Source organism: Podarcis filfolensis (assembly GCF_964270895.1).
Source record: "Podarcis filfolensis genome assembly, chromosome: Z".
Classification (NCBI taxonomy): domain Eukaryota; kingdom Metazoa; phylum Chordata; class Lepidosauria; order Squamata; family Lacertidae; genus Podarcis; species Podarcis filfolensis.
In genome coordinates this window covers 6,332,934-6,405,022 of record NC_139617.1, presented here as the reverse complement: position 1 = coordinate 6,405,022, position 72,089 = coordinate 6,332,934, and the positions used below count along the sequence as shown (strand labels likewise).

Genomic DNA, 72,089 nt, shown 5'->3' with positions numbered 1-72,089 from the left:
AAGATGCTTGACTTGCAATGTTGTATTATGTTTCGGGATGGAGCACATTAATAACAGAGAGGGGGGGCTACAAATTCTCAAATACTGTAGAGCAACTGGCTTGGAATCATATGAAGTGGGTGGCTCAGAAACCAGATATGTCTAATTTAATCTGTCCATACATCCCCAGAAGGATGCTAATAAATATGTACAATTTAAAACACACACACACACGCATGTGTGTACTTCTTTTAAAAAATGTACTCATTTGGAGATTGCAGTTTCCCAAGCTGGCTATAATTTTCTGCTAATACTGCTAATATTGTATGCTGTGTGGAGTCCCCAGTCTACACAGGCATATTGATTTTATGATCTTGATGGTTCAGGCAGTGGCTCTGTTTTTATATACAGTTATATAGTTATATAGATATGTTCATTATGGCCATTGACTAGTACAATAAGACTTATTTTGGGTTGGCTGGTACCTGTGTGGACAGTGTCATTTTGGCAAGACACACGAATAGGAAGCACCCAATTTATGGGGCAGGGGAAAGAACCCACTTTGGCTTCTTGCAGTTTCTGTTTTTGCCAGTCTTAAGTTCTTTGCATTCCCACATTGGTTTGAAAGTGAAAATCCGCCAGCATTTTAATGTGAATTTCTCCTAACACATACATTTACAATTTGGCCTAATATACACAGTTTTGCAAAGCAATTTGCACTATATAATGCATTTTTGTACAGTGATTTCAGTCTTTTCTATACATACTTTTGTCCACTTTTGTACACATAATATGGCTACAGAACTGCAGTGCAAAATTCAGAGAAGTGCAACTTTCAAAGGATGTGTTTCATTGTTTCAGAAAGTGCAAATTGGCTAGGTTCCATTTTAAATGCAAATTGAATTGTAGTATGTTAAAGGTGCTGAGAGTTGTTTGGAGTCCCAGGGCTAAAGTGGGGCAGCTGCCTGAGGAGGCAGATGCTGAGGGGAAAAGAATAGCCAGAGCTGTGAGTGCCATCTTGCCTGCCTTGTACCCCCTATGCTTGCCTCTGCCCTCAAGTGCAGTGGAAGAAAATGTTCTTGGGTTGGATTAAGATTGAACTACCAGTCCAATCAGTTTCTTTATGTGCCTTGGGGGAGGGTGCCAACTTGTCCTTTGCCTCAGGCAGCAAAATGTATTGAGCTGGCCCTGGTCCAGACACCCCTATTCCCCTCACAGAGCAGCAATTCCCAGAGATGTTGAACTATCCATCTCCACAGGGAAATAGGAACTCTAGCTGTGCAAAGGGAATAGGGGTCCCCTAAAAACTTACATCACCCTCAACAAACTACACTTCCCAGGATTCATTGTGGAAAGCCATGACAGTTTTAAGGGCTATGGGACTGCATTAAATGTATAGTGCTGATAGGGATTTCCTCCAAGCAAAGAGTGCGTAGCATGGAAAGGTTTTCAGCTCAAGGACCTCTTTCCCTCATGGGAAACCTTGATGATGTCACAACCTTCAGTGGCAGGTGTTGTTAGGGGCAGAGTGTGTGAAGGGATGGGTGCAAGAGGGAGTGGAACTATACAAGTGACTGTTACCTCTGCACAGTAGGCTACATTCCAGTCACACAAAAGCCAGAGGCTTCTACAAACAAGCATGTGCTGTGTGTGTGTGTGTGTGAGAGAGAGAGAGAGAGAGAGAGAGACCCCAATCCAGACAAGAGGCAATATCACAGTTCAATGACACATTCCAGCCAGGCAAAGGAACTCAAGGAGGGTGAAGAGAAAGAGTGAGATGGCCTGGAATTGGGTGTGGTTTAGGGAGAATACCAATGGCCAGGTACTGAGGCCTGGAGAACTGCGTTCAGCCTCTTGGTGTGGTGAATAGGTTTGCAACCTTAAAGCACAGAACACAACAGGGCAGAACCTACTTTTGTTGCTTGTGGGTTTTAGGGTAAACAGAGTTATTCCTTTCTCACCCCCACCCCATGTACGGCCACTTGTTCATTTGTCACCCTCCCCCACTCTGGATTCATCCTTCTGCTTGAGTACCTCTCAATGGGGTTATTGATTTCCATAGCTGCATTAGCCTGCACTTTCCCCAGCTCAATTTCAGTTTATTATCCTCACCACCCCCCTTTTCTTTTCATTCACTTCCTATGCACTAGGAAGTCGCTTGCATTCAAATGCAGGAAGCTGAGCAATAATTTGGTCTTTTATTGCATAGCGGGGGGGGGGGGTTGGAACAATTTCAAACTCAGGGGGCTCCCCAACACCTGCAAATGGTGTAAATAAATAAATCTCTCTCTCAGCACTAAGCTGACATACTGTTGGGAAGGCTGCAGGTCAGTGTCTAGAGCACCTGCTTTGCATCCAGAAGGTTCCAGTAAAATCACTAAAAAATGTGTTGGTAGAGCATGAGACTCTTAATCTCAGGGTCACGAGATAATGGTTAATGAGCAGAGTCAAAGAAGGTACAGTGGTACCTCGGGTTAAATACGCTTCAGGTTACATACGCTTCAGGTTACAGACTCCGCTAACCCAGAAATAGTACCTCGGGTTAAGAACTTTGCTTCAGGATGAGAACAGAAATCTCCCGGTGGCTGCAGCAGCGGAAGGCCCCATTAGCTAAAGTGGTGCTTCAGGTTAAGAACATTTTCAGGTTAAGAACAGACCTCTGGAACAAATTAAGTACGTAACCAGAGGTACCACTGTATTAGAGCCATAAGGTCTTCCTTCAAAAAAACTAAAGCCTTTTCTAGATAAGGGGAATGAAAAGGAACACAAAGTTTGGCCAAAAACAGAAGTGCATGCAGACCATAAGGGATGTTTTTTAAAAAAGAAATCGAGGAACACTTTGCTTAAAAAATTAAGACCAACTAGAAGAAGTTGTTTAAATATATTAATAGCAGGATGTTGGAAATATTCCTGGAAGCCAAGATCCAAGTTTGGGGCAAATACGCTTTGGTGAGACAACCTCAGCAGAGATTTAACATGACAAAATATGCAGCAGAGAAAAGCTTAGATATATAGGCTGTGAAATGTGCCATTTCCAGTGAGTTCCAAAGTTTCCCACTTTAAAACCCCCTTCCAAAGTTTCCATTTCCCCTAGCACGCATATAGACAATGTGTTTGGTAAGCTATAAAAACTGTGTACTTACAAACACTCCAAAGGCCAACATTATGTTCTTTTCCATGGTTGTCCATTTCCTCCCAAAATGAGGGGAAATGACATAAGCTAAGCCTGGCAGGACAGACTATTCTATGGCATTAACCCATACATGCATTAATTAGCTTCAAGCATACAGGTTATATGAGGCTGGTCACCCTACACAAGAAACTGTCTGAGAGTTTTTGGGGTGACCTCTATTCCCCTTGCAGAGCTATAATCTCCAGAATCCCTGTGACAAGGAATGGATCGCTAAACCACCCTGGGAACTGTAACTCTGTGAAAGGACACAGAGGCTCAGGCCCCTTAACAAACTACAGCTCCCATGATTCTTTGGGTGGAAGCCAGGATGTTTAAAGTAGTATCGTTGTGCTTTAAATGTGTGTTATGAATGTGGTCAAAATACCAATCCGTGGTTAAACAAAGCCGGCTGCCCTCATTCAGATACCCCTTGTGGAAGAAAGGGTGCCAATGAGGAGAGCCAGAGCCACCGCCACCAGGAATGTGAAATTGGAGGTGTCTACCCACTTTTGCCTCTAGTTATGCCCTCTACTGGCATGTGGTCCCCAAAGGCAATTGGATTACCTGTTTGCATTGGCTGCCACTCTGCTAGTTTTCCAATCTCAAAGTGTTGGTATTAACATGTAAGTCCCCTGTGCAGTAGCTCAGAACCAAGTAGATCAAAAGACCGCCTCACCCCTTATAAACCCTAAAGCTTGCTGAGTTCTGAAAGAGATGTTCTCCTGCAAGTTCTGAAGATCTCAGGAGCCTCCTCTGCAGTAACTTAGAGCAGGGCTGTTAGCATGGCTCCTCCTGTTCTATGGAAAAGCATTTCTGTCAAGAAACAATGTCCTCTATCTGCCTTTTCCAGGAGAAAAAATGAAGACATTTTTGTTCAGACAGGTTTTCCCAGCTGCATAAAGGGTCATTAACATGAGTGGCCACTTGTTAGGCTTTTAGTCTTGTTTTAAATATATTGGCTGTTTTTGTGTTTTTAACTGTTTTTAATTATCTTGTGTGTAAATCACCTTGATACGGCAATTCAGAAGGCAATTAATAAATCAGTGATGGTGGTGAAGATTTGGGCTTCAGGCTGAAAAAGCCTTCCCACTCTTCTTCTTAATTATCTTTAAATAAAAAACAAAACGAAAACCAAGCAAACATAAACAGACTAGTTAGTGCTGTTTTACTTTGTGGTGACAAAGAAATGTTGTCTAATCCAAATTGTAAAATAATAATATCTAAACTGGAAAAAGTTGTCTTCTGCCTTTTTTGAATTTTGATCTGTCGGCAGTTTGGTAAATGTCAGATTCATTTTGGCATGATTAGCAATAATGCAGCCTTTTCATTTATCCTCTAATCCACAAATTAGGTGAGTGAGCTTCACAGGCTGCAGTTGGAATAATGGTGCTTTGCTGCCTTAATGAAAAGTTCAGAAGTTTCAAGGCTGGGCACATTAACTAAGACCAATTTGGAAATGAAATGAAGTCAGTGCAAATGGCCTTACATAAAAATGATAAAATGGAGCCACAATGTATCACAGACCAGTGGGCCAATGGAAAGATGCATGCAAAATATATGAGATGCAATTAAACCCAACTCAACCAACAATGATGTGCTTCCTATAGCCAGGGGTTGGGGAACAGGATGTGACTGGTGTGCTCGATCCTGATCACTTTCATCCTCATGGACCACTTTGGCATGTGGGGGATGGTGGGTTGACTCAGTCATTGTTCCTGAGCCTGGCTTGGCCCACCTACTCAGAATCCACTGTGCTTTCAGAATTTCTCTGAATTTTGCAATACCATTCTTGACTCAAAAAAGAGACAAAAAAGAACCTAAAACAGGATCTAAATCCACTCTGAAATGTGCATTTTGGAATGAAATGCATTCAGAATGTGTGCAGTGAGGTTGTATTGTGTGTGTGCATGAATATACCTTTAATCATACACACACACACACACACACACACACACACACACACACACACATGTAGATTGATGTGGAAACAGACTTTTGGAAGAAAATGTGAAAAAGTTATATGGATTGTTGGCAACAGAGTGATCCATCAGTGTCTATAGTGCAGTGAGAAGCCTCCAGTCCAGGGGTAAACATAGCCCTCCAGGCCTCTTTATCTGTCCCTTGGAACTCTTTGAAGGCCACACAATACGCAAAACACATACGCACACAGTTTTTCATTCTCCTTGGCCATTTTTTTGCCTGGCTGGCATGTGTCCTTGAACACTTGATAATGCCTCTTGCTTGCCTGGATGAACAATACAGAGTGGTGTCTAAAAAGTACCCTACCATACAAAGGTAAACATGGACATTTAAGAAGGATGTTGACAAGCGGGAGCATGTGCAGAGGAGAGCAACCAAGATGATTAAGAGTCTGGAAACTAAGCGCTTAAAGGAGCTGGGTATGTTTAGTCTGGAAAAGAGGAGACTGAAAGGCGATAGGATAGCCATCTTCAAATATCTCAAGCACTGTCCCATGGAAGATGGAGCGAGCTTGTTTTCTCCTGCTCTGGAGGGTAGAACTCAAATAAGTGGCTTTAAGTTACAAGAAAGGCGTTTCTGACTAAACATCACAAAATTCTTCTCACAGTAAGAGCCGTTCGACAGTGGAACAGGTCTCACTCAGGAGGTTGTGGTTTAAAGTAGAGATGGCTAACACGTCTAGGTGTTCCTGTTTATTCGATTTTTATACAGTGGTACTTCAGGTTACATACGCTTCAGGTTACATACGCTTCAGGTTACATACGCTACAGGTTACATACTCCGCTAACCCAGAAATAGTACCTCAGGTTAAGAACTTAGCTTCAGGATAAGAACAGAAATCGTGCTCTGGCAGCGTGGCGGCAGCAGGAGGCCCCATTAGCTAAAGTGGTCTTCAGGTTAAGAACAGTTTCAGGTTAAGAACAGACCTCCAGAACGAATTAAGTTCTTAACCCGAGGTACCACTGTACCACCATTCATCAAAAGATCTTAGGGTGGTGTGCAACATCAGAAACGCATTAAAGGTAAAGGTACCCCTGCCCGTACGGGCCAGTCGTGTCCGACTCTGGGGTTGCGTGCTCTTCTCGCTTAAGAGGCCGGGGGCCAGCGCTGTCCGGAGACACTTCCGGGTCACGTGGCCAGCGTGACGAAGCTGCTCTGGCGAGCCAGCACCAGCGCAGCACACGGAAACGCCGTTTACCTTCCCGCTATAAAGCAGTACCTATTTATCTACTTGCGCTTAGGGGTGCTTTCAAACTGCTAGGTGGGCAGGAACTGGGACCGAAAGACGGGAGCTCACCCCGGCACGGGGATTCGAACCACCGACCTTGCGATCAGCAAGTCCTAGGCACTGAGGTTTTACCCACAGCGCCACCCGCGTCCCTCAGAAACGCATTACAATACATCAATTATAAAAATAATAAAAGCATAGTAAAAAGCACACTGACAGACAGCCTAACAGCAAAATAATCACTTCCCATTAGCCCCAGCTGGCATGGCCAGTGGCCAGGAAGGATGGAAATTGTCATCTAACAACATCTGGAGGTGAGACATGGCTTGGAGTTACCAGGGGAGGGAGAATCTAACGTGGATCTCTTTTCTTGTTTCCCATGTTAGATTCCTCCCATCCTTGGTAACTCCAAGCCATGCCTGAATTTCACCAGCAGCGAATGAATGCAAATAGATTTTTTAAAAAAATTGCAGCAGAAAAACCAGGAGTACTATGGAAGCCCTACTTTTGAAACACTTAGGTACACACATCTAAAGCATTTCTTCCCATCCTGAGTGCTGTTGCTTTTCTTCCCCACTCAGTAGCATTGGCATAGCTTCCTTGCCATTTTAAAAATAAAATAAAATGCATTATGCTACACAATACCATGTCTGCTTTGTCCATAAATGGCAAAGATACTGCCACCTAGTGGCTAACAGATGTACTAAACAAACAAACAAATTAGCAAGGGCTGGATCCTATTCTTCAAACTAACTTAAGTGCCGTTGGCTGTTTGAATGTGTAGCTGTCCTTTTACATCTGCATGGGAGAAATAGTCAAAGCTCCTTTGAACATCACAAGTGCACTGTCTGTTGCAAGCACCATCTGTGAACACTGTGTGGGACTGGGGGATAATGTATTTTGAGAGTTCTACACTGTTTGCTATTCATATGCATGCTTATTCTTACAGTGGCTGCTTCTGAATTGCAGTGTGAGGATCAGGCATGGAAAGGCACATATTTCTGAGACAAGCATATGACGGTCCCTTTTCTTCTGTGTATCTCTCAACACTTTGCCACAACATGTGGCTGCTGGCACCTGCTTCATGTTCCTGAACACTGAGCCACAGGTGACTGAAAAAGTGGAGGTAGGAAAGAGATGTCACCGAGAAGAGGGTGGTGTCTGCTGCAAGAGAGAAGGGGCCTAGGCATCATCGTTATTTAGCATTTAATGCCAAATTAGGCTTTTAAGCAGTTTGCAGGTATAAAAACCAATGGCACAAGCATTAAAATATAATCAGCTGTAATTAAAATATGCAATAGAACAATCTCATGAAACCATCAATATAACAGAATATCCACAATTAAAATATGCAATTAAATAATTCCATTAAAACAACACGAGCAACAGGAAACTCAGGTGGAGCTCCCAAGGGCAGCTGTATCTTTGAAATCCAATGCAGATTCAGGAGGGAGTGCATACTGTAACACCAGTGCCACCACCCCGACACACCATTAGAGTGGGAATTAAACTTAGTTCTGCCCCTACAACAAGAAGAAAAATAAAAGCTGGGGAATGAGTGAAAGAATATTGAATGATGAAAAAATATTTTTAAAAGCCCAAGAATCACTAAAAGAGTTTTTTCATGTCTCATGATAAGGATATCAGAACAATTTGGGATGCCAGCAAGGCATTTATTCAAGGCTTCTATATCCAACAAAACATAATACAAAAAAGAATCAGAGAATCAAAATTTTAAATTATATTTTGAGGCGGAGTGTTTAATTTGGTTTAAAGACTGGATTACATTAGAAAGAACAGACATTTTGGACCTTGAGAGTTATAGTAATAGATACGGGTAGCACGCCTATCTCGGATACAACAAGGCAAAAGTCCATAGAGGATTCCCTAATTATATCCTTATATCCTTAGAAAAGCTCTACATAACGTCTGGATTAAATATCAACCACTACTAGAACCACAGATCCCATGGTGGTTGTCCCCATTAGAAGCCCATGCTGTTAAAAAAATAAATATGGAAAGTAATTGGGCAACTTACAGACAGATATTGTGGGAAGATCAAGGCCAATTAAGGTTGAAACTGTTTGAGGAAATAAGACAATATGTATCTGATTGGCTTCAATATTATCAGCTTAACAATTACATACTGTATTGCTTAAAAATGATAAGAAATTGTTATCTAAAATTTATGACTTACTTCTAGAGTGGGACTTGAAAGATGAAGTAGTAAAGGAGGTAATGGTCAAATAGGCACAGGACATTGGCCATACGATTTACCTAGAACAGTGGGAGAGGCTCTGGCGAGTGGATATCAGGTTTACCGCCTGCTATACCATTAAAGGGGGAAGCAGGTGGCGCTGTGGGTTAAACCACAGAGCCTAGGACTTGCTGATCAGAAGGTCGGCTGTTCGAATCCCCGTGAAGGGGTGAGCTCCCGTTGCTCGGTCCCTGCTCCTGCCAACCTAGCAGTTCGAAAGCACGTGAAAGTGCAAGTAGATAAATAGGTACCGCTCCAGCGGGAAGGTAAACGGCGTTTCCGTGCGCTGCTCTGGTTCGCCAGAAGTGGCTTAGTCATGCTGGCCACATGACCCTCGGCCAATAAAGCAACCCCAGAGTCGGCCACGATTGGACCTAATGGTCAGGGGTCCCTTTACCTTTATACCATTAAAGAGAACTTTATGAAAATGTTCTTCAGGTGGTATCCGACACCATCAAAACTTGCAAAGATCTATAAATTAAAGTCCAATCTGTGTTAGAAATGTGCTAAAGCAGAAGGTACAATGATTGATGTTTGGTGGAGCTGTGAAAAGATTTTAAAAATTGGGGGGTATCATACATGAAGAGTTGAAAAAGATGCTTAAAATCCCCATAGAAAAGAAAGGAGAGGCGTATTAATTAGGTTTCCCACAGGAAAAGAAAACAATTTTTCTATACGCCATGGCAGCTGCCAGAATAGCCCTTGCTAGTAAATGGAAAGGGGAGATGATTCCCACAAAAGATGATTGGATATGTAAATTAAGCAAATTTATAGAATTAGGAAGTTTAACAGCAGCCATAAGACTTCAGACAAATAAAAAATTAAGATTAGAATGACAATGTTTCGAGGACTATATGGAAAAACACTGCTCCAAAAAGAATATGTTGATATGTAAAGTATAGATGAGAACAATAATTAGAAAGGGTTATAAGAGATGCATTATCCAAATAATGCAATGACAATATTCAAATTTGAACCAAAGGAAGTTGAGTAGTGGTGGAGGGAAGCCACTTGGTGGAATGAAGTCACGGGGGTATGTAGGGTTTGTGTTTGTAGTATAGGAGCTATATGTATTTTTTCTTTTTGTATCGAATATGTTAGTTTTTTTAATTTCCATTTTTATCATTTATTAAGAATAAATAAAATATTATTATTATTATTATTATTATTATTATTATTATTATTATTATCAGTATCAGTATTAGTATTAGTATTATTTTAAAAACTTATTTCTGCCCCGGAAGACCTCCATCATTGGGAAACAAGCCAGGCCCTTTAGCTAGTATGGTTAATGATGGGTCATGTGGTCCCCTATCACCTCCATCAATAAGCAACCTAAGCAGGGAAGGGGGAGAAACTGGTTTGGTTTACATCTTGTTGCAAAGCTACCTGATTCACCCTTCCTTCCTCAACAGTGCATGGCAATTCCTGGAAATTTGCACTCAAAAATTCATTACACAGATCTCCAATTAAAATATATGCACAAAAATGCATTCTAGACAACACCCACTCTTCCTCTGAGACAATAGTGTGCTTTCCCTTCATGAATCAATATTAAAGAATAGGTGTTAAAAGTTCCTTCCGCCTCTGAATCATTTTTTTCTAGGATGGTCTGGGGTGGGGTCGCATCAAAGCCATATCCTGCTTTAATTGCAGTAAATAGGGGGAATCTGATGGGATTGAAAACAATGTAGGAGGGAGATCTAGACGAGGCAACAGAAGGGAAAATACATTGGAATAGACTGATAATTAGTAGGGATTCTAAGCAGATTAAAGAGTCTAAGTTAAAACTTGCCCATCGGTGCTACATAATTCCAGATCAATTGTCTGGAATGAATGCTGAATTATATCCAAGGTGCTCAAGTGGCTGTACAGATCCTGCCACCAGGGCGGTCCCAAAACACTTTGGCACCTGAGGCGAACCACAGAATGATGTCTCGCCACCTCCTTCCATGGAGGAATAAAGCTCTACTTTGGAAACAAGGGAGAGAATCAAATCAACCTTACCCAACAGTGGAAGGGAAATCAAGACCTGTTCTGAATCACACTGGCCAAGTGCAGAACCCAAGAGACCCCAGAGGGCATCTCCTGCCCATTTCCTCCCTGGGGTGGGAAGAGACCCGCTGTGCTTCCTATTTGTCAATAGGCCACTTTAGAGGGTATTGGGGGAGGGAGTTGCCATGGAGGTGGCATAAAGAGCCCCCAAGGAATGTGTTGCAGCTGTTGCTCCTACTGGGGCAGCAGCAGTGGGTGACACATTCACTGGAGGCTGGATCTGCTGCCCCTGTGGATCCTACCACCTGAGGTCACCTCGCCTTGTCTCATGGGTGGGCTGGCCCTACCTGACACATCCTATCATAGGTGGTGGACCTGCGCACATGTGTGTAAATTTTGGAACCTTGGTTTTTAAAAAAATGAAATACAGAAAACTGTAAAACCACCAGTGGACAGCTCCCCACACTTCCTTTTGTTAAACCTTAATCAAAATGCAGATATCCTACTCAATGAAATGAACTTAAGAGGACATCTCTTAATGGTTTTACATATCACTTGGAATAACTTACAAGGAGCAACCTTAAAACATTGGCATCAAAAATCTTGGTATATAGCTGTTATGGGGGGGATATTGCACAAACCTAGAATTATACAAAAAAAACCCTGATAAATTCATATGGGTTTGGTTAAATTTCATAGCATATCTACAGGACAAGAATAATGAAATAGGTTCCCACCCCAATATACAGCAATTTGGAATACTTAAATTGTTTTTACAATTAAATGATGGTTTGTATTGCATTATACTTAAGTTGCCTTTCTAGAAGTTCACAATTTGGTATTTTAAATAATCTTTCAATGATTTTAATACTTTTGATATTTTTCTCACGATAGTACCTGCTGATTGTCATACAATCCAAAACAATCAACTGCAAAAATGCATTTTCCATTGTACATAATGATCTTATATTGTACCAGGTCTACAGATTTGGAATTATATAGGGATTGGGGTGTGGGATTTTTGTTGTTGTTGTTGTTGTTGTTGTTGTTGTTGTTCTTTTAAATAAAAGTTTGATAAAAATCTGATTGCAGTCGTTGTTCTACAAAAAATATTATCTCATTCTTAAAATCATTATAAATTGTTTTACAAAGCATACAGTAGGGGAGAGTGTGCTTTAAAATGTATATGTTAGTGAACATAACATACAAAAGTTTATAATGTTAGGGCAAATTGCTTGCAAAGAAAGTGTTAGAAAGAACTGCATACAATACTGGTAAATTGTGCATTAGGAGAAATGCACATTAAAACACTGACAATTTTCTGTGAGGACTTGTTTTCTTTATAAGAAAAAAAAACTAACAAGCTGATGGGGAAATAAGGCAACCTTAGCTCACTTTTTTAAGAGAGAGGGAGAGAGAGAGAGATCATGCCCAGAGAAGTGATGTTTATTTTCAGATTCAGGCTTTATTTTATGTGGGGAAGAATGTTTCTTGAGAGTTTAAAAACTTTTTAAAAAGTTTAGAAGGAAAATTCAGCTCAACCTTAACTCTAATTTAAACTGAATATGCATGAGAGAGATGCATAAAAGAAAAAGAGCGGGGGGGGGGGTCTTTCCAACCTGCAGATATAAGAGTTCTGAACCACCATCAGTCAGGTAGCTACTTTTAAAAAATCTACCAGTATTCTGTGCTGTGCATATGTTTATGCAGAACTATCATTTGCATGCCTCCAAAAACCCTATCCCTAAGGTTGATGTTCTAAGTGCAGAGATTTCTCAAAGTGTAATTTATTTTTTGGTTCATTTGCTTCTCTTGGCTCCTGCCTCAGGAATACCCATGAACACTTCTGAATCAGCCATGCTTGCAAATTAAGACGAGAAATTCTTTCTTAAAAATAATGTTTTTTTTCAATTAAGTATACCCTGTGAGAGCAAGCATAAATGTGTTTCTGTTTTGTCTCTCTCCAACAGCGCCACTGGTCCGAATGTTTAGCTAAGTTCTGAATTATATCTATTTCCCACTGGATGGGAGAACGTGATTTGCTAGGTAGCTTTGGTGCGGGTGATTTAGTAGGGGCAATGATAAACCTATATATTAAGCCGTAATACACATCCCTTAGAGCTAAATTTTGGCAAAAACCTCCTTATTGTTAGAATTCAGTATTTACAGCTCTTCACTTCCAAATGATGCCTACAGCTATGATTGACAGCAGATACTCTCATACTCCCTTGGTGTTCCACTTTTGTATTTCCAGGGGCCCAGAAACCGAGGATCTGCCTCACTATTTGTTCTTTTGTTCACTTTACTCTGAACCAAGAACTAAATTTCTGGGATCTATTCTGCCTCATCTATATTCCAATACCATTCGAGAAACGGCTTTCTACCTTCTGTCGAACACCAATTGTAGGGCAACCCACAAGGTCTCTCTCTTTGCCCTAGCAGCAAAGAAAATCCAGGCAAGAGTTATTAATGAGATTGCAGTCAACTGCTTTGGGGATGCCCTTATTTAACCATTATATCTTTTAATAACTAATGTTTCTTATCTGTATTCAATTTCACCCTTTTAATAATACAAGTTACATGTGATTTATGTAGTATTTTTAAGATGTAGGTTTTATATATGATTCTAGGTAGCAATGTGATCTTATGCAGTATTTTATACTGTTGGTTCCTGTATTGCACCTATTTATCTGACATGTGAATGGCCCATGGCCCAAGCATTAATAAACTATTACTGCGTTGTCTGAATTCAAGAGCTGGAATCATTAAATTTTAAACAATGCCTTAGAAAACCATAATGGGGTGATCTACCCTACACGGACACAGCTACATGCACAGGAAGAAGGAATCTTAAAACCCATTGGGGTGTCCCCCCCCCATTTGTCTGTACACATGGGCATATGAGCTGTTTAATATTTTGCTTCTCCCTGACTTCATGGGATCATAGGATTCTGACAGGGGTGCCAACTTGAATAAAATATGGGGGGGGGGCAGAGCGGTGGTAAGTTCCACTCCATATAATTGATCACATGATGAAGTGCATGTACACCATTTGAATGGCAATGCCAATCAACTGCAGGGGGGATGAAATATTTTGTTGGGGCCCCCAAAGACCCCTCTGCCGCTAGGAGTTGGCTCCTGTGGATTCTATGCATCTTCATCTCCACAGAAGGTGAAGGAGGTTTGCCAACAGAGACGTCCTTGTTGTCAACTGAGAAAACAGAAAGGAGAGGTTCCATGGGAATACTGGAAGAAGTTTTGAGTCCTCCTGTTTATAAGAACATCAATGAATGGACTGGATCAGGCCAATGAGATGTCTGTCCTAAATCCTTTTCTCACAGTGATCAACCAGATGTCCAGCTGCTTGGATCATGCTTACCAATATACCAAAGACTCTGTGAAAACAAGATGCTGACATAGATGGGCCATTGGCTTGATCTAGCAGGATGTTCTTATGTTATTAACAGGAAGTTAAGAACCTGCGTCCACAGCATGGTTCACACTAGTGATTCCCAACAGTTAGTACTCAGAGGCAAACTACCAGTGAATCGAGAATCTAGTCCTCCTTGTTAGTAACTGCCAACAACCATTCCCTCAACTAGCTCCCATAATAGGCAAAAGGAGGGTATATGCCAGGCCCAGGGCTGGCAAGCAGACCTATGGAAAGGAAAACTTAAAGACGAATGGGGGGAGCAAAGCAGGGAAGGAGAGAATAAAGAAATTGCATCCTTCCTTCCCTTCTTCTGTGCCAGCATGAGCCCGGTAGAGCTTAGGATTTTTGGCAGTTCCTGTAGCTTCCATCCACCCTTTCCCGTCGCTTTTTGGATTGCTCTGTAATTTAGCAAAATGATGCTTGATATTACTGGCTTAGAATTCACCAAGTCTTAAGCGCTGCTCTTAAAAGTCCCCCACCCCTGTTCAAGAGCAACATTTAGTCCTTTTTAAAATACCAAAAACAGTTTGCATTGCAGAATTCTGAAAGCGTTCAAATTTCAAAATTTGGGGCCAGTACACATACATGTGCCATAGTAAGTACTAGAAAGACTATCATATATTGCACCATATCACTTCATATAAACCTTTCAATGTTTCTAACATGAAACTTTAATGTTCTGTTCCATCTTATCTTTTTTTTTGAAAAAAAAACATGCTAAATATCAGTCTGTTTTTCTTTTAAAAATATATACATATCATCTTTAAAATCTAAATATCAAATATTTAAGTGTGCTTATACTGTATGAATAAATACATCAAAATTCATCCCCTTTACAACAGCAAGCGGTCTGATGTTTAAACTGGCCACATCCACGCTATGCATTTAAACCACCATGATACCACTTTAACAATCATGGCTTTTCCTAAAGAATTATGGGAACTGTAGTTTGTTAAGATTGCTGGGAGTTGCTAGGGTACACTTATTCCCTTCAAAGCACTAACAATCAGTTCCTCTTCCCAGGGAACTCTGAGATTTGAAGATCTGTGAGGGGAATGTTGGTCTCCTAATAACTCTCAGCACCCCTTACAAACTACAGTTCCCACAGTTCTTTAGGGGAAGCCATGGCAATCAAAGTGGTGTCACAGTGTTTTAAATCCATGGTGCAGATGTGGCCTCTTACACCTAGTTCTTTATTTAAAGAGGTGGGGGAATACAGAACTGGTCTTACATGTGCACAAGTCAGGCTTCCCAGATTGGGACCAGAAAGTAATGGGAAATTCCCTTTCTTTCTTTCTTTCTTTCTTTCTTTCTTTCTTTCTTTGCTTCAGGTACCTTCCATTCTCCTGCGTGTCCACTGCATGAGCCAGCCAGTCTTGTGTAAGAAACTGTTGTTGGGTTCTGCCCTATTAAAACAAAAACAAAAACAAGCATCATAGAGCATTGTCAATACAGTGACATTTCCTCAAACCCACATGAAAGGATTTTCTGTCTTTCCTCCTTTTGGTGGGAAGACATTTTACAGGGAATAAAATAAGGAAAGAGAGGAGTAAGCACAATGAGCAGGTTTTCAGAACAAAACTAGGATGAGGAGGGGGAAAGGAGTGTGATGTCTTGTGTCATCTATAAACAACAATTAGAAGACATCACTGTCAGACCTCAGTAGACTCCCAAGGCAAAGGCAGCACTGGAAGGTAATCGGCTGCCTGCTTTGACCTACTAAAGAAGAACAGAAATGATAGAAAGAGATCCTCTATTTTCCCCATCTCTCTCTGAAAAATATGAGGCCTCCTTCTCTACATTTTCTTATGAAGAAAAACTCCTTTCTGATATGAACACTGGGAGTAAATACTGTCACTGCAGGACCACTGCGCATAAACCTTTTCAGATGCCAATGAAGGTGATGTGGAGAAGAAAAAGGCATTTCCCCAACACATACAAACAATGTAGAATTGAGTCACAAAGTTCACTGCCACAGCAGCCAGTGTTTAAAGTGTTGGACTACGAGGATGTGGGAGCTCAGGGTTCAAATTCCCACTCAGTTTGCATACATGAAACTCACTAAAGGTGTATTCAGATATGAGGATTATCATCTTAGCTTTCCTGAATGCAGGGATAGTGCTTCTGTCTTGAATTCTAACCCCTGTTGTGTTGATGGAACTGTGGCTATTTGATCAATATGTAGTGAAGGTGCCAGGCTAGCCTCCCTGGGGAAAGCATTCCACAAATGAGGAGCAGGAAAACAGGTAACCAGTCACTTTCCCTGCCATTGCTTTCCCTCTCTGCTGCTTTCCTCCTCTGCTGCCAGTCAGTGGAGACAATGCTACAGATGCGGCAAGTTTAGCTTTAAATGTGAAATTTTACCAGATTTCTCCCATATTTCTACTTCAAACCATCCAAATATTTCTAGTAAGCCCATTGAAAAAGCATGAAGACAATAACTCTTCTCTGTCATTCTCGCCAAGCGGTCAGTGTTCAGAAGTATACGGTCTCTGAATATAGATGGCTGTAACCAAAAGAGTTTTACACTGAGTAGACCCACTGAAATGAAAGAACCTGATAGCCAGGTCCATTAATATCACTGGTTCTACTATGAACATTATTCAGCTTTGAAAGCTAAGCTGCAAAGCTGACCACTAGGCTGTTATTCCTTAACACTGGTTTAAATGTGTTTTACTGTGTTTTGACAATTGCTTTTAACATGCTTGTTTTTATTACTATGTATTTTATAATCATGTTTTCAAACATCGTAAGCCCAGGTTGGCCAAACGACGGGATAGAAATGTTGGCATCCACTTGTCTCGAGAGAGACAGTGGAGTATGCCTCTGAGGGTGAAGCCAAACTGCTGTGTAAGCAGGCTTGGGGCACAAGCCTGGACAGTCTGTATGGAGGTCCTGGGCTGTTTGGATGACAAGACAGCCCTCTTGGCCTTGCTGACGGGGTCCAAAGGAAAGCAGAGCAAGATGTCTGGCACCAGACTGGCTGAAGGAGTTGCCAGAAGGAGGCATAACAAGGCACCGTTAGGTAGGCACCCTGGATTTCTGTAAGGTTTAGTTCTAAGGCTTTTATTCTCCCGAAGATATCCCGCATGGCAGTGGAGATTCAGGATCAGAGTTTTCCTTCAACTAGATGGGCTAACTTCCCAGGTGGACGAGCCCCATCTGCCCCTTACAAATGTGTCATCATCATCATTATAAATCAATAAAATTAGTAATAAGACAGTCCCTGCACTCAGGCATAACACACAAGGAACAAAAGTTTGGTAGAAAGTAGGAAAAAGTGGAAGCTTTGGCACCACTTCTTAAAGCCACCACTCTCATAATGACACTTATGATGAAATTTAGAATTATAGAATCATAGAGTTGTAAGGGACCACGAGGGTCATCTAGTCCACGAGGGTCATCTAATCCACGAGGGTCATCTAGTCTCATGCTCTACCAACTGAGCTCTGTATGGAAGTGCTTCCAGTAGCCTGCTGGAATGGTTGCCACTATGTGACACTTGAGGGAAGGCCAGAGTCAGCTGGTCTCCCAGCAGAGCTGGTGAAACAGCCCTGCCTCACTTCTCTCCCTCTGCTCCACAGCTTTAATGGAATGGGAGAGTTAGCAGCAGTCAGTCTCTCAGCACTGGGGGTGAATAACCCCGTTTCTTCACTTCTTTCAGTTGCCATCATTACCCTCATTTTAGAACAGTGTTAATTGGCTGATGCTGCATAGAAACAGGCAAACTGGATTTGATTCACACTAAGGATGCATTGGAGGGTGGGGAGAGAAAAGCTGGGCGTTGCTGCAGGCAGCGGGATCACAGAATCGCAGAATAGTAGAGTTGGAAGGGACCATGAAGATCCTCTAGTCCAATCCCCCTGCAACGCAGGAATCTTTGGCCTAACATGAGGCTCGAACTCACAACACAGAGGTTAAGAGTCTCATGCTCTGCCACCGACTAAGCTATTTGGCCCAGTGATGGGAGTCACTTCTTGGGGGAGACATCAAAGGACATTGTCCTTTGTTCCTTCTAGCCATTGGGGGCCAGGGACTGCACTCTTGTGCATGGGGCTGATAGATGGAGAAAGGACCCAAATGGGAGGCAGAGAAGTGAAGATCCAGGTGGGGAAAAGCAAGCTCTCAGGTGAGAACTGGTTGGGCCTGTCATTGGCTGGTACTGAGAGCTGGCTTTGGACAGAAAGAAGGTTCTATATTTCTGCACTGTTTTTCTGTATTCTAAGACACCCTGAAACTGATTTCCCCCTCCCTTTATTTTTTCTGCTCTTGTTAGAGAATATACATATTATTATGTACTTCACCTTATTATGATTGTTTTGATCTTTATGTTGTATAGTTATTATGATATGCAGTGGACATTTGTGTTCTATGTTGTAAACTGCCCTGTGGTCATTTGAAGAAAGGTGATACAGACATTTAATAAATAAAACAAACTTCTAGGCATAGGTGAACCTAGCCAGTCAAGAATGGCATGATTAATAGGCTAGACAATCAGACTGGATGATGCCCCCACACTATGCAGCCAGTCAGATTTAGGAACATGAGAATATTGCTGAGGGCATTCAAAGCAAATTCAAAGCTAAGTCAATTATCCCTGACTAGGGAGATTCTTTTGACCCCTCTTGGAAAGGTCATTGGTGGGGTAGGGAGTTTCTTCAGTCTGCTGGAAACAGATTTTAAAAATATCACCCCTAAGGATGCATTAGCAAAATTCACTCGGAGAGCAAAACTGCACTTAAAAAGAAAGGAGTATAAAATATGTTGCCAAATATAAGACATTTTAGAGGACCTAACTGTAACTGATAGAGAATGTAAAATTGACAAAATTAGGGCAACTTGAAAAAATAAAATAAAAAAACCCCTCCCAAACCCAGAAGCAAGAGAGGAAAAGATTAAAGCAGAGCAATGTACAAACAGCCCTGGCAGTAATCTTACTTTTTTTCTGTGAATATTATCCCTGCAACATTAATTCCCCTTAAAGGAAGCAACAAGTCTCAGGCTCACAGTATATTTTCCAAGCAGATTATCATAGCAAACATGTCAGTTGACAAGTCTGGTTGAAAACAGCAGGTTTAATGAAGCACATGAGTCTGGCTTACGTTACTAAGAGTGCTTTAGAACACCACATTGGAAGGCTAGCAACATAGGAAGAGGCCTTATACTGAGAAAAACCTGTTGGGTTGTCTAGCACACCATTGTCTACACAGGCCGGCAGCAGTGGCAGACTTTGGGCTCTCAAATTTCAGCAGTGTGATGCTAATATTTGGGAGAGGTGACACCTCTAGTGCTCCATTCTACATCATTTTTGCTGCTCCTAAAATGCCTCTGCTGGTGATGGTTCTCCAGGGTTTCAGGAAGGTCTCCCAGCCCTATGTGGAAATGTTGGGAATTGAACCTGGAACCTTGTGCATGCAAGGCAAATGGTCTGGCACTGAGCAACAGTCTTTCCCTTTTTTTCTGCTACCAGATCTGTTAGTGCAGAGGTCAGAAACCTCAGGTGCAATGGGCAAACGTGGCCCTGAATGCCTCTCTGTCCCACCCTCCAGTTTGCCCCTCTCCTCAGCACTCTCTTTTTCCCCCTCCCACACCTCACTATTCTTGCTTTGCACTCCCTTTGCATGCTTTTGCCTGCCTGGAATATGTCCTTACACTCTGGTTGTTATAGTTTGTTGTTGTTTTTTTGAGAACACAGCACCAGTTCTATGCTAAAACTGTTTCTTTCTTTCTAAAACATGCCCTTTGAAATGCAAGTTTCTCCCCTATACCCCTTATCTTTAGCTTGCAGAAAGGCTATAAAGGTCCCCAATTCAGAAGTCGCCCCAAGGGCAAGGGTGCCATCTCCCTTGCTCTCTGAAGGTTTATTTGCAGTCCTCAGCCAGAATGAATGTACGCTGCTGTCTGGGTGAGAGCCAGAGTAGGAGTGTCTGCAGAGGTGGAATGGGAACCCTGAATGTCTGAAAATTGATCTTGGGGTCCAAACTATTGAGAATAGATGGATTTGGAGTGTATGGGTGTTTTGTATACTATTTTTTTCCCTTCTGTTATAAGCATTGTTCTCTATCTTGTTCAGTTTTAAGCTGTCAAATAAGGTCTGTTAAATGATCTCATTTCTATTTATTTCATTCCCAGACCCTGGGATCAGCATGTGAGGCCCTTCTTCATGTGCCTCCTCCACAATAGGTCCCAAGGGCAGCAGCATCAGGAGAACAGGACTTTTCTGCAGTGGCTCCCTTTTTGTGGAATGCTCTCCCCAAGCAGGCTCACCTGGCACCTTCATTACACATCTAAGGTGTCATGAATGATTTAGTTGAGATTCCTGCATTGCAGCGGGTTGGATTAAATAACCCTTGGGGTCACTTCCAACTCTACAGTTCTATGATTCACTTTGCCTATGGCCCCACCCACCACTAGCATGTGACACACACACACCACACCAGAAAGGAATCAGGCCCTGAGGACAAAACAAAATTTCTCTACCCAGGTGTATGGGTTGCACCTTTCTGATCGTGGTTGTTAGCACATGCTGAAATCATCACTGGATTCCACCACAGAGGTTTTCTCTCTCCCACCTCCATGACACTCTTGCTGCTCGAAGCAAAGCTAAACCACACACAGTTCTTTGGCATGTACAGAGTTCTGGCTGAACTAGGGCACTCTGCAACAATAACAACACTCTAGTGGTCCCAGGCCCTAAGGAAGTTAGATTGGCTTCAACCAGAGCCAGGGCCTTTTCAACTCTGGCTCTGGCCTGGTGGAACGCTCTGCCTCATGAGACCAGGGCCCTGCAGGATCTGATTTCTTTCCGCAGGACCTGTAAGACAGAGTTGTTCCGCCTGGCCTTTGGCTTGGAGCCAATTTGATTCCCTCCCTCCCTCCCTCTCTTTCTTTTTTCTTTTCCTTCTCCTCCTGCGATGAGGCTACATTTTAATATTTTAATGTTCCATTATTTTAATGTTGTTTTTTATTTTTGTTTTTAAGTTGCAATCATTCATCTTGTTTTTATTATTGCTTGTAAGCCGCTCTGAGCCCGGCCTTGGCTGGGGAGGGCGGGGTATAAATAAAAAAATATTATTATTATTATTATTATTATTATTATTATTATTATTACAATCAGTCTATCTTGCTAGGTTGTGTCTCCTTCCACTGGCCTTGAGATGGGGGAGAAATTCAATCCATTTAATAATAATATATAATAATTATTTTTTATTTGTATCCCGCCCTCCCCAGCTGAGGCCTGGCTCAGAGTGGCTAACATCATAAAAACAACACAATATACATAAAAACAGACATCAATTAATTAAAATACATCTTAAAATTATTTAACATTTAAAAGTGAACCTATCTCACATCATCCAACATAATATGAGAACCAAAATTCTCACTTGAAATTCACACTTCTCCAAATTCTGCAATGCAGTTTTCCAGTCAAGCTATGCATTAGAAAAATGCATAAGCTAGGGTAAAGCGTGCATACAAATGCAATTAATGGTGAAGGTAACATACAAAAATGCCTTATATTAGGGAAAATAATATACTCATTTGTGTACATTATGAGAGAATGTGGTGAATTTTCATGAGAAAATTAATTCACAAGCTGATGTTGAAATGTGTTGAGCTAAACCTATGACTAGAAAAAATAAGAAACTGAGAGAAACTTAAATTTTCAGCTTCACTCATCGCTAGTGGCTAGTTTAGACAACTTTGACAAGAATGACTAACCCATGACTCAGAGGTATCTTGGGTCTGAATAGGGAAGCTCCACTTAACTAATATCTATTAATAGACCTAGCCTCTGTTAATTTGCCCATCCCTACTGGCACCTGACCTTCAGATTCCAGATGTCAGCCTTTTTGTCCACCTCTGCCTGGAGATCCTGGACCCTGAATCAGAGACTTTCAGCATGCAAAAAAACCACAACCCCGAGCTTTGCCACTGAGCTACAGCCAGATATCTGAGGCCCAACCAATCTTATTTGCAACACTGCCCAATCACAGGAGAGGGTGTGATGACTAACACTTGCTAATCATCTCTTGAAATGATACTACAGATGTAAAAAAAATAAGCATTGCAATCAGCCCAGGGGGCAAGGGGTGGTAGGAAGGAAGGTGGAGGTAGCAGGGTAGATGTTAATAATCAGGGAGCCCTGTAGGTTTCCGGTTAAGAAGCTTACATAGCCAAACGAGGAGAGAAGGGAATGCAGCTTGTCAGGTTCAGGACTTTGGTCCTCACTCCTTCCTTAATTGTATGAAGAAGGAGTGCAAAGAGGAGGCAACTGAGAGGAGGAGAAGTAGCAGGATTAAGGGGCTTTGGAGACTGACAGCAAGGGCCCTACATGCCAGATAGTGCCAACACCTAATGCTGGTTTTGCAGTGTCTGGTTTCAAGCAGCCACATTGGCTCTTGTGCACATTCTGTGTAGCTTTTTCAAAAAGAAAAATGAAATTGATGCAGTACTGGAACAACCCAGGTAGGGTAGATTGAGTCTTTCTAGGCCTAAGAAATCCTGAGGTTATGTTTACAGGAAGCGGGAAATGCCCATAAATGGCAGTTTCTGTTTGTCAACTTGTATCCGACTTCAAAGGAAACAACTTGTTGTGAATAATGGATGCTATACAAGGAACCAGCCTCAGCCTTCGGAGACTGCAGTGAGAAATGTGCTCTTGGCTGACGCGTGCCTCCCTGATGCAGGCGGTAGGTTACTCGCAGTAGCTTGGAGAGGTCTCCTGGATAAACTGGAGGAAGCTAGCTGGAAGTAATCTGGAACCATGCGGAGACGCAGATTTGACGGCATTTCTTCTGCTTTATTTGGCACAGTGCTCGGTTGCAGCGGCTCTGCCTTCCGTGTATTTACAGCTTCATGCTGCTTCCCCTCACATCGGTTCTTCAAAACGGTTGCCTGTGCAAAGACAGATTCTGTGCTGGCTTTCTCTCTCTCTCTCCCTCCCTCCTTCATTCTACAACTCCGACAGGCAGTTGACTTGACATATCCAGCGAAGGGCTGGGAGGCGGGGCTACCATTCCCTCGCTGCCTTAAGAAAGGACATGCCCAGTCATCTGAAGAATCATGACAAGACTTTTCTGTACAGGCATTTTGAGTTTTGTAATATCAGATGCTGCTTGTGGAGGAGAGCAGTTGTTACTGCTCCGTCTGGCAGGAAGAAGATGTTACAGACTTGTTAACTATAAATTATTTTGTCATGGATGTTCCAGGATTCAGCTAGGCTCAGGGCAGCATATATGCTTTGCTTCACAACAAACCAGATGTAGTGACGGCTACCAACATGGACAGCTTTAAAAGAGCATTGCAGAAATGCACGGAGGTTAAAGGTTGTTAAGGGATAACAGCCATGATAGCTATGTCGTGCCTCCACTGAAAGAAGCACGATGCCCCAGCAAAACATTTCCCGGGTATCACAAGTGAGGAGAGTGCTGTTTCATTCAGGTTCCACTTGTGGGATTCCCATAGGCATATGGTTGGCCACTGTAAGAACAGGAGTCTGAATGAGATGCAGAGCTCTTCCTAAATTCATGTATTGACCAATCCGACTGTAAGAACATAAGAAGAGCCTGCTGGATCAGGCCATTGGCCCTATGTTCTCACAGTGGCCACCTTGATTCTTGTAGGAAACCCTCAAGCAGAGCCAAACCTGAGAGCACTCACCTCCTGTGCTTTCCAGTAACTGGTATTCAGAAGCATTTATGCCTCTGACTGTGGAGTTGGAGCATAGTTAGCATAACTAGTAGCCGTTGATCACTTTGTCCTGCATGAATTTGCCGAACCCTCTTTTAAAGTCATTCGAGTTGGTGGCTATCACTGCAAGTTCCATAGCTATTTTGATTCAACAACAATGCCCAGTGTTCAGGAAGTTGGAGATGTTCCTGTAGTGTAATCTTTCATAGTCCATCATCTCCACCTGATGGTTGAGGATACGCACACACACACCAGCAACAGGAGGGCTACAGCACCACTCTTTTTTGCCTTGGTCAGACAACACCTGGAACACTGTCTCCAGTTCTGGTCACCAGAATTTAAGAAGGACATTGACAAGCTAGAATGTGGGCAGAGGAGGGCAACCAAGATAATCAAAGATCTGGAAACTAAGCCTGATGAGGAGTGGTTGATGGAACTGGTTATTTTTAGTCTGAGAAGAGATATGATAGCCATCTTCAAATATATGAAGGGCTGTCACATGGAAGACAGAACAAGTTTGTTTTCTCCTGCTTTGGAGGGTAGGTCTCAAATCAATGGTTTCAAGTTACAAGAAAGAAGATTCCGCCAAAACATCAGGAAAAACTTTCTGACAGTAAGAGCTGCCACCCTTGGAAGGTGGTAGGCTCTCTCTCAATGGAAGTTTATAAGCAGAGGTTGGACAGCCAGCTGTCGTGGATGCTTTAGTTGAGATTCCTGAATCCCAGAGGGTTGGACTAGATGACCCTCAGGGTCCCTTCAAACTCTATGATTCTGTAGTATCCTCTCTGTCCCATAATACAAAAAATTGGTTACCATGAATCATTGGCTGCATTCACATTCCATTTCCCTCTTTTTTCCTGCATTTTATAGGAGTTTCCATAAAAGCCACTTCTGAAAATACTAATGGAATATCATGCATGTTTAGTGCTCATTTCACTGTTGATGCTAGGGGAAAAAAAATCATTTTCAGCCTTCTTTACTCAGAAAATAACAGGAGTAAAGTGATGAAATGTGGGGCAGTATATTAGCATATGGTTCTTTCCTCTTGTTTTAATCATGGGAGAACAGAAGCAGACATGTATGGAATGGGTGGGGGAATAGTGACATTGCCCAAAGGACTTTGTTGTGTTGCACGACACCCACTGATGTGAATGAAACTTAGCACAACATGCCAGTATATTGGCTTTAAAAAGCCGCAGTTCTGTAACACAGCGGGTACCGCATTGTGAAAGGAACATTGGAAAATGGGACAAAAGCGCTAGCATTATAATCAGGAAAATTAATGCAATATGTCTGAATGCACCCATTGGTTGGCCATAGATATGGGGCAAACATACACAAGCCTGTCTGATCCTTAAGAAGCCCTGTTTGTGACCTGCAAGGAAGGGTCATGAGCCTGGTGCAGGGCTGGCAGAAGACATTTCAGCACCTAAGGCAAACCACAAAGTGGCACCTCCCTGCCAGGGAATAAGAGGTGAGTGAAGCTCTACATCAGGACAGGGCAGATCTACTATGAAATAATAAAACGTGAGCTTCAGGGCTCCTAATCCCTGCTTCAGGGGCTCCAGAAGCAATTTTAGTCATCCCCACACTACTTAACATTTTGCCATCTAGGAGGCCCCATTTGAGTTGTACAACTCAATTTTTATTTTATTTTATTTTATTTGTATATATTTCAACAGTGCCAAAGTATGAGAGTCAATAGCACAGATGCTGTAAAGCTTGTTGTAAGAAAACCCACTGAAGAAGAGAAAAAGTGGTTGCCCAGATGTTGTTGCTGGTTGTGAAGGGGCCCTCATAACCATTTAAATTTCAGGGCCCCCAAAATGTAGGCCCGCCACTGCATCAGGAAGAAGTGGGGGAGGGAAATCAAATCAACCATGTTCAATGGTTGAACTGGAAATCAAAGGCCATGGCAGCGGGGTGGGGGTGGGGGGGAGCTACTCTGAATCATGCCAGGCAGGTGTATGCCAGACTCCAGGAGACCCCAGAGGGCAGTGCCCACTATTTCCTTCCATGGAGTGGGAGGAGAAGAGCAGCACCCCCAATTTGCTGAGAGGCTGCTGTAGAGGCAGCCTTTGAGAGTGCATCATCCTACTAGGTCTCCTGCCTCTACATAGGGGGGGAGTTGCTGAAAGGCTAGATCTCAGCAGGAAGTGATCTGACCATGACAAGGGACTGATGTCAATATCCCGCCACCTTCTTCCTGCCCGGCTGAGAAAACACATCCAGAGTGTAACCTGTCACATGCGTTAGGCTGATGATGTTGGGACAGCCCCATGGTCATCATGGCAGCCATGAAGTCCTGAACCACCCCAGAGCTAACCACTTTGGGCCTTCAGCTTGGATGCTAAGTCCCCCAACACCAGCAGTCTGGGGGTCCTCAACACTGCCTCCAAGATCAGCTCTGTCAGCTCTGTCAGGGAGACTGCTGGGCAGTGGGGTGGGTGGTGAACCAGCAGAATCCCTAATCTGCCCCGATTGCCTAGCACCAAGAACACACACTCTAGATCCCATCCCAAACTGGACACACAGAGAGAATCTCTATAGAACACAGAAACTCTGCCTACCTTCCCCTCAAGTCTGCCTTGATGCTACCCTGAGTACTTAGAATATCCAAAGGCACACATTTAAAAGAAAGGAAGAAAGGAACTACATATGTGCATGTGCAGTGAGGTGTTATGTCATTTCTACCAATGTTTACAGAGTGTGGAGGTGACGCTGATGCACTACTTCATAAACATGGCCATGTACATGTATTGGAACAATGCACTGTAGGCAACTTCCTTGCATGAAGATATGCTCAATTTCAAAGGCTCTGCACAAAACTGTTCTGTCAAAAACCTCAACCCTGTGTATTTCAAACCCTATGAGGATGCATAGCCCTAATCCACAAAACCATAACCCACCATAAGTTTGCTAACCTTTAGGGTGCCCCGAGATGCTTTGTTGTTGTTGTTTTGCTACAATGGACTAATGTAGCTCCTCCCCTGGAAATTCAAAAGAAGAGTTTATTAACAGCTGTCAAAAGTGATACATGATCAGTAGCAGTATATCTATGAGTATTGGATGCTGGAAACTGACAACTAGCCTGGGTGGGTTAGTTTCATACTGTGAGGCTTGTAGGCTTCCCTGAAGTCAGTATATTGTGGAAGTGATGTGATACTGAAAACTTAGGTTTGCACAATTAAGGTGGATTGCAGTGATCTGTTGCACATTCAGAACAAATCCACAGCAATGCACCTTTCGTAGCTAGGAATACAACAGGGAAATGCAGTGAGCAAATGTGGAATGGAAGTATGATGAACTAGAAGATATGTAGACACAACACAGGCAAATCAGTATGCATGCTCAGTGTCATAGCGAACGTAAGAAGATCAGGATGGATGAGCCCAATGGCACTTCTAGTCCACCCTCCTTTCTTTACAGATCCCAGCCAGATGCCCGTGGGAAACCTGAGTACAAGAGTACTCCCCTCTTCCTGGTTTCCAGCAATTTGTATAACCTTCCTACAAATGCTCAGTAAAGCATGGACATAGCCTAACCCCATTTGAGCTTTTGCACAAGGAAATCAGGATGAATGCCCAATAAACAGCTTGCCTTGCAAGAGACTCTGGAAGCACGTAGAAAAGGATAGGCCTTTGGTTTGGCCTGGTATGGCATTCTTATGCTTTTACGTGCTAAGAAAACACTGGCGGATTTACAATACTATGCAGATTATTTATGCCAAACAGTGGTAGTTTTCTCAGGCCACCCTGCCTAATGCAAACCAGCATCCCAAAATTATATCAGTTACATGAACCCATTTGTCAGTGTGGAGCTGATTGCAAGGCTAAATAGTTAAGGAAGGTTGCTCTGCTCCTTTAAAACCCTCAATTTTCCCCTTGCCTGGCTTAAGTGCACATTTGCATCTTCAGAACCCCCCTCCCTCCCCTCCCTTCTCCAATCTGACATCTCTAAATAAAAACTCTCTGCTTGGACTAGTTGCCTCTTCTCCTGCCTTGGGAAAAATCTGTCCCGGTGCTCCGGGAGATATTCATTGCCACTTTAAATCATATTACAGCGTGCAAAGCAAAAATATGTGGGGTGGAGGGGAAGAATAAATAAAAATAAACCAGTGGTCTCTTAATGAGCTGACTGTACTTTGCATCAAGGGGAAGAAGAATACTAAGGAGGGGGAAGAGTGAGAAGCTGTATATTTATGTGTGTTAAAAATAATATATAATTGGTTTCCCGCCCCCCCCATCATATTGCAGCTGTTGCCTAGGCATAAAGAGCAGAGCGAGAGGTGGGATATATATATATATATATATATATATATATATATATATATATATATATATGAGAATGTGTGTGTGTGTGTGTGTGTTGATATTGTGTGTGTATATATATTCCTCCTTGCACAGATAACCTCTCTCTTAAAGGTAGAGAGAGAGATTTTTCAAAAAGTTATTATTGGGAAATAGGAAAGCGGCTGGTATTCTCAGCGAACCGAAGTCTGCAGAATTGCTCCGCCCTTCTCAGCTTGTTGGAAGGGGTGTTAAATTCTTGAGCATTGGGAATGGGAGCAGAGGCTTCACGCTCTCCTTTCCTCCTCTCTCCCCCAGTATCACTACTGACCCCGCCTCGTTTTCTAGTGAGATGCGGTGCAGACACTAAGCCTTAAAGCTCAAGAACGTGTCCCCCGAGAACAAGACGGACTAGTCACCTAGGTCAGAAGGACTGCTAGAAGCGTTTTCTCCTTCTCCTCCTCCTCCTCCTCGTTCGCCCCCCGCCTCCCACTCTTCTCTGCATTACCTGGACGCTGAGCATCGCTCGCTCTCTGTGCGCGGGGGGGGGGGGTGGTCCAGCTCCATCAGAACCTCGAGTGATCCATCTCGGGATGACGCGACAGGGATCCCATCTCCTCGCTTAAAGGCAGCTTCGTTTAGGAGGCAAGCGGTGGGCTCCGGAAGGGCTTTCCCGCACCCACATCTTCTTCCTATTTATTTCCACCATCTCCAGCTGGCTGAGTAGGAAACTGGACGAAGGTACGGTGGCACTTCTCCCTCCCTCCCTCCCCCGCCAAAAAAGCACCCAAGCTAGGAACGGCGCGGTTGGTGGGGTGGTTTAGCGGCGCGTATTTCTTACTGGTATGGAGGACGGGGGTGGATCTGTGCCTGTGATTCTTTTGCTTCTCCCTCCCCGCCAAACTAGGTATTCGTCTTTTTTCGTGTATTAAGGGATAGAGAGAGGTGTCTGGTGTGGTGGAGTGGAGTTATTATTATTGTTATTATTATTAGGAGTATAAGAAGTATATTCGGTTGCGTGGACGAGGTCTCTGGGTCTTGAGGTTTCTCTGGACTTTATGCAAAAGAGGATTACTCAAAGCGCAGAGGGAGAGTGCGTGAAACTCTCCTGCGGTTGGACTGAGGGACCTAGAGCCGCGGGCTGCCGTCTAGGTGGACCTGCTGATAAGCGGCTTTTGTGTGTGTGAGAGAGAGTGTGCAGGGGGTGGCAGTGTGTGTGCACGACCTCCAGCGGCGTGTGGCTCGCCGTGCGCCTTTCTCTCCAGGCCGTGCGGTCGTGAGAACGCGCGATCCTCCCGTGCAACGTGTGAATATATATTTTTGCCGGTGTAACCTTGGGGGGTATGTGTGTGCGCGCGTGCGCCAATGTCTTCTCGCCTCCCCTCCACGGTTCGGGTCCCTGCATTAGCTCGGCGTATATGTGAGAGTTTTGCATGGAGGGCTGTCGGTCCTGTTTCTGTGCGTACGCGTATCTTCTCTTGCACTGGGGCTGTATCCTGTGGCTCGCGCGCATCTTAAGCGCATCTCTGGGCTGCGTCTCTCAAGTGCGTTTTGGACGCCGGGCGCTTGTGTGTGTGTGCGCGCGCGCGCGGGCGGGCGCGCACGCCTTTGCTCACCTTCTGCTCTCCCTGCCTGCTGGTGTGTGTGTGTGTGTGCTTAGCTGGTTCCTTTCCTGATCCGTGTGTTTGTGTGTGTGTGTGTGTGCGCGGGTGCGGGTGCGGGTGCGGGGGCGCGCTCGTGCGATTCTTTCTCTGTGTGCCCTGCGTTGTGTCGCATGGAGAGCTGGCGCTGAGTACGGGGCTCCGTAGCCTGCTTGGGTCTCCTTTGTGTGTGTGTGTGTGTGTGTGTGTGTGTGTGTTTTGGGGTGGGAAGAGAAGAGAAGAGAAAGCAAGCACACACACACACACACACAAGTCCCCATCACGTAGAGAGACAACCCCAGAAACTGCATAGCAGAGAAAGGGAGAGAAAGAGAGAGGAACCAGAAGCCGCGTTTGGGTAGCTTGAGCCGGCTAAGCAAGGTAAGGATGGGGGGGGGGGGGGTTGAGAGAAAAGGGGTAGGCTTTTGCCCAAGATAAGAAAAGCGCGCGGGGGATGGAGATTGCATGCATTTCAGCAATGGGGGGAGTGTGTGCAGAGGGACGGTTTCTCCTTTGCAAATGGATCTTTCGCTTGCAGTTCTCTGTCTCACCCCCTCCCTATTTCCTCTGGAGATCCACGTGAAAGGGGTTTGTTTAGTGAGAAAGAGAGAACTGATTTTGGGAGCGACGGGGTGGGGGCGCTTGACACTGTCTTCCACCCACCCGTTTCCCCGCCGGCCCTCCGCTCCGATATATCTATCTATCTATCTCCCGGGCGGGCCGCGAGGGTATGAAAGAGAGGAGGAGGTGGAAAGAGAGACCCTCTTCCGAGCGCCCCGAGGGAGCTGCCCGCACGCCGGAGGCAGGCGATCCGGGAGCGGCAAGGCTGCGGCAAAGCATTGCGGTGGAGCACCCCCCGCACCGCACCGCTGCCGCCGTCCCTAGGGAGAAACCGGGCAGGGAGCCCGCCAGCTTCGGATGGGGGGGGGGGGGAGGCGGAAGGCAGCCCAGCTGTGGGTTCTTTCTCCTCAAGTCATAGCCTCCCTCTTCCATCTCATAGCAGTCAGCTTCTCCGTTCCTCGATCCTGCCCCAGAGGCCTCCTTCAGTGCCATGGGAAGGGTCCTTCTACGAATTTTTCGGACCTCCGTCCATCATCCATCTTCCCCACGCCACCACTTTCTCTTCTAAAGAATCCCAACGCTCCCTCAACCTCTCCCACGTTGCCCAGTCCTCGCTGTATCCGTCGCCCCCAAAAGATCCGAGCCTGCATGTTCCTCCCTATTCCATCCTGACTTTTCTACTCTTCTTTCTGGTTCTCTTACCACCGCTTCCGTCTGCCACACTCTACCCCTATTCATCCCTGATTCCCACCCTCCTCTCCATTTTTCTTCCCTTCTGGTCTCCCATGACCTCCACCTTCTCTCCAGGCTCAGTTTTTCCTTACTTACTTTCCTTACACACTCCTGTCCTGGTCTAATCACACATATACTTTCCTTTCTTCCCCACCAGACACAGATTTCTGCATCCTTTTCATCCTTCAAATTCTCCTTGGCCTTCCCTTCCTCCCCCATTTCTTCTCCTTCTCCTTCCTTCTTTTTCTAACACCGCCTGCCCCAAGTTCCATTCTGTGATCTTCATTGTTCTCCAAGACAACTCCTGGACTTCCTTAGCAATCCATTTTATTTTATTTTATTTTATTGCAACTCATTTTTCTTCTCTTCTCTCCCTCTCCCTCTCCCTCTCTCTCTCCTTCATAAAGAAGGCAACCCAAATGTTTAAATGTCACAAATGCGGTTCAGCAACTTCTTCCCCCGGGAGGTCAGGCAGGGTCCTGTGTTGAAATAAAACTTGAATGCACATCTGCTGCCAGATTAGGCCATAGATGTGTGTGTTTGTGTATGTGTAAGATTCATGGAATCCACCTCCTGTGAGAATGCAGAGGTTTGGGGCAAATTATATAAGGTTCTGCATGATAAAAGTTGCTGGACAGTTTGGATGGATTTCAGCCTAGTGAATTATGACTTTGGTTTGCTCTGCCGATTAAGGTGCCCTTTTGGGATGGTGGATGCTCGCACACACACACACACACACACACCCACACACACCCCGATAATAAGCACTGTTAATTTGTAAATGTAGAGAGCTGTAGCCTCTGGGTTATGAGGGGGAGTAGTTAATGTTCCTGGGTTGCATTTTTTTGGGGGGGGGGGCTTTTTAGCATAAATCTAAAAAAAGAACAGGAGGCACATATCAATGGCTGGCACAGAACTCAGAATCAATAGGGGGACAGCATGCATTTGCAATGAGCATTGTGTAAGAGCAGATGACCATCTTCTCTTCCCTAGATTCATTCCTTGCACACTCCCGCTTGCATCTTTGCCTTTCTGTGCTAGATTGTCTCTCCCGCACCCCACACACTGCCTCTCTTTCTCCTGCCTTTGGAATGGATTATGCATTGCTTCCAAATACGTGATCCAAATCCTTCTCACTATGTGCAAAATGACCGGCATTGGAATGCTAAGCATACATTACAATGGAAATGCAGTTTAGCGGGGGCTCATTCTGTTTTGGTATTCACGCCGTACACAAGACAGAGTAATGCACTGTATCCATGTATTGTGTGTATTTGAAAAAGAGAGGCTGAAGCTATGGATGGATAGACACTGATCAGAGTTATAATTTCAAATGCAAGGTACATCTGTGCCCTTTTTTGAATTGCCGCAATACATTTTATGTTGTCCTTGTACTGTACCTATTCTTGTTCAGCAACAGTAGCTCAATGTGTGCTGTTCACCTATTTACTATTAGTACTATTTTTATTTTTTATTCCTGGAATTATTACTACTGAAACATATTCTATCTTTGTCCTCCTTCTTTTGTAGATTATCTGTCTTTGTTCAGGAGCAGTAGGCTTGATTGCTGATCCTAAAACAAAACAAAAAAGATGCTTCTGTGGTTCTTTCTGGTGTTGTCCAGCCCAGCTTCTTCTACGGATCCAGAGACTGACTCATCTGTGGAAATTTGCAATGTTTGCTCCTGTGTGTCGGTGGAGAATGTACTTTATGTCAACTGCGAAAAGGTTGCAGTCTACAGACCAAACCAGCTGAAACCACCTTGGTCTAATTTCTATCACCTCAATTTTCAGAACAACCTCCTCCTCCTCCTGTATCCAAATACATTTCTTAACTTTACTCATGCTGTGTCCCTGCAGCTGGGTAACAATAAATTACAGAACATTGAGGGAGGAGCTTTCTTAGGTCTCAGTGCATTAAAGCAGTTGCACTTGAACAACAACGAATTAAAGATCCTCCGAGCTGACACCTTCCTTGGCATCGAGAACTTGGAGTATCTCCAAGCTGACTACAATTTAATCAAATATATTGAAAGAGGAGCCTTCAATAAGCTTCACAAGCTGAAAGTCCTCATCCTTAATGACAATCTGATTGCCTTCCTTCCTGATAATATTTTCCGTTTTGCTTCTCTAACCCACCTAGATATACGTGGGAATAGAATACAGAAGCTGCCGTACATTGGAGTTCTGGAGCACATTGGCCGCATCGTCGAGCTGCAGCTGGAGGACAACCCATGGAATTGTACTTGTGATCTGTTGCCTTTGAAGGCATGGCTGGAGAACATGCCCTATAACATCTACATCGGGGAAGCCATCTGCGAGACTCCCAGCGATTTGTATGGGAGGCTTTTGAAAGAAACCAACAAGCAAGAGCTGTGCTCCATGGGAACAGGGAGTGATTTTGATGTGCGCATCCTGCCTCCATCACAGCTTGAACCTGGTTACAGCACACCTAATGGCCATGCAACACAAACATCCATGCACAGATTGGTAACCAAGCCTCCCAAGACGACAAACCCTTCCAAGATCTCAGGGATAGTTGCTGGGAAATCACTCTCCAACCGTAATCTCAGTCAAATAGTAAATTTTCAGACCAGAGTGCCACCTCTGACACCTTGCCCACACCCCTGCACTTGCAAAACACATCCTTCAGATTTGGGATTAAGTGTCAACTGTCAAGAAAGAAATATTCAGTCACTGGCTGAGCTTATCCCCAAGCCGCTGAATGCTAAGAAACTCCATGTCAATGGCAATTATATTAAGGATGTGGATACTTCTGATTTTGCAGAGTTTGAAGGGCTGGATTTACTCCACCTGGGCAGCAATAGGATCATGACCATTAAAGGGGAGGTTTTCCGCAACCTTACAAACTTGCGGAGATTGTATCTAAATGGCAATCAGATTGAGAGGCTGAGTCCCGAAATGTTTGCTGGCCTCCACAATCTCCAGTACCTGTATTTGGAATACAATGTCATCAAGGAAATTTTAGCAGGCACTTTTGACCTCATGCCAAACTTGCAGCTTCTCTACCTGAACAACAACCTGCTACGGAGTTTGCCAGCCTACATTTTTTCTGGGGCTCCCCTTGCTCGGTTGAACTTGAGAAACAACCATTTCATGTACCTGCCTGTAAGTGGTGTGCTTGATCATCTGAAATCCCTGACACAGATTGATCTGGAAGGGAATCCGTGGGACTGCACTTGTGATTTGGTTGCTTTGAAGCTGTGGCTGGAGAAGCTCAATGACGGCATCGTGGTGAAGGAACTGAGATGTGAGACGCCCGTGCAGTTTGCTAACATGGAGCTGAAGACACTAAAAAATGAGATCCTGTGCCCCAAACTTCTGAAGTCTGTTGTTTTCACTAGTCCTGCACCCTCTGTCACATTTACAACACCATTGGGCCCCATTCGTAGTCCTCCAGGTGGTCCTGTTCCATTGTCTATCCTCATCTTAAGCATATTGGTAGTGCTCATTTTGACTGTCTTTGTAGCTTTCTGTCTTCTCGTCTTTGTCCTCCGTCGCAACAAGAAACCGTCAGTGAAGCACGAAGGTCTGGGGAATCCAGAATGCAGCTCCATGCAACTTCAGCTTCGGAAGCATGATCACATGTCAAACAAGAAGGACACTCTGGGGGCAGAGGCCTTCATCCCCCAAACCATTGAGCAGATGAGCAAAAGCCATGCCTGTGGCTTAACGGAAACAGAAACAGGCTTCATGTTTGCCGAGCCATCAGGGCAGAAGGTCATCCTGCGAAACAACAGTGAGAAGGATAAAGATTTATTGCACATGGATAGCAGGAAAAGACTTAGCACAATTGACGAACTCGATGAGTTATTCCCAGGACGGGATTCCAATGTCTTTATTCAAAATTTTCTTGAAAGTAAAAAAGAATACAACAGTATAGGGGTCAGTGGCTTTGAAATACGGTATCCAGAGAAACAGCAAGACAGAAAAAACAAGAAATCTTTAATAGGGGGTAATCACAGCAAAATAGTCGTTGAGCAAAGAAAGAGCGAATATTTTGAGCTGAAAGCGAAACTTCAGAGCTCACCAGACTACTTGCAAGTCCTTGAAGAACAAACAGCACTGAATAAAATGTAGGTCATGCAATCTTATATCCTGCAGAGGACCTGTATTTAATGATGCAAGTGCCTTTTGTTGACTTTTAATTTCCATATAGATATTCAACCAGTAGGCATAGAGGCAGGTGATCTTATGGGTGTGTGATAAAACTTGCTCCAAACAGATATTATTTCATGAAACTCTTGCGCTGTGGAATCCTGTAGGGGTTTACTGCAAAACTCTATTGCCAAAGTGTTGCTTTATACACGTATTACACTGAATTTAACCTCAAGAGGCATATATGTTTTGTACCCTAGTTGCAAAACTCTTCATCACTTTGTGATTTGTTAAAGCAAATGCAAAAGTGAACAGGAACGAAACTGGTACCGCTGTTAGTGTACTCAGCTGAGTCATCCATCTGCACATGGATTAAAAAGTTGGTGGAGGAACTGGAAATAACCATTCCCTATGGTGTGTGATGTTGTAAGCAGCACTGTTTTAGAGAATACCTGAAAAAAAGTTTTTACAAAACAAAAAACTTTTAAAAAGCATGCAAAAGAAAGAACAGTCGATAGTATGTGTAAAATTGGTTACCTTTATGGCCTGCATCTTGAAACCGCTGGATTTATAATGTTAAATTGTGCAGAGATCTTTGTTTAAAATATACCATGCATTGCATCCCTACAAATCAATTTGACCATCTGACGCATACCACAAATTGGCATAAGATGGAACCAACTCAACCCAAGCTGATGAACAAAACAAAAATGGTGGTGTACACAATTGGAAGAAAATACTTGATGTGGGACTACTCTGTGGCTTCTCAACCCCTGTTAACCCATTCTCAGTGATGTGAAACTCCTTTCAAACCCCTAGAGGTTATCCAAAATTTTCAAAAAGATTGCTTGCTGTGTGAGCGTTTCAGAAATTATTTTTGTAATATAATTCATATTTATGAAATACTTTGTATACTAAATAGGAAAAAAATTATGTACTCCTCAATATGTATTTAAATATGCCTGATTTGTTTTCCTGGTCACAAAGGTGCATTAATCATTCAGTATAATTTAAAAAAAGAACAATATACCAAACAGAAACTGTTGATGAAATGTATAGATTTATTTGAAAGTCAATGTGATCAGGTCTAAGACGAATAATAATAATAATGATAATAAAATTATGTTCTGTACTACGCTTGTGAAATTAGCAGGTGATCTTACTTAAGATTTGTTCCAAGAGAATTGTACAGAGTTAGGTAGATTTGCTCTAAACCTTTTGATATATCATATGCTTCTGGTTGCCGCTAGTGGTTTTGAAACACCCAGACTCCATTAGGTTTTCATTTTGTTCTTAAGTCTACTCAGATTGGGTGTTGGGGAACTTTAGCCCTGCAGATGTTGCTGAACTATGACTCCCATCATCCCTGGCCATTGACCATGTATACAGTATGAAGATTTGCAGGCAGATGGGGAAGATGTGGCCCTCCAGATGTTGTTGGACTTACTCTCATCATCCCTAACCATTTACCAAACTGACAGGGATGATGAAAACATCTGGAATCAAACAAAGGAGGGCCATGACTTCCCCATCCCTATTGTAAAGTGTGTAATGTTGATTGTAGTTTGTCAGATGTCTGTAAACCATCACTGGTTGTTTTTTTCCAGCTTCAGGCTGGAACCAACAACAGGAGGTTTTCCAAGACTTTACTTGGAGGGTTGCACACAACCATACATGTAAATTGTGTGCACATAGGTCAAATAATCCTATGAACTGTAGTTGTTCATGGTGCTGGGTTCTGTGAGGGGTAAACTACAGTCCCCAAGATTCCTGGGTGGGTGTGCTTTAAATGTACAGTGGGTGTGCGCAGCAATTTCCCAGGCTACTCTTGTTTTCCAGTTCCCGAGAATCACTTGGCATGTCTGTGTTCCTATTTTTATGTCGTTTGGTGGTGCTTTCTTAAACCTTTAGTTAGTGTCAGTTGCTAGATATGTTCAGGGTTCTGCAACCTATCCTGGTCTCTAACAAGTAAAGTTCTGTAAGTGGAAGGGGATACTTTCTGCCTCTAGTGCACATTCATGTATGTGTGTGTGTGTGCATCATCAACCACTGCACAATGCAGCTACCAAGGTATGTTTTGAACTGTTGATAACCTAGTTTAGGACAGCCTTTTAGCATGCACTTAATGCAAAGGACAATTGGCTTTCAAATCAGTGGGGCATAAGCAGACAGAGATGGGATGGAGCAACTGTAGCCATGCAATGTTGTTGGTCTCTATCTCCCATCATCTCTGGCCATTGGCCATGCTGTTGTCCAATAATATCCCAAAGGCACCACAATGCTGGCTACCTATGGTCTAGGAGGATTGCTGAGACACACTGAGCCCATTATTTAGCTAGCCACTGTTTGCAAAATGAAAAAGAAAGTCGGGTTAGATGAGGGACTGGGAACTTGTTGCCCTCCACATGTTGCTGGACTACCAATCCTATCACCCTTGAGAACTGATCATGCTGCCTGGACTGGAGTTGATGGGAGATGAAGTCCAACATCATCCTTTGAGACACAATTTGCTCAATCCCGAAGTTAAGCAATTGGTGAAGACCAATGTGCAGTTTTTGTGTTTGTGTTGGGGCAGTTCTTAGGTACTGATCTTTTCTCCATGGAATTGTTGAAAGATATGCAGTTTTCTGTGCATCCCATGTGGGTCACATTCCACTTGGTAGGCCGCCATTTGTGCAGGCTGAGTTTTGAGATATCACTAACTTAGCAGAGTTGGTGATATACAGTGGGTTTTAATGATAATTTTGTAACACACAGGGCCTGCTCCACCATTAAGCAGAGAGACAGACCCTTGAATGGAGCAAGCAAGAGGAAAGACAGACAGCCCAGGCCATGCAGTCTATCACACATTGTACATGTACATGCACTACTCTGCTCATGCAATGTATGCTGCTATTGCCACCAGCTTGCAGAATTAGTTTGATAGTGTAGCATGCAGGTGCCAGGTGGAGCAGTGAACGACTGACAGTGAAGTATTGGAGGACAGAGCTGTGTATGTTTCAGGCAGTTTGGACTACAGTGTTAAGCTAGCTTTCAGCTTTCGTGTTGTTTTGGTCAACATTTAACTCAGGCTTCCTCAACCTCGGCCCTCCAGATGTTTTTTGCCTACAACTCCCATGATCCCTAGCTAGCAGGACCGGTGGTCAGGGATGCTGGGAACTGCTGTCTCAAAAAATCTGGAGGGCTGAGGTTGAGGAAGCCTGATTTAACTGCTCATCTGCTCAGCTTCTGTATGTGGAATGGGTTGCTATCTGGGCCTTTGCATTGAGCGACCAAATGTAGTTGGTCAGCTTCACTCAGGTTCCTTAGTAGGCTTCTCATGGCGTGGGCTCCATCCCATCAGCTGTGTTCCTTAAGAATGAATAATGAAAAATGAATAATCATTTTAATTCTATGCCTAAAGCCACATAGAAGGCATGAAATGTGCAACCAGTGTACAGTTGAAGTCCACAGTCTACAAGTTTAAAGTGGTGTCACACTTTTGGTCAGATATGTTTCAGCTCAATCTATTCCTGAACCTGCTTTTAGTCCCTGTGATGTCTCAGGCCTAGTTGAGGTAGTAAAATTTGAATCATATTTTGGACGGATGGGGCAGAAGAGATAATGCAAATTTTCTGTTGATTTTTCCTCTGTGCTTAAATTGTATTAGCATAACAGACCGAGCAAAGAGCTGTAGAAATGTTAAAAGATGTTTTTGATAGCCAGTAAACAGGTATTGGTGTGTCTACAGAAGAGAGACTGTCTTGCATTGTAGTACATACCATCTTTTTAACACATCTCTTGAATTTCTTCTGGTGTCACATTATGGTGTGGAGAGTGCAGATTAGAAGGATGCATGTTGATGCAAGGAAGGTCCTATCTTTGGAGAAAAGGTTTGAGCAGATGGCTCGTTGATGACCTGGTTGTCACAAACAGTAGATGGAATGACAATAAACCTGTGACTGGCCTATATGCCTTCAAAATGCAGGTGGCAGCCCACAAAGACAGAACCTTAGAATTCCAAGATGAAGGCTTTCCTAGATCATTTTCTCCTGGCATCTCATCTACTATATGCAGCAATTTTGATTTTAAAAGTGTATGTGAAGGAGCATCCCATCAAACAAGTGGTACCCTCCAGACACAGCATTAAAACTCCATCAGCTGTTTGTGGGGATTAGGTCTACACAGAGCTATTTTCTGGTGATTATGTGAAAAAGAGAAGACAAAGTAGATGGTCTGTATCTTGAATATGTGTTTGTGGGTTTCCTGGATCTCCCTACCACCACATCTTAATGAAACTGGCCTTGATTTTTGCTTTAGCAGAGCTCTCCACAGCCTGGATCCCTCCAGATGTTTTAAGACTGTTTCACCCCTGAGCATTAGCCATGATGGATGGAACTGGTGAGTGTTGCAATTGCAAAATGTCCACAGGGCACCAGGTTGCGGAAAGATGGGAAAGTCATCAACAGTTGAGTGATCCAGAGGAATCAAATGATTAAAGGTGAACGTGAAACAGTACATAGATAGTACTGCTTCATATTCTCTGTGATCCTTCACACAGAGGGGCCCATGGAGGAAGCAACAGACGAGCTGGTGCACTCACATTGAAAGGCATTTTCCATCCTCCTCACTTGCATACATGTCAGGGGTCAGTCCACATTTCTCTGAGCTCCTAGATCGCTTCTCCATATGACTAAAGTCCACCAGGCTGTTCTGCATCAGGGGTTGGCTCCAGTGGTTGGGTATCACTAGGCACTTGACAAGGCCCACACCCTTATAGGATGCCCTCTGCTGACCCCACCCCCAAAACCCCTCTCTTTCATGCTGTTTCTGCTCTTTGGTTTCCGTTTGCATCTCTGAGCATGCAGTGAGAACGAGGAAGAGATGGAGCAGGCACACCTTGCCCTCACCCCCCCCAGGTGAGGCCTAGAAGGAGACGGCAAGCAAATGGAGAGTGAAGGCATTGGGGCAGTGGAGATTAGGGCAATTGTCACAGGTTTACAAATCCTGGAGCAAGCAATGTTCCTCTCTTCATGGAGAATTTTAGAGTATATAATCCTAATCCCTATCAATGGACTGCTTTATGCATGTACACATCTGTTACTTTATTGTTTGCTACTTGGTGGTTTTTCCAACTGTAGGGGTATGGACATTTTGTGCAAGTTGATCTGATACACGCTTTGCATGCAAAGGATCTTAGGCTCAGTTCCCCAACATCTCCAGGTAGGGTTTCTGAATGAAACCCTGGAGAACCATTGCAAGTCAGTGTTGAGAATACTGAGCTAGGTGGACTAATTAGTTTGATTTGGAATAAGGCAGCTTTTGAGATTCTGACTGATCTGATGGCCCATTCACACATGAAAATCAGCACTTGATGTTGCAGACATCAAGAAATCGGCATGTGTATATAAAGCAGGACTGAATTCCACTTGATAAATGCATGAGTTTCACTGTACACTTTTTGAACAATAGATGGTACAAACGAAAGTTTTTCAGATTAGTTTCTGAGACAGAATTTATATTTTGTCTTCATTTTGATTTATCCATATGAGTAGGGGAGATGATGATGATGATGATGATTTATTATTCATACCCCGCCCATCTGGCTGGGCTTCTTGGCCCACTCTTGGCGGCTTCCAGCAAAATATTAAAATACAGTAATGCATCAAACATTAAAAGCCTCCCTAAACAGGGCTGCCTTCATATGTCTTCTAAAAGTCTGGTAGTTGTTGTTCCCTTTGGCATCTGGTGGGAGGGCGTTCCACAGGGCGGGCGCCACTACCATGAAGGCCCTCTGCCTGGTTTCCTGTAACTTGGCTTCTCGCAGTGAGGGAACCGCCAGAAGGCCCTCGGCGCTGGACCTCAGTGTCTGGATAGAACGATGGGGGTGGAGATGTTCCTTCAGATATACTGGACCAAGGCCGTCTAGGGCTTTAAAGGTCAGCACCAACACTTTGAATCATGCCATATGCTCTAAAGTCTAATGTTGAAATGTACCACAGCCATGTACATAGCAAAATATAAATATTAGAAAAAATATATGTTGTATAAGAAATGGAAAAAGAATAGATCCCCTTTGATGTGCATGAAAGAGATTATATCTCAAATGAATAGATCTAAAGAGGTAAATCAATCCCAACAGAAAATCCATTGTAGGTTGAAGAAAAACCTATAGCCACCAACAGTTTAAATGAATTTCAATGGATTTCGGCTCAGGCTTTGTAGATGTTCATCCAGCATAGTGTCTTGTTGTATCTGTTGCTCGTGGAATCATTCCTCATGGAATATTCAGGTAGTGCAGAATGCAGTGGCTAGGCTGCTTGTGGTGTCAACCTACAGCCAGCATGGGATTTGCATTTGCTGCCAGTTTGCTCCCAGGCCTACTTCAAGATGTTGGCACTAACATGTACAGCTCAAGACCATGTTATGTGAGAGACAACCTTATCCCTTAGATACATAGTAGGGTCACTGAAGCCTGCAGAAGAACTTCTGCAAGTTCCAAAGATATCAGAAGCCCTTTTCACAATAACTTGGAGCAAGGCTTTCAGTATGGCTGCTCCTGTTCTGTGGAACAACATTGCTGCCAAGATACAACAGTGAAAACAAAATAAAAATAAAAATCCTTCCAGTAGCAGCTTAGAGACCAACTAAGTTTGTTAAACGCCCTAAGGAAGTTAGATTGGCCTCAACCAGAGCCAGGGCCTTTTCAACTCCGGCGGAACGCTCTGCCTCATGATACCAGGGCCCTGCAGGATCTGATTTCTTTCCGCAGGGCCTGTAAGACAGAGTTGTTCCGCCTGGCCTTTGGCTTGGAGCCAATTTGATTCCCTCCCTCCCTCTCTTTCTTATTTCTTTTCCTTCTCCTCCTGCGATGAGGCTACATTTTAATATTTTAATGTTCCATTATTTTAATGTTGTATTTTATTTTTGTTTTTAAGTTGTAATCATACATCTTGTTTTTATTATTGCTCGTAAGCCGCTCTGAGCCCGGCCTTGGCTGGGGAGGGCGGGGTATAAATAAAAAAATATTATTATTATTATTATTATTATTATTATTGGAATGAGCTTTCGTGTGCATGCACACTTCTTCAGATACACTGAAACAGAAGTGAAACAGGTGCCCGCTGTCAGCACTTTTGGAGGGGAAAACTAAATACAGTGTACCTCGGGTTACAGACGCTTCAGGTTACAGACTCCACTAACCAAGAAATAGTACCTCAGGTTAAGAACTTTGCTTCAGGATGAGAACAGAAATCGCATGGTGGTGGCGCGGCAGTGGCGGCGGGAGGCCCCATTAGCTAAAGTGGTACCTCAGGTTAAGAACAGTTTCAGGTTGAGAACGGACCTCCAGAATGAATTAAGATTTTAACCCGAGGTACCACTGTATACCCAGCATTCAGAGATATGGCATTTAATATAATTTGTTTGCATTGGTCTCATGAACTTAACCCTCCAGCCCCATACAGGGTTATAACTCTTTTTGCTAGCCAGCTGTTAAGAAATGTAAAAGAGGCCAAAAAGTGGGGGCTTGACTTCCTTTATATCACTTGCTTTGGCAGGGGAAGTTTGGAAAATTTTGGAATTTTGTTGGTGTAAATCAAAACTGAATTAGGAACCTTCATTTTCCGTGTAAACAACTACCTTCCCTTTACTAATAGTCTGCCACCAAGATTTGGTCAGATTTGACATCCCCACTGCAGCAAATCAGTCATTAATTCCCAACACAGCATTTATATTTCTTTGTGGGGATTTTAAAGCCTGAACTGAGGCAACTGCTGAGGGTCTCTTGCTACTTTTAGGCTTAGACTTTTGAATATATTTTCCTGATGTCTCATTGTTCTTTGGACAATAAATATAATGTACAGGGCCTGAAATGGCTGGAATTTGTATTCTAGTGTAATGTATTTATGTTTCATGGGAGTCTTGTAGACATTTCTATGGGGTCAGTATACTAACATACAACACCCCATATAGTTTGGGACCAGGTAACCTGAGAGGCCACCTTGCTCCTTATATGCTCAGAAGGTCTCTGTGTTCTTCCAGGGAGACTCTCCTTGAAGGCACTAAAATATCAGAAGCTGTCTCCACAGCAACTCAGGCAAAGACTTTCAGTGTGGCTGCCTCTGTTTTGTGGAACGGCATCCCTGTTGAGATATGACAGGCTTTGACTATTTGAAGTTTCTGGAAACAATTGAAGACATTTTTGTTTCAACATTTTTCCACCTGAAGGAGGAAGTGAGGGGGATGAAGATCTCTGCCTCGAGAGTTTATTTGTATTGTTTTAATGTTATTTTTAGTTTTTATTATGTGGTGGTTAATCAACTAGAGACCTAGGTGACCATATTACAGTGATAGCTAGATAGATCGAATTGCAATAGAAAATAAACCTTTAATCCAATTCATGAATTTCAAACAGAAAATATGCCAGTGAAGGCTAAATTTGTTGTGGCTATGTCAGCTTTTTCTCCATGATCAACTGCTAATTTCCGAGTTTTCAGATATTGCTGGAAATATATGTTTCTGGGATGGTCCTGGGCAGAAAGCCAGCATTTAGAAGAGTCTTGCCGCAGAAGAGCAGCAAGTCCGTGCTAGTCCAGCATGCTGCTTCTCAAAGTAGCCAAGTTAGAAAATCCTAGGTGGGCTTGAAGGCAGAAGCTCTCCTTTTGCTATCTGCCTCCAATTTTTGATACTTAGGATATATGCTGTGTCTGAAGAGGGAGGTTTAATTTAGCTGTCATATCTAATAGCCTTTGATAGGCTTGTTATCTTGTGAATCCATCCAGTCCTTCTGAAACAGAGAAGGGAAACCTGCTGTGCTTCTTCAGATGTTTCTGGATTCAAACTCCCAGTAATCCAAGCAGACAGCATGACCAATGGTTAGAGATAATGGGAGTCTACCATGATTTAGTACCATTTTGGTTTAGGTTCAGGTTTCAGAAGCAAATCAGCTTTTGTCATCCTGAAGGATGAAATTTGTATGGGAAGAGACCAGGGGTGAGTGACCATTTTACTTTTTCTCAACCTCACAATGGCTTTTGATACCCTCAGTCATGGACAGCCTCTCTCGGGTGGATTTTGGAGGCACTCTTTTGCAGTGGCTCCAATCCTGCCTATGGGGTTGGGTCCAGAGGGCAGCATTATTGAGTGTGTGCCTCTTGGCCCAATGGCATTTGTGTCATGGGGTATAACAGGATGAGATGTAACATTTATATGAAGCCACTGGGAGTGGTCATTAGGAGTTTGGGGACAAGGTATAACAAGTATGCTGATTACACAGAGCTCTTATTTCCCCATTACATCAGAGTGAGATTAGACCATGCAGCATCTGGGCTGGTGCCTAGATGCAGAGGACTGCTTGATGATGGCCAGCAAATAAAATTATATAGCTTGGCTAGAGGGAAACACTGTGAATGAGTGGTTCTCATGTTGGGGGATAGGTTAGTTGCCTTTTCTGGACAGGGTTGCACTCTGATTGAAAGAGCAAGTATGCAATCTGTGTCTACTACTGCATCTGACTTTACTCCTTGTGGCTTGGACTGCCTTCAGCTGGTGAGCCAGCTGTGACTGTTGCCGGTGGTTCATGCACTGGCAATCTCAAGACAGAGTGCTATAATGCAGAAAAAACTCTTAAGTGCTGGCTGCCATCAACATATAACACCTGTGTTGAGGGACTGCTCTGGCTGCCAGCACACTACCAAGCTCTAAACAACCTGGGATCAGTATATTTTTTAAAGATCACCTTATTCTGAACAGCTTTTGCATAGTGCCACTGAGGCATGTCTGATCATGCCGGGCAGCCTCTGGCTGTCCTGAACAAGAAATGGTCTGCTTAGTGCAGTGACACTGGTGTTATGGAACTCTTTACCTGATGGAATCAAGCTGGGGCTGTCGGTAATGAGTTTTACACATCAAGTTGAGGTTGGGTTATTTCAACAAGGCTTTTTATGAAAACAGATTTACTGTTTTTATAATCTGCTTGGCAGATGACCATTCAGTACTTCTGTTTCTTTGGTGTATTTTTGCTGTGATGTTGCTTGCTGTGTTCTTTTTCATTTTCGCTGAGATCTTGCATGTTGCATAAATATATATTTTATATGAGCTTGCCGAACAGAAATACAATCCTCTTTTTTCCCTCCTCCTCCTCCTTCTCCTCCTCCACATCTGGTGGGCCACAAGTTCCCCATCCTTCTTTTGCTGTTGATAGCATCTATTTATTTTATTAACTATATTCATAGGTCGTTGAACATCTAAAAATCTTTAAGTGGTGTACAAATGGATATAAGGCATGCAATGGCTGCCAGCAAATTAAATCACCTTAGAATACAGTTCAAACTTTGCTGTGATCAGATACAGTAAAATGCATGACCAACAGCTGTTCTAGGAAAGATGGGGCAAGGGGAACATGGTATTTAGCATGCACCAAGTGTTAAAGCCTAGTAGCAACCACTATATCATGGGGCAGTGAATTCCATAAGTGTTGTGTTGTGTTAAATACTTCCATTTAAAATCCGTGCTCAGGCAATGCCTTTATTAGGACTAATCAAAATGTTGCAAAATAGCAAGCAAAACATTGCAAAATAGTGAGAATATGTTGAAGGACCGTAGCTCTGAGGCAAAGGGCCTGCTTTGCATGCAGAGAGTCCCCAATTCAAGCCCTGATGGGACTAGCAGGGAATGTCCCATTTGAAATCTCAGTGAGTCACTGCCCATCAGAGTAGACAATACTGAGCTAGATGGACCAGTGATCTGAGTCACTGAGATGCCTATGTTCCTGCTAAGCAAATGTTAGGGATAAGATGGGGGAAGAATGCTGGTTTGAAACCCAAACCAAAAAAGTCTGAATTGAGTCAATGTCTCAAGGTGGAGTGTGGGAGAAAATGGCAGGTTTAGGGTGCAACTCTGTGGGTCCCTGAGAGGGCATCTCAGCATACATTGGATGTTGTAGACCTCTCCTGAAGCCCCCCCCCCCCGCTGCCCCTTAGTGGGTTGTGGCTTTTTTCTTTCTTTTTTTCGTTCTTGGTTCAGTGATGTTGCCTGCTTTTATTTTGTGTATGTTCTATTTGTGTCGGGGTGTGTATAGGTATTCTACCTGGGTGCTTCTTGGCGGGGGCGGGGGGAGATTTGAGCATTTACTGTTTTTCTTCTGTGAAATGAGTATTTGCTGGTGCCAACCACATATTTTTTCAGATATCCAGTTGAGCCCCTGGACCCCCAAAAGGTTGAGGATCCCATCACTAAAGTATTCCTTTGGAGAGACTATGACAATCAAAACGAGCTCAACATTGTATTGCAGGCACTGGATAATTGCTAATTTCAACATCTTCTTTGCAATTAGGTTATCTGATTCATCTGAATTAATTGCTGACAAAACAAATTTCTGAACATTCTGGTTGTTTCTGTGTTGTTTTGATACCCTTCTGTTTCCCTGGCTGCTGCTGCTGCTGCTACTTCCTGACATTATTTTTCTTCTTCGCCTTTACTGCCGTTGGCCTCATTAGCCTTCACTGTGCCTTCATTTGCCCTCAGTTTCATCAACAGGGCAATCCTAGATGTCTACTGAGAAATAGACTCCATTGAGCTCAAGGCAGCATACTGACAGGTGAGTGTACATAGGAAAGAAACATAAATCTGATCAGCTAGGACATCCTCTGTGATGGGATTTTTCTCAAAATCCAAGAAGTCTTGGGTTTCTTTTTTAACTGTTGACATTCACTAGTGAGAACAGGGTTGGGGAATGCTTTTTCAATCCAAGGGCCACAACCCTTTCTGAGATACCTTCTTGGGGGTACATTCCAGTTCTGGGTAGGTCCAGAGGCAGGAGTGGATGGAGCAACAAATGCATATTTTACCTGTGTACAATAGAGTAGTTTTCTACGCCTACCCACACGCCCATCTCTTCTTGTTGGCATCTGTTGGTCACAAAAGAAAATGGAGTGCATCTCCAGGGGTGAAGTCAAACTACGGTGTTACCAACACCAAATTGACCTCATCAGACTGAAAGCTGCCCAGATGGACATGACCCTCATCTCCACCTTGCTGATGTGGTCCAAAGGAAAGCAGGGCAATACATCTGGCACCAGCTTGGCTTGATGGCAGGAATTGCCAGAAGGAAGCATACAATGTGCCATCCAACTGTCTTAGGGACTCTACGCTGGATTTGTGTAGGGTTTACTCCTTAGCATTTTCTTCTCCTGAAGATATCCCACAAGGCAGCAGAGGTTTAGGATCAGAGTTTTCTTTCTCCCAAATGGGCTATCTTCCCAGGTTGACAAGGTCCACCTGCTCCTGACTTCCCTCTACAGCATATGCAGAATCTTCCTTCTTGACCATCAGGCCCACTATTGGTCTCATCCACTCAATCCACTGGAACCTGTCACACTCAAATATTTCACAAATCCACCAGGCAAGCAAAAGGTGTTATCAGAGTTTGAGGACACATTCCAGAAAGGCAAAAATTCTTCAAGGGGAGTTCAAAGCAAGGTAATTTGAGAGGTTTGGCATGAGGAAAGTCCTTAGGACTAGTAAGAGAGGCTTGAAGGGTTAGATTTGGCTTCAGGCCTTAAATTTCCCCAACCCTAAGCTGGAACATTAGCAGTCCTAAGTGAACATCTAACACTAGCATCACTGTCTGTAGCAAAAAATATCATGAGCTGGAAATACCACTGCAGCTCTGCCAAAGCTGGGGAAAGTGTTTTTATCTTTTTGTTTTAATGAGATATGTATTGAACATGGTCTGAATGCCAAGCTGCTGCTGCTGCTTTTCTTTTTTTTACAAAGCTGAGCAGTTAAATATTGATCTGTGCAGCAACAACAAAATCATTCCAGAAAAGAATGTAATGCAGATATTCTAATATTTATTGCCCTACATGCAGAGAGCAATAAATATGAATGACCAAATAATTTGAGGTAGAGCATTCAATATGCTGTTCTACTGTACTTACTGTTCAGCTCTTGGAGAAGGGATGGAATAATCTCTTTGTGTTGGTGTCTCTTGGTGTCTTTTTTCTCCCAGTCTTAAATTCACCCAATGTCCACATCAGCTTGCAAAATCTGCATGCAAAGCTGTATGGTGTTTTTTTTAAATGCAATCTCTCTCCCCCCCCCCCATTTTTTTGTGATCAGTTTCCCCTAATGCAATGCATTTTGTATGCTTATTCTTCCTGGTACTTGCATTTCCAGGCACACTTTCTCCTAATACATGCCTTTCTGCACAAATTTATGGTTGGAAAAAATGTTGATTTCAAAGGACAGCTGTTTCAGAGCAAATTAGGCAGGCTTGCAAAGCAAACAAATATCTCTCCCAGCTTTATCAGGAGCTCAAATTGGTTACCCTAGTCCAGGCATAGGCAAACTCGGCCCTCCAGATGTTTTGAGACTATTCCCATCGTCACTGACCACTGGTCCTGCTAGCTAGGGATGATGGGAGTTGTAGTCCCAAAACATCTGCAGGGCCGAATTTGCCTATGCCTGCTCTAATCTTTGATGGTGCTAGCAGTGGAAGTAGTGACTTGGGGAAGCGGGGTCCCAGGACCTCTTTGTTATGCTTAAATTCTGATTCTAATTTCTTCACAAATTTTAGTATCTCAAATTTCTTGCTTATTTAAGAATCTTATGTTGAAGATAAAGCATAGTTGCACTACTCAATCCAGGCAATTCTCAGTACTTGACAGCCTGAATTCCAAGTGTTCTCATTTATTGTTTGATGCAATGGTTTTATGCCTTGTGAATTCAAGACAAGGGAGCCAGCATATGGCTCAGCAAAGGTCTTTAATGTCCCTTGACTTGGCATTGCTTATCTAGTCTCTTTCGCATTCAGACCTGTATGAGCAGGCACCACAGGTGTATAAACACTTCTTACTGGGTAGATAAGCAAAACATAGGGCTCCCTGACAGATTTTGCAGATAACTCAATGGAAAAAACCTGCATGAAGCCTATCTCCCTGCTCCTTGGCAGAACGGCAAGAATTCTGCAATCCCATCATAGCATGATACCCTTTGTTATTGAACAGCAAACACAAGGTTTCAAGGGATTAGTTTTTTTGAAGTCGATTCTACCCAATAATAATTGGGCGAAAAAGAGGGAAGGAAGGGAATATGCCTATATGTTTAGACAACTCAGAGTTCAAATGTATTTCCCCATATTTAAACCTGAAACATACACTAGGCTATTGCACATTTTTGGGTGGAAGGAAAATGCTTTTAGAAATTTGCTAGGTCACAAGCAAAGACCAAATAATATCTATAGAACCCCACTGTTCGTACAGAAATCTCCCTTCCTACAGCCTGATATCAGGATGCCATAAAACATAATACAGTATGTTTTAACACTGCTTATAAGCCATTTGAGGAAGAATAAAATTAAAAAGTGGCCCATAAATTGAAGTAAGCAATAAAACAAAATGGCATTAGTCCTCCAGACGCTTGAATAAATGTTTGCTATTATTGCACGACTAATTCTCCAGTTTTAACAGGGGACCTTCTTCCCACAAGCAGCAGCCCTCCCTGCTCCAGCCAAATGGCAAACCCAATAGGACCACCACCAGCAGAATGAAGGATCCTTTGGCAACAGCTTATGTTTGCAGATGTTTGTTACTAAAGCACCAGAACAAAATAACATTGTGGCAATTTTATGTACCCCCTGCCCCTAGACTGCTTTTCTGCAGTGCTTTATACCAATGGGTACATTGAAGTAGAGGGGAAATGAAGACAGAAATGAATGGAAGGAACGGAAGCCTGAGCTGAATTGTGCATAGGGCACTCTGGACAACACTGGGAAATCATCATTAAACTCTTCTTCATACAGCACATATTCTATAGTAATGGCCAGTACCTTGTATAGCTTTAAAATTTTAGACCAATACATGGTGACTATGCTCTGCCTTGATGGCTGGAGGCAGTAATGCTAGAAATTGCAGTAGTGTGGTTGCAGAAACTGCCAGTTGCTAGAAATTGCAAGGGTGCTCAGCAGGAGGGGAGAGGGTTTAAATCCTGCTTGTAAGTTTCTCACAGAAAGCTGGTTGGCCATGGTGAGAAAAGGATGCTGGATTAGATGAGTCACTGTCCTGACCAAGCAAGCTCTTCTTGTGTTCTTATATCATCATCATCATCATCATGCAACAGAGGAATTTGGAGTCCTCTGCTTTGGAAGCAAGAATGGATAATTCAGAGCTCCAAAATCCAGGGAGCATTTCAGATAAGAATTTAAGAAGTATCCCTAGGAATACTTGAGGAATTAGATCTTCATGAATTCTGATATGAAATGAACTCACCTGATCTGTATCCCCTAATGTGTGGTTAGGAACATAATTACCCTTCAGATTTTGCCTTTCTCCATGCACTTATTTGCTAAATGAAATGAAATGAAATTCCATGTCCCATCACCACTGGGAAAGCTCTGTCACAAGGAATCATACATGTGATCTCTATCAAGGAAGATATTTGGGTGAAAACATTCTCAGTACCCCCACACCCCACACCCACCCAACAGAAAGGCACTAAAAGGAGATGGCATGGATATTGGGTTGGGTCTGCTTTTCTTTTCCTTAGATTAAAAACTCCTGCCAAACATAATCAAGTCCTTAAGCATACCCAGACTGCCCATTGAACGGTAGTCAGCACTGTATATATATTTTGAGCCTTCAAGCAAACCTTTCTCTTTCAGCTTCAGGGAAGGGTGTAGTTCAGTGGTGGAACATTTGATTTGCAGCCAGAATGTCCCACGTTCAATCCTTGCCACCTCCTAGTAGAGCTGCAAGAGACCCCAATCTGAAACCCTGGAGAGCTGCTGCCAGTAAATGTAGCCACTCCTGAGATTGAAGGTCCAATAGTCTGACTCGGTATAAGGCACCTTCCTATGTTCCTTGTATTCTCCAGACTTTGAAATATCTTTGTTGGAAGCAAAATAAACAAATAGATGTATTTCCAATAATGGTGGTTTTGTAAGAAAGTCACTGACATGGAGAGTTGATGGACATGTACAGTGTTAATTACTCAGCATATGGTGGATGATTTCATTCCAACCATTCAAGGCTATTCCTGTAGAATTTGTAGCTTCTTCTGCCCTTGTGTATGGGAAATCCTCATTCAACCTTCACCTTCAAGACTCAGAAAATCAAACAGGACTTTGCGCATGGATTTTTTCTTTTTGCCTTCAAAATCCATTAAATTTAATAGCTGCAAACTTTGTTGTGAATATCCATCTCCGCTCTCTTCTAATCCTGTCTCTGACACATATTCTTTCTCTCTGTAGCTTTGAGGAAGCCGGCAGAAACATCCGACATCGATTTTCCTATCTGAAAAACAAGGATAATAATGCTCGAACGCTTGAAAGAGGGTGTTGTGAGGCCTCATTTATATTTGTAATATGCTTTTTGAGATGAAAGCTCTATGCAAATCATAAATATTATTGGCACCCAGTCAGTTTCACAATAGGGATACCACTGGCTTGTGTGAGAGCATTTGCTTGTTCATAAACAGAATAGGCACAGGAGATGAATGGATGTCCTCAGCCCATTCTTGCTATACACATTTTCTTTTCTTCTCGGGGTTTAGCCACGAAAACTGACAATGTTCCCTGTCAGGAAGAGGGAAATGTATATGCTTGAACTAGCCTGAATTGAGTAAAGAAGAGCATGCAATAATGCAATCCAAACCATGTCTACTCAGAAATAAGTCCAACTGAACTGAATGGAGCGTACTCCCAGGTAAGTCAGGTTAGGATTGTAGCCTTAGAGTTGCTGGGCAACTATTCCTTTAAAAGGGGGACTGTATGCCAATAGCCAACAATGGCCAGTTGGTGTCACTCCAGTGGCTGAACGGCAGCCAGTAGCTACCTATCAATCAATAAATGCATGATTGGTCAGTAGCTGTAAATAAAGCAAACAAATGTTGTGTTTCCAGTGCTTTGCCTACCAATGGAAAAACAAAACTGGGTTGTTCTGATCCTGTAACTTTTCCCCACCACCCCAGGGAGAACACACAACAACAATATTTTGTTGGGTGGCAAAGCATCTGTCCTTAACAATTAGGGCACTTTGAACATAATTGTCTTCACTTTGCATGGAATTTGATGTATTTGGAAGTCTGTTCTATTTGACTGACACTACTATCCCACTGGCAGCATATCAACATCACATCAGTTTCTCTTCCATCAGATTAGATGACAGGGGCTTCCAGCCATGCTGCTGAAGGTTTATGGGTGAAGGTGGTTTTGGATAATCAGCTATCACAGGAAGGAAGGAAGGAAGGAAGGAAGGAAGGAAGGAAGGAAGGAAGGACTCTCCCATGAACATTTACTTTTGCATAATCACCAAGTGAGAGAAGAATACAGTTGAGCCAGATTCAGAAGGACTGTAACTCAGTGTTAGAGCACCTGCATGCAGAAGGTCCCAGGTTCTGTTCATGGTGAGGAAAATATAGGTATAAAAGGAGAATTCCTGGATGTTGAGATTCAAGTGTTGGGGCAAGTACTCTTTGCTGAAAGAACCCCAGCAGAGATTTAAAATCACAAAGTATGCAGCAAAGTAAAGCATGAGAATAATATGCCCTTTCAAGTTCTTTCAAAAGTTTCCATTTTCCCCTAGCATAGAAAAAGACCATACATTTGGTAAGTTAAAAATGGTTTGCTTACAAGGTCAGATTCATGTGCTTTTCCATACAGCATTCAGAAAAACTGCACAGGCAGTAAAACTTAATTCCAAAGTGGCAAAAGTTACTATATTATTGGTATTGGAGCTCGAGTGGCTTGTGGGAGCAATAAGGTCTGAGCTGCACCAACCAAATTCAAACCTCTTCACACACTGAGCTTCTCAGTTAAACTGAAGGATAACAATAGACCTGATTACCTATTTCCTCCCAAGTTAAGGGCAATGGACATCACTAAGCCTGGCAGGTCAGATTACTCTATGGTTTTAACCACTTCATGCATTAATTAGACTTAAGCACGTTGGTTATCTGAAGCTGGTTATCCCACAAGGTCAATCCGTCCAGGTAGGGCTGGGAGAGACTCCAGTCTGAAACCTCAGAAAGCTGCTGCCAATCAGTATAGACAATACTGAGCCAAAGGGTCCAATGACTCTGTATAAGGTAGTTTCCCATAGGAGATCCAACAGACCACAGGCACTGATACTGCCAACTGGACAGCATTGTCAATGGGATACAAAAGGAATTTCATTTCCTTTAGCAGCAATATGATGTACAGAGAAATCAACAGGTTACTGTTTTCCACAAGAGGGTAAATATTCCCACCAACTAATGTATGGTAAAGATACATCTCCAGGAGCCAAGAACATAAGAAGAGACTTGCTGGATCAAGTTATAGGCTCACTCTAGTTCAACATCCTATTCTGTGGTGAGCCTGCATGAGGCCTGCAAACAAGTCCTGGGTGTAATAGCAGCCTCTGTACTTCTAATTCCAAGCAACTAGCAAGCTGTTGCAAAAGTTGCTAACTCTATCCAACAAACTTTGGGCAATTTCAAATACATCTCAACCAAATCTGTTTTGAGTCTGATTTATCCAAGATCTACACTGATCAGCTGCAGATTTAGGTCTGCCTAAATAAATGACTTATTCACAAGATGTACTGGTGGCTATGGTTTGGAGGGCTTTAAAATGGATAAGACAAATTCATAGGGGAAGAAGATGTCTAATTTCCAGCTATTGCCATGGTAAGTTAATGGAACTTTAAGATTCAAAATCCATTAAAGATGATTTTATTTGGAGGTGGGAGAGAGACAGGAGGGTGCTATTGCATTCATATTGTGCTCTTGAGCTTCTTGAAAACATCCTCTTGGTCAATATGAGAATACTGGAGTGGATGGATACTTGGTCTGATATAGCAGGATTCACATTATGTTTTTATTTTTCTGAATAGGTTCCGAATCCTCTATTGCATGCACATACATTAACATCCTCCCTCTCTTGCCTCATGAGTTCCCTGCTCTTTCCAACATGCAAGTCTGACTGCAGTTACTTACATAGTTGAAATGGTGCTGTCCAGACAGTGCAGTGGAGGGAGGCACCAGCAGACTCAGAGAAAGTCAAAATTAATCCATCCATTCTCTCAATCAGTACAAAACAGCTTTGCAATATGATAGAACAATAATAAGGTTCCAAATAATTAGCGAAAAAGTGGGGGGATGCAAAAAAAAAAAGTCTATGGGGGAAAACAGCCCAGTGAGAAATGAGCATGGTCTATGAACATGGAATGGTGGGTGAGAATGAAAACTGGAAGGGGAATGGGATGGAGCCACATGGAAGTCTCCAGAGTGTGACTGACATCATCTTGCAGATCTGACTTGCAGACCCAAATAGTAAGAATATTACTCCGCGCAGATCACTTGTGAGGTGGTTATTATTTTGTAATGAAAAATCATTAGGCAACAGCCATCAGTGAGTTTACTAACATATCTTGCTTCAGAAGGCAGTGCAGAACAAACTTGTACAGTGTAGATTAACTGAATAAATAGAGAAGAACTTTCAATGTAGTCTAAAATGGAATGGGTAGAAATTATTGGTGTGAGTTACAAGAGCTTACAAATTCACAAGTATCCCTACCAGAATATGTGTATATGTGACCTGCTTTCTGCACTGCAGCTGTGAACAGGCTCATCTAGTTTACATAGGAACAGAGGAAGCTGCCTTATACTGAGTTGGGTCGTTGGTACACCTAGCTCAGTAACATTTACACTGACTGGCAGCAGCACTCCAGGGTTTCAAGTAAGGAGTGTTGCCCAGCCCTACCTGGAGATGCTGCCAGGGACTGAAACTTGACCTTCTGTGTGCAAGCCAGTTGTTCTGCTAACAGAGCTCCAGCCCTTCCCCAAGTTTGTTTTTTGCAAAAGCCTTGGTACCTGTAACAACACATTTCAATGTGGAGTGGTCCTGCTCAGGATGCAACCCATCCATGCTCTTTTTCAGAATTCGCCATTCCATTCCCCTCCCTACATATTTCCATGACCACCCCAAAAGTCAGTGTTCTGTGCCTGCTGAGCATCTGCAATGGGCATTTTTCAGACTGCCCCCTTTAATGACTCCCTAACAAGTGGGTGGTGCTGTGGGTTAAACCACAGAGTCTAGGACTTGCCGATCAGAAGGTCAGCGGTTCAAATCCCCGTGACGGGGTGAGCTCCCGTTACTCGGTCCCAGCGCCTGTCAACCTAGCAGTTTGAAAGCACGTCAAAGTGCAAGTAGATAAATAGGTACCGCTCCGGCGGGAAGGTAAACGGCGTTTCCGTCTGCTGCTCTGGTTGCCAGAAGTGGCTTAGTCATGCTAAGCCGACATGTACGCCGGCTCCCTCGGCCAATAAAGCGAGATGAGCGCCGCAACCCCAGAGTTGGTCACGACTGGACCTAATGGTCAGGGGTCCCTTTACCTTTACCTTTTAACAAGTTCTATTTTCCTACTGCCACCCTTGGGATCCCCCATGGTCTGCTTAAACCCACTTCTAATGCATGTAGATAGTGTTGTTTGGGTTTGACTAAGTAAGAATCCATATTCTGAGAACAAGTTTGTTATTAGTACAGACTGAGCCCCTGGCCACGCAGATGTTTAAATCAGGTAAGCCTCGCCCTCTAGTCGACCAGATTGGTCAACCATGGGGCGTGATGCAGCCGGGACTCTCAATGACATAGGTGGCATTGCCACACACCCCCACTGTACACGGGGAGTGCTCGTGGCCAGCTTGCAACTCCGCCCCCCTGGGAAGGTGAGCGGTTATACTGTACAATTCACCCCCTCAAAATAGTTTTGCTATGGGAAACAAACTTCCATAATGGTTTCCATAAGCTAATGGTTTTCTTAACCCAGTTCTCACTGTTCAATACTTTAGTAAGCACGCTTGGTCCTGTTGTTCTTTTCTTAAAGCACTCTGATGTATTGATAAAGACTGGTGCAAAGAATAGAAACAGAATTCCTCTGCCCTTAACTGTTCAGCTAAATGAGGGATGCAATTAAATGCAGACCACATCATCCTTCCTTTTCATCAAATGCAAGAAAAGTTGTCACTGAAAATTGATTCCATCCTCTCTTCTAGAATGGCTACCACCACTTTTTATAGACTATATTTCTGCAGATGTCTGTGATACATCCAGTTATCCCCTCCCCACCACCACTGGAACAGTTTGGTATTCCATTTACAATCAATTGGGACAGATTCTGGATTTTCATTTCTTCCTGGGGTTACAGCTCAGAATCTTAAATACACTACTACTACTAACAACAATAAACCTCCAATGTTATGGGCGGGAGGGAGAATCAAAATCTACTTTGTATAATGCTCTGAAGATGGCACTGCAGTAACAACTTCTCCCTTAAAATGGCTACAAGATGCCAACGTTTGTTTCTAGGACCTAGAGTTTTAAAATGTATTTATTTTCTTCAGCAAAATGTGATACTGAAGGTCAGTTTTTAGTGTAGCATCAACCAATGTTGGTAGTATAATTAAGGATGCATTGATGTGGGTTTTATTTAATCCAGTGCACAAGGCTGATGCAGCCCCGTCCTGTATTTCTATACAGCTTAGCTGATCGCATTGATTTAATTTAGTACCCAGATTATTATGTATTTAAAACACAAAGAAAATGCTGTTCTCCTGGTGGAGTCTATGGCCTCATTGCTTGAAACAGGAAATGCAATGGTCAAGTTCTGCCTGGTCTATTCCACTTCCAACTCTATGTAGGGGCTCCTGCCACTGAATGTTCCTCTATTAAAGCAAAATTAACAACAACAACAACAACAACAACAACAATAATTACAATAGTAATTTCAGGTGCACAGGCAGCTAGCATGTCAAGGAGATTGTGCAAGCATTCCCAATACACTAGAATTCCATGTATTTTATTTTTATTTTGTATAGAGAAGCATCCAGATTTTAAACCTCTTCACCTGCTGTTTGAAGTGGTATGATCCAGAATCTAAGGGTGAAAGTATCAATCAGTTTCAACCCTCTCTTTTCATTCCCCCCCAACCTAAAATTCATTTCACCAGATATCTGCAGGAATTTGCATTTTAAAAATGCTCATGAAAATTCATTAGCATTTTAGTGCAAATTTATTCTAATGAACACAGTAAGATTACACAAGGCCTAACCCTGTTTTATTTTCCTTTGGGAAATTGCATGATGTTTCTTCAAGGCCTTTCTTACTGACTCTCACATGTGGCTGGTCATTATCATAGAATCTTAGAGCTGTTGAGTTGGAAGGGACCACATGGATCATCAAGTCCAACCCCCTGGACTTGGGGCAAAGATTAAGAGTCTCGTGTTCTACCAACTGAGTCATGTGGGTTTTTGCTTTGCTTTACATTCATGAAAGACTCATACCTCCCCATGACTCTCTTCACTTCTACCCCAGTCACCTCTCTGGTGGAAGCCCAGGATTCATGAAACAAAAATGCAAAATACAGTGGTACCTCAGGTTACATACACTTCAGGTTACATATGCTTCAGGTTACAGACTCTGCTAACCCAGAAATATTACCTCGGGTTAAGAACTTTGCTTCAGGATGAGAACAGAAATTGTGCAGTGGCGGCGCAGCAGAAGGAGGAGGCCCTATTAGCTAAAGTGGTGCTTCAGGTTAAGAACAGTTTCGGGTTAAGAACAGACCTCCAGAACGAATTAAGTTCTTAACCTGAGGTACCACTGTACTTACTACTCTGCTCTCTCCAGTGTACCTCCAGCCAACCATATTATAACTGCAATGATACTAATTATAGAACAGAGCACTGAGGATAAGTGAACACTTCAGACCTCATGCCACTATAAGGTACCAACCAACCATGGGACATGGGTGGCACTGTGGTCTAAACCACCAAGCCCATTAAGCTGGTAAGGTCAACAGTTGAAATCTGCCTGATGGGGTGAGCTCCTGTCACTTTGTCCCAGCTCCTACCAAGCTAGCAGTTAGAAAGCACGCCAGTGCAAGGAGATAAAAAGGTACTGCTGTGGAGGGAAGGTAAACGGCGTTTCCATGCTCTCTGATTTCCATCACGGTGTCTTGTTGCACCAGAAGCGGTTTAGTCCTGCTGGCCACATGACCTTGAAAGCTGTCTGTGGACAAATGCTGACTCCCTCAGCCCGAAAAGCAAGATGAGCACCATACCCCATAGTCGAATTTGACTGGACTTATCCTCGTTAGGCCAGGACACTCCATATTTGCAACAGCTTTAAGATCCCCATCTACGCAGAGCTCTTTCTCAAGCAAGATTTAACGTCTTACCATCTGCAGTTTTGCAAGATTATATAAAAAAAACCATACTCTGAAAGACACTGCCCTTGTGGCACAAATCAGGTCGAATCCATAACACACATTTTATTTTATTGCCCATTTTATGAAAAAAAAATTATGATACAATGTGTCCTCCCTAGAAGAGGGCACATGTTGTGTCGAGACCTGGAGACCGTCATCCTGGTTGTGGGTATTGGACAGCCACAACACCCGATTGGTAGGTTCCTTGTTGCTGGGTTTAATCTGGCTAATGGGGAGCTGTCTAGATAGGCCGAGGGACCTTTATATGCATCTGACCCAGAGCTTCCTCTTTTCGCTCGTGCATCAGAACACCCACCCACCTCTCCCTATATTTAGGGCATTTTGTGGTTGACCTTGCTATGCCATCGTGTATCGTCTGTCGTTGGGACAGGGGCACGGCAGGAATTTCCCCCACTTGGCTGATTGGCTGCTGCCATTTGGGTTTTGCCTGCCGCATAGCAAATTGTCACAACTTGTAAGGTTGCGGATAGGCACTAGTTCAGGTGATAGGGATGGGAGAGCAGTCTCACCATCCCTATGTGAAGGGTATTCTGTTAAAGGAATCTAGGGACTCAGCTTGGTTTGGTCAACCCCTGAGAGGGGGTTGTGCCCGTGCCAGAGTCCAGGGGAGCATCTTGGGTGTGGGCATAGTCCGTTCCTGGGCTTTCCACCTACCTCAGGTGTTCACCCTTGGCAGACCTATGATAGAGCTCTGGGTCAGCGCTACCTGCAAGGGTGCAGGGAGCTAGTCGAACCAGAGCCTATGTGTTAGGTTTCCAAGGGGTTGCTCGAGAGCAAGCAGGCAAGTACCTCCCTGCTCGGCTGTGAAGCCTTGCTATTGATGCAAAATAAACTTTATCTGTCCGGAGTGCCACTCTCCCATGGCTGACTCATTCACTGGCAGAATCCGTGAGTGGGCGGGGCTTAAACTTTCCCCAGCAAAGTAATTTCTTGACGCCCAGTCTGCGCCTCCCCTCTCTGCGTGAAACTTTACTGAGCAAGTAGGGCGTGGGTAACGGTGGACCTCTCCCCTCCCCGCTTTGCCCAGGCAAGGTATCCTGGCAGCGCCTCGCCTCCTCCGAACCCTGCAGCTCCTCTCCACTGGAGGTGTGGTTACTCTCCCCCGCTGAGGAGGAGCTGCTTCCCATGATCTTTGGGGGCTCTCTGTAATCCATCCGGCTTTTCCTCTCTCACTCCTGAACCGATGGCATTTCTCTGACACTATGCAACCACTCACTTTCTGTAATCAATAAAGCTGTGGCCTAAATTCTGCCAAAAAACCAAACCAAAACTAAAATTTGAGTCAAATGTGTGTTTATTTAAGGGGGAGGTCTTTGGGTCTGAACATGCAAATATTGGCCTCCTTACTGAAGGAGTGGATTTATCACACTGACTCTTCCAGGGTGTCTTATCTGCTGAACAATTGTAGGAATGACATTGTGGAGAATGTGGCAAGATTTTTGACTGACGCTATGAAATTATGTCACCATAGGTCCTAAAAGCCATTTTCATACCTCATAACGTTTGGACAGTTTTATCCTAAAGTATCTCCTACTATGTTTTGTTAACTGTGTAGTGGCCTGATCCATGTATATGATGCACTTTTTACTGGACTTAACCGTCCAGGGGTCCTCTACCTTTTTTTACCTACCAACCAACACTTGCAGCTGGGCACCTGTTTCATTATAAAGAAAACAAGGCTGTGTGCACGCCATGAATTTAAAATACAGTTTACACCTAACAGAGCTACAATTCCCAGCACCCGTAGCATGTGGGGGAAGTAATGTGCTTTAAATGTACTTTAAATTATGGTGTGTGCACAGCCCGCAGGAATAGTTGCCCATGACAACAGTTCCTTTTGTGTTTATTTAAGGAAATGCCTTAAGTACTGACAGTGCTCAGGGCAGCTTATACCACCCCATATGCAGTAGTTACAAAATAATTAATAACAGCAACCACAATAAATATGTGTGGTGCATTATTTTTGAAACAGGAAGGAAATAATTAAAAAGAGGCAAAACAGAAATAGGTACAGAAGGTTGAAACAGCTTCTATGCTTCTTGTTTTCCTTTTGGAAGCACTCAGTTATAAATTCAAATTCTAGAATGAAAATGTAATAGCTAGAAGGCATGGAGAGAAGGGGGAAATGAATCTACCAAAGCAAGGGGTTCCATAATCTACGCATGGCTACTGATTATGGGTTGCAGCCAATGTTCTACACAGAGCTTACCCATTCAAACTGATGCGCATGACATATTGATTTTGAGACTTTGTAACCCTTATTTGAATACAGCCCAAGGTCTTCTCCAGCATCCCAAACAGTTATGTCTAGGTTGGAAGAGAGGCAGAGAGAAGAGCAAACAAGCTGGAAGAGAAGAAGGTTAGTTTGTTTTAGTTGGCCTGAGCTGAAGCCAGATAGAACTTTAAATATAATTGCAATCACTTGAAATTGTGCCCATCTAGAAGTGGATGTAACCAAGGTATGCACCACCATGGCCAGATCTGACCTTCTGAGGAGTGGCTGCATCTGATGCATCAACCTAAACTGGGAGCCAGGGTGTGTAATAATTAGAGTTTTAGACATTGGTTAGGGAGACCAGGGCTCAAATCCCCATTTAGCTGTGAAGTTCCGTGGGTGACCAATCACTGACTCACAGCCTAACCTACCTTGCAGAGTTGTTGTGAGAATAAAACAGAGAGGGGGAGAATGGTTAAGCATTCCCTGTCTGAAACCATGGACTGCTGCTGCCAATCAGTGTAAATAATAATAATAATAATTGTTGTTGTTGTTTATATGCTGCCCATCTAACTTGGTTGCCCCAGCTACTCTGGGTGGCTTCCAACAAATTAAAACAAAATTTAAGGACCAACACTGAAATAAAGACTTGTCTGTCTTCATCAGGAGACAGACCACCTGTGAGTGCTCAAGGAACCCATGTCTTCGCTCAAATGATTGTTTTTTCTGTCCACATGTCTGGTCTAATATCTGCAAAACACCAGTCCTTTGGGTAAATAAAACGTCTAAAAATCACAGGGATTTGCTTCTCAGTCATGGAACCCAATATGTCAAAAAATGGTGAATTTAAAAGGGTCCCAGAACAAAAGGCAGGCTCAGGACCTTTTCATTTGGCATCACAGCTGCACTGCCTGGTTTGTCAGAGCTGGACTCGCTTTTCCATAAGGGCTTCCAGCTGCTCTTGAAGAGAGGCCAGCTGAACTATGTGGACCATTGGTCTGACTCAGTACAACGCAGCTTCCTGTGTTCTTGTGTTGGAGGAAAGGGGGGATATCAACATAATAAGGAAAAAAATCAAGCACCTCTGGCTGTCTTGACATCCAGTAGTAAAACGAGGCATTCCCAGACTCGAAACCTTGCTTTCCAAGGGGAGCACCATCCCATCCAAAATAGGCTGAATATTCCCCAAGATTGGTCCCTCAGATAACACCTGCTTGGATTACAGTGGTACCTCGGGTTAAGTACTTAATTCGTTCCGGAGGTCTGTTCTTAACCTGAAACTGTTCTTAACCTGAAGCACCTCTTTAGCTAATGGGCCCCCCTGCTGCCGATGCGCCGCCGGAGCATGATTTCTGTTCTTATCCTGAAGCAAAGTTCTTAACCTGAAGCACTATTTCTGGGTTAGCAGAGTCTGTAACCTAAAGCATATGTAACCTGAAGCATATGTAACCCGAGGTAACACTGTATACTTAATTGCATTGGCTTTTAGCCAGACCATGACCATCTTCATCAGAATATCAACAACTTCAGTTGGAATCAGTTCTGTGAGGGGAAGGGCCCAGTGGATGTTGAACCTGGAGAAAATTGTCTGAAACAGAACCAAAGTGGAAAGTGGGGGGTAACTGTAATTCAGTGGTAGAACATCTGCCTTGCATGCAGAAAGTCCCAAATTCAATCCTTGGCATGTCCAGGAAGTACTGGGAGAGCCCCCAGTCTGGGAAAGACCCCTGGAGAACTTCTGCCAGTCCGTGTGGACAATACTGTGCAATATAGTGGTAACGCCTCAGGTTACAAACGTTTCAGATTGCAAACTCTGCTAACCTGGAAGAGTTACCTCGAGTTGAGAACTTTGTCCCAGGATGAGAATGGAAATCATGTGCCGGTGGTGCAGCAATAGGCCCTATTAGCAAAAGCACACCTCTAGTTAAGAAGAGTTTCAGGTTAAGAACGGACCTCTGGAACAAATTAAGTTCATAACTAGAGGTACCACTGTATAGCTTCCTATGTTCCTAACCAATTCAGCACAGTTCAACCTGAACTAAACATTGACTCACTGGATGAGATGCTTGTCTTTCTCCTACCTGCAGCAATAAGTATGTAGGAAGGAATCATATTTTGAAAGGAGAGTTTCTTACCTCACTAATATGCGAACAATCTCTCTCTCTCTCTCTTTCTACACCAGTGTGGTGTAGTGGTTAAGAGCGGTAGACTCGTAATCTGGTGAACTGGGTTCGCTTCCCCGCTCCTCCACATGCAGCTGCTGGGTGACCTTGGGCCAGTCACACTTCTCTGAAGTCTCTCAGCCCCACTCACCTCACAGAGTGTTTGTTGTGGGGGAGGAAGGGAAAGGAGAATGTGAGCCACTTTGAGACTCCTTTGGGTAGTGATAAAGCAGGATATCAAATCCAAAGTCCTCCTCCTCCTCCTCTTCTTCTCTCTATGGCCAGGGGCAGATCTACTATGAAACTAATGAAGCTTACGCTTGAGAGCGCCTAATCCCAGAGGGACCCTAGAAGTAACTGTAGTCCACATTGCTTAAATTTTTTGGGTCTAGTAGGCCCAATTTGATTCATTTTTTGTTAATCAAATTGATATTATTATTATTTTTTTATATATTTCAACAATCTCAAAGTTTGACAGTCAGCAGCACAGATGTTGTAAAGGTGTGGTGATCTGTTGTGGAACAACTGATTTGAAAAAAGATAACAGCAGTTACCCAAACCTCACTGCTGGTTACAAAGCAGTCCCCATGACAGTTCAAGATTCAGGGCCCCCCAAATGTATGTCCACCACTGTCTCTGTCTCCATCTTCTTTTTCTTCTTTTTTAGGTTGATGGATAAAATCCCCAAATACACAAAAAGTAAGAACCTGGTCATCACATATCCTATTGAATTATATATAATATTTACTCTGTAGGGCATGAAGCTGTCATACTTCTACCTCCACTGTCAGATGCAGTAAATCACAAGTAGGGGGCGTGTCCTTTGCTCATGCTTATAGGCTTCCCAGAGGCATCTGACTGGCCTTTATGAACAAAGTAATGCACTAAATTGACTTTTGGCATAATCCAGCGGGGCTGTTCTTATTACAGAAGAAGGGTGTGTGTGTGTGTGTGTGTGTGTGTATTCTACAGCATTCAGAATTTATCAGCTTCTACCTCTTTCAAGTCTCCTCCTTGCCCAAAAGCTTAAAAAAACAATAATATATAATATTGTTGCCTTTCTTTGAAGGGAAGGCACTTCAGCCTCCAAGTTGCCATGGTTGCTCTTTTTTGACTCCTGCTCCAAGCTCTCAAATATCCTCTATTTAGTCTCTTTTTTCAAATTGGAAAAAAAAATCACTGCACATGTTTCCTGATGCTGGGACAGTGGGTGGTATCCAACTAATGTGCCCCATTAGTGCAAGTATTTCTGCTTCTCCTCCCTCTCCTCCACCATATGCGCATCCTGAAAACCTCCCCAAATCCAGAGGATTGGGGGAAACCCTTGAATAGAGTTGCTGGGTTTGGGGTAGGGGGGGATCCTGTTGTGCAAGTGGAATCATTGTGCTCATGGGAATGTGACTTGGTGCTTTCTTAGATACAACCCAAAATGTGCTTCTCTCTTTTCCGAATTATAAGAATATAGGAAGAGGCTATCTGGCTCAAAGGCCGATCTAGTCCAGCATTCTGTTTCATAGCTGCAAACCAAATACTTAGAGAATTAAAAGTCTCTTGTGAGCACTCCACTTTTTGTCATTAAGTAGACATACTTGGGACGCGGGTGGTGCTGTGGGTTAAACCACAGAGCCTAGGGCTTGCCGATCAGAAGGTTGGCAGTTCGAATCCCTACAATGGGGTGAGCTCCCGTTGTTCGGTCCCTGCTCCTGCCAACCTAGCAGTTCGAAAGCAAGTCAAAGTGCAAGTAGATAAATAGGTACCGCTCCGGCAGGAAGGTAAACGGCGTTTCCGTGCACTGCTCTGGTTCACCAGATGCGGCTTAGTCATGCTGGCCACATGACCCGGAAGCTGTACGCCGGCTCCCTTGGCCAATAAAGCAAGATGAGCGCCGCAACTCCAGAGTCGGTCACGACTGGACCTAATGGTCAGGGGTCCCTTTACCTTTACCTAGATATACTTGATAGTTCTTTTTCAGTCCACTTTTTTTTTTTTAGCAAACTGACCTGATCTACATGGACCTTATCCTTTTTTCTGTTTGTTTTTGCAAGACAACACAAAATTTTGTGTTGCATATGTCAACTCAAGAAGAAGCCTACCAAAAATATGTTTTCTAAAATGGAGATTTATATTAAAATGCACACAAATTCCTCACTGAAAAAGTTGGGGATGCCTGAACACATTACCATCCAGTCTGCCAAAGTTTTGCATAGGGACAAGCCTAGAACTTGGAGTGGAAGAAAAACCACACTGCCCACACTCACCATACAATTCCTCACGAAAACAATATAATTGCATCAGGTCTTGTTGCTCCCAAGGAGACTTGCTCTATTCTATTCAAAATGTGCAATGGCAAGAACTGTGTGCCAGCTATGAGTGGATGTATAATTTCTGAGGCTTTTTAAAAGGATTTTTGTTAATGGACAGAGGCTGCAGCACGGGAACCCTCAGACTGCCTCACAATGGGATCTACAGGACTGCAGATTCTATGGCAGATAAAAGTGAGTTCATGATCTGAGTTATGCAGATTTGTCCTCCATCCCTAACTAAAATGTATACTGAAATACTTTCAGTAACAGTGGAGAAACAGGGATGGCGCAGGCTTAAGAAGAACACACGTGAAATGGATATGGTCTGGAAATAGACATATCCAACTACACCCGCTCTCAGAGAATCTTTTTTTTTGGGGGGGAGGGGTTGGGTTTTTCTGCTCCATGTCACCAGAGAAGCAGCAGAGCAGAAGTAACCATGACTTCAAGTCATGTCATTAAACAGGATCCAAGGTGGCTTCATTCTTCTTTCTCCCCACCACCCTGAGTCATTGCAGCAAATAGGTCGAACTCTTTGTTACAAGAGATGCTGTCTCAGGAGCGCAGGCAATAAATCCAGGAGGTTCCTTTATTACAGCTTCTTCCTCTCAAAACACTATTGTAAAACAAAATGAGCACATATCAGAATGCCAACCTCCTGGAATGCATTTGAGCATTAAAAAAATAAATAAAGAGCTTTTGAATTCCCCAGCACTTACGCCCACAGATCAGATTTATCTGAAAAGACTTCTTGGTTTTAAAAGGAAAGGAAAAGTCACAAACCCATTGATGGAAAACCTGCCTATCATCCATCATATAGCAGGAGAATTGAGCGTCAGGCCCATCTATTTTAGGGGTGGGGAATGCTTTTCAGGCTGAATGCCACATTCGTTCATGAACAATATTCTAGAACCTGCAGGATGGGCATGGCCACAGGCAAATGTGGAGAGAGCAGTAGATGTGATTCATTCTTTTGTGTGATAGGCTACATTGCATCCATGCAAAAGCCATAGACTTTTACACCACCACCCATGAATATGATACATCTTGTCTGCCTGTAGTCCAGAGAACATAGCTCAAAATCATAGCTCAAGAATGCCTTCCAGCCGAGAAAATAAATAAACAAAGCATTCTAGGGGTCCAGAGCAAGATCAGTGCTAAACCCAATTGAAACTTTGCCCTGTACCTCTCAAATCATGGTGGTGGGCTCTAGGGTCTTGGCCAAAGACATGTGACACCAAACTGTGATCTTGCAGTTCATCAAACAGAAAAATATCAAGCTTCACATAGAGTGAAGTGTACATGCATGCCAATAGAGGTATAAGTAAAGGTAAGGGACCCCTGACCATTAGGTCCAGTCGAGACCGACTCTGGGGTTGCGGCGCTCATCTCGCTTTACTGGCCGAGGGAGCCGGCGAACAGCTTCCGGGTCACGTGGCCAGCATGACTAAGCTGCTTCTGGCGAACCAGAGCAGCGCACGGAAATGCCGTTTACCTTCCCGCCAGAGCGATACTATTTATCTACTTGCACTTTGACGTGCTTTCGAACTGCTAGGTTGGCAGGAGTATAGTGAAGTATTAAATCTGCCACAACCATGATGCAGTGCGACCTGAAGCAAAACATACATGTGTGGGACTGAAAGTGGGCATATCGTCTTAAAAGCAACAAACCTCATGATACAATGTGTCTGAGAATAACATTGCTATCTGCTCAAACACTGAGGACCTTTAATTGAAATGAGGAATGGACAATGTGGAAAGGATGGTAGAAACAATTTAAACACTGAATGCTCAGATAGGCAGATTGTTTTTTCACAGGAAGATACATCTGCTTCAGGGTTTGGAACATGGAAATAGAAACAAAACATCTCCTGCAGGTTTCAGACCTCACTAATGTCATCCTGCTTCCACAGATAACCACAATACTTCTCATTTCTAATCCCAACTGATCTGGAACACGCTGCTATGTGTGTATACACTGCCATTGTTTCTCCTCCAGATTCCATTCTCTTCTGGAACTTGCTTCAGCTTCCAAGGAAGGGTTTTTCATTTGCTATACCTAATTACTGTTGCAGGTTAATTGTGAAGAACAGAGCTCAATTGCCCCAGTTTAAAGGACCCTTTTGGATATGTTTGCATAAATGCAGACTCTCCAAGTGTCCCTATTTTCCAAGGGAAGTACCGAATTTACAGAAGCAGTCCTGGTTTCTGATTTGATCCCAGAATGTACCACTTTTCGTCAGGATGTTCCTGTTTTCATTGAAGAAATGTTGGAGGGTATGGAGTTATCTGACTCCTAGCCTCTGAAGGCAGTCCTGTATAGGGAAGGTATTTTAATGTTTAATGTTTTATTGTGTTTTTATATATGTTGGAAGCTTCACATAGTGGCTGGGGCAACACAGTCAGATAGACAGGATACAAGTAGTAAAGTTGTTGTTGTTGTTGAATACGAGAAATGTTGGAGGGTATGTAAATTTGCCTTGACTCTTAGAACATTTGCTTACAAAAGCCTAAGTGATTATGTGTTGCTGGCATGTATGTTTGGATTTATTTTTAAGAGCAGTTATATCAACAACAACAACCCAGCAACAGACTGGGTGTGATAGTGACCAGCTAGTGAGTTTCATGGTTGGTAAGGATTTGATGTCCTAGCATAGTGCTTTAACTCCTGTGACACAATTATAAGAAGGGCAAACCCATGGCATTTCTCTATATTAACTTCACTAAAGTATTCTAGAAGTAATAGTAGTCTTAGTATACTAAGTGGGGAGAAATGTCCACATGTTGCCTATCCTGTGGCTAGCCACCTCCACTAGTCCTGTTACACACTCCTTGTGAGTGCTTTTGCCTGACTACAATGTGCCTATGAACTGGCTTGCCTGAATGGATTTCTTTCTGTGTACATTGGTACCTCGGGTTACAGACGCTTCAGGTTACAGACTCTGCTAACCCAGAAAAAGTACCTCGGATTAAAAACTTTGCTTCAGGACGAGAACAGAAATCACACGGCGGCGGCAAGGCAGCAGCGAGAGGTCCCATTAGCGAAAGTGGTACCTCAGGTTAAGAACAGTTTCAGGTTAAGAATGGACCTCCAGAATGAATTAAGTACTACTGTATGTGACTTTGCACCAGGGGTGCCAACTTGAATAAAATATTGAGAAGGGGGAAGTAAGATCAAATGATGTGATGCACCAGACACCCTTCGACCCCTAGGAGTTGGCTCCTATGCTTTGCACCTTGGCATTTAAAAAGAAGTATCACATCCATTTACCTGCTCATTTTTGCCTCTGGCCCTGCCCACCGCCACACACACCCCGCCCAGCATGTGGCCTCTAAAAAGCTACCCACAAGGGAATGTGACCATGGGATCGAAAAAGTTACCCCGCCTCTGGGTTAAATGGACACAAATCTGACACCAGAAATGGCACTATTCTCAGGGCCGGATTTAGGTTTGATGAGGCCCTAAGCTACTGAAGGTAATGGGGCCCTTTATATGTCCAGCTGTCCTTTGTCAAAAAAAATTGTCACTGTTTTTTTGTGTTGAATATATGCTATATGGTAATTTATGGACCTACACAACACAAAACACGGTTGCTGTATGTAGGTTTTATTTTATTTGTTTTTTATCTCATATTTTGGAAACATACATCCAGTTATTGTTCTTCCTTTAAATTTTTTTGGGGGGCCCAAGAAAGTGGGACCCTAGCTTGTTTAGCTTATACATAAATCTGGCACTGTTCAGGAACAAGTGGGAGGATGTTTCTGCTTCCCAGGATGCTCTGTATATAATCATCATCATCTACACAGCCAGAAAATCACTGTGTTATGCAGGAGAGGACTTCCTGCAGATGCCATCCTCCAAGGAGGTCCCTCCTGCATGGTTTCAGAAATGACGGGCCTTAAGTGTAGGGACACCTATCTTTTGGAGCGCCCTCCCACTGTGGAACAGAGAGGCTCCCTCTGTCTGGTCTCAGTGCCTGCTAAATATTTTTTTCCTTCAGCAAACCTTCTAACATATTTATTCCAGTTGGCATCTGAATTGAACTTATGTGTTTGCCGCTGATGTTTGAAACTGCTTTTGTAATAATTTTTGGTTTTTAAATATAATTTTTGCCTATATATGCACAATTGTTTTAACACAGAGCCTAGGGCTTGCCAATCAGAAGGTCGCGGTTCGAAACTCCACAACGGGGTGAGCTCCCGTTGCTCAGTCCCTGCTCCTGCCCACCTAGCAGTTCGAAAGCACGTCAAAGTGCAAGTAGATAAATAGGTACCACTCTGACAGGAAGGTAAACGGTGTTTCTGTGCACTGCTCTGGCTCGGCAGAAGCAACTCAGTCATGCTGGCCACATGACCCGGAAGCTGTTTGCAGACAAATGCCAGCCCCCTCGGCCTATAGAGTGAGATGAGCGCTGCAACCCCAGAGTCATCCACGACTAGACCTAACGTCAGGTGTCCCTTTACCTTTACTATGTAATTATATTTAGTAATCACTTTAGGAATGTCTCATGGGAAGTGATCCATAAATGGAATAAATAATTAAATAATATTGAAGGTGCCCATTCTTGAACACAACAACTTAAAAGAGAGACTCCAGGGTGAAACCGATGAATTACAATTCATCAAAACATTCTGTTCTATCACCTCTGCCTTGAATTTGGATAAAGTGCTTCTCTTTTTAAAGTTTCACTAAAGGTGTTAATTAACTTGCCAGTGTCAGAATGTTTTGCGAATGACCACTGTTAATACTGTGATCATCACTGTTTGTATTTTCTGCATTTTCCTTCCCTCTGACCTTAGTGTTTTACAGCTCTTCCCACAACTGTGTGTTTATATTCCCATTAACATGAAATGCCAGACTGTCACCACACAGCACCATTGGAGGATTTGTAGTACTGCATAGGGAAACTACATAGAATACAGGTTACACAACACCAGTGGTTATCAGATGATTTTCTTTTTAAACAACAAAGCTGTTACGATCATTGCTAAGGGCATTGGTATTTAGATATTGGGCCGTGATCTTTGGGCTGGCCCTCTAGGGTTGCCGTACGTCCGGAATTTCCTGGACATACCCAGAATACTGTGGTCGGAAGCAGTGTCCGGGTGGAAATCAGCAAAATGTCTGGGAAAATCCAAACGTATGTCAACCCATGTTGGCAGTGTTTTGTTGCCAGTTTCCCTTAAAAATAGCTCAAAAATGGCATTTTTGGATGATTTTGCCAAAGAAGCTCAACAACTCAAAAAACATAGAGAAAAACAAAGTTAACCATCAAGATCTTGGAATTATTATTCTTTCATTAATGTTTGCATTGGCATTATAGAATAGGAGGAGGAATCAATGGAGGTTTTGTAGGTAAGAAAGGGAAAGGCTTTACAAACTGCGTTCTAAGTAGGGATTTCCAACAAAAATGGAAACAGGGTGGGAATGGCTGGTGTTGGCTTATTCATCCCATGTCCAGAACAGAATCAATCCAGTGAATATGAAATGTGTTGGCTATTGTCATTCCTTTCAGTTCACAAACAATGCATGATTGATTACATTTGCATTTTGTTTCCTTGGCATCAAGATGAATGGGGTTGAATAGTGTAATGACAATGCAATGCATTTAATTAATTAATTACATAAATATGTTAAAATGTGTAATTAATTGATTACATAAATTATGTGATTTTGCCACCACAGACAGTGAGCTATATGACATAGTATTTGGAAAAAGGTGAACTGCAGCGGCATGGAAACAATGCCGCATGTGACAAATACCGGGCAGGACATAAAGTGACACCTGCTTACATCCCTAGTTCCAAGTATGGATGGACAGATCACTGTGTTCCTAGTCCATGTCGTCATCATCATCATCATCATTATTCTAAAAACACTTTTATTACCAAAGGAGCTGAGGACGACAAACCAGAAAGTAGAAACAATGCAATTAAAAACAAGAACTGAAACATATTTAAAAATTTAAAAACAAGTCAATTTTTCATAAGTTCACTCCCTGAATTAATACTAAGTTATTTGTTTTTAATTACAAAATGCATGTTTAAATATGTACATAAATATGTATTTTTATCACAAAATACAAATCTAAAAATACATTTTTATCTACATATATGCATCTCTAAATGTATTTTATTTAAAGATAACTAGCTTTTAAAAAAAATAAAAAATAAAAATTATTTTGGTACTTCCCCCACCTTTTTTTTACTATTGAACTCTCTTGCAAAATTCAAAGAACAAAATCCAAAGAATAACATAAAGGTAAAGGTACCCCTGCCCGTACGGGCCAGTCGTGTCTGACTCCAGGGTTGTGCGCCCATCTCACTTAAGAGGCCGAGGGCCAGCGCTGTCTGCATACACTTCCGGGTCACGTGGCCAGCGTGACGAAGCTGCTCTGGCGAGCCAGCACCAGCGCAGCACACGGAAACGCCATTTACCTTCCCGCTATAAAGTGGTACCTATTTATCTACTTGCATGTGCTTTCGAACTGCTTAGGTGGGCAGGAGCTGGGACCGAAAGACAGGAGCTCACCCCACCACGGGGATTCGAACCATGTGATCGGCAAGCCCTAGGCACTGAGGTTTTACCCACAGCGCCACCCGCGTCCCAAAGAATAACATAGAGGTGTGCTAATAGGATTTTGTGTTTGCTATGCCATATACAAATTGAGGCTTCTAACCCCACTCCATGCAAAAGAGAAGACAAATTTGCAGAAAGCTTGCAATTTTTTGTCCTAAATGAACCAGGTTTCCCTTCTCAATTTTCTGAATCTAGAGATAATATCTAGAGTGACTCATGCACCAAGGAAGACCCAAAATCACACTTAAAATGAACCTGGGAGTTATTTCTTCACCTTCTGGAAATGACACTTCCTAGATCAGTTTTAAGCTGGTTTGGGGTCTTCCCTTTGTAGCACTAGGCAATCACAGCTTTAATTCATCCATAAGCTAAGTGATTCATCCATAAGCTAAAAACAATGAAAGGCAGGTGTAGGCTCATGTCTCACAAAGCAATCATACTGAATGGTGCCTGCACATTTTGCTTCATAACTTTTGTTCTAAAAAGATTTACTTTTTAAAACAACA

At 43.2% G+C, this 72,089-nt stretch overlaps 1 protein-coding gene and 2 long non-coding RNA genes across 5 annotated transcripts; 2 read left to right on the top strand and 1 right to left on the bottom strand.

The window, feature by feature from the left end:
- Positions 1-14,081: 14,081 nt before the first annotated feature.
- On the bottom strand, positions 14,082-28,545 carry LOC310754125. Its single transcript, XR_014543632.1, has 3 exons — positions 28,446-28,545; positions 15,276-15,450; positions 14,082-14,442 (listed from the first exon to the last, which is right to left on the bottom strand). It is a non-coding gene; the product is annotated as an uncharacterized lncRNA (long non-coding RNA).
- Positions 28,290-37,860, top strand: SLITRK4 (SLIT and NTRK like family member 4). 3 transcript variants are annotated; one of them, XM_083595594.1, is made up of 2 exons: positions 28,290-28,767; positions 32,490-37,860. In XM_083595594.1, exon 2 carries the CDS (start codon positions 32,552-32,554, stop codon positions 35,057-35,059), a length of 2,508 nt encoding a protein of 835 aa, XP_083451720.1. In that variant the 5' UTR covers positions 28,290-28,767; positions 32,490-32,551; the 3' UTR covers positions 35,060-37,860. The 3 variants fall into 3 exon arrangements, with proteins under 3 accessions (XP_083451720.1, XP_083451721.1, XP_083451719.1); XM_083595595.1 differs by lacking the exon at positions 28,290-28,767 and adding an exon at positions 28,814-28,933; XM_083595593.1 differs by lacking the exon at positions 28,290-28,767 and adding an exon at positions 29,868-30,047.
- A 4,713-nt stretch (positions 37,861-42,573) lies between these two features.
- On the top strand, positions 42,574-50,076 carry LOC310754124. Its single transcript, XR_014543631.1, has 2 exons — positions 42,574-46,655; positions 49,528-50,076. It is a non-coding gene; the product is annotated as an uncharacterized lncRNA (long non-coding RNA).
- Positions 50,077-72,089: the final 22,013 nt, after the last annotated feature.

Coding starts and splice junctions, on each gene's coding strand:
- SLITRK4 (XM_083595594.1), top strand. CDS start 32,552: ATGCTTCTGTGGTTCTTTCTGGTGTTGTCCAGCCCAGCTTCTTCTACG.